Here is a 72,089-nt window from a genome sequence, read left to right as displayed (position 1 = left end):
CATGTTATCTATTTACTCTTCGCAGAAAATTCAATGGAAAAGCACAAGGGAGGAACGGAATATTTATCATATCTTTATGATGAATAGGCTTGCATTCTTGTGTATTATAAAATTTTTGATAATGAAATCAGTTGGGTAAAACAAATTTTATTTCTTTTGAGTGAAGCAAAGAACAGTGTCCTTAGATCCTGCCTGGAGCGTTGTAACATCACTCCTGATGTGATGACTTGCCTTTGTTACCATTTTCTTCCTATTTTCCTAATCACAAATATCTGAAGGAAATATCTTCTGGAAATCTAAAGATTTTTCACCCTGGGGGCCCTCTCCAGGTCAGCGTGTATTTGCTGGCATCTGAAAACTTGCTTTGCTAAGAGGCATTTAGTTCAAGACTTCAGTGAACCAAGGGAATGGAGTCTAAAGAAGTTTCTCCTCCTGGAGTACAGCACTTTGAAAAACTTTTCTGGTGAGGTTTAAATGAGTCATATTCTTTCAGCTATTGATTTACAGTTTTCAGCAAATATTCGGGGTTTTCTAAGTCTTGGAACTTCGGCTGCTTCCTGGGGATCAGGAGAAAAATGTGCTTCTTGACATTAATTCACAGGAGTTTTGAACACCCACCAAGCCAGAGAGAGTGCTTATTTCATTTCTCTTTGTGCAATATTCCCTTCTAACTTCCCCATTAAATGAATTCCTTGCTGTCCCCTGAGGCTATGTTCAGGTGCCCCTTTGTTTTGGAAGGTGGGACACATTCCTTTCCTCCTGTGAATCTCTCAGAGACCCTTGGTATTGCAGGTTCTGACCAGTTTAGTTCGTGTCTTGCTCCCCAGGATTGGGGGCTTTTTAGAAGAGGAGACTTATCTCTTTTGTCTTTTTCATCTTTAGTCTTCACTTTGGACTTTTTAATAAATGTTTATTGAGTGAATGTTGAATGTGTTTCCAAAAAATGTTGAGTAGCTCGACCGAATGATGAAGGCTAACTTTTTTTTTTGAGGAACAGAACCCATGGTTTTGCACAAGCTAGATAAGTGCTCGCACTGAGTCCAGTACCCCTCTAACTGGAGGATGACCTTAAAGTGTCAAAGACAAAGGCTCAAACTTACAGTCTTTGTACTGGCTCTGAAGAGCTACCTCCTACCACAGCGCTCCTGGTCTGGAGAGGGGGCAAGCGCTCCACTTCGTGATCCCCATACACTGCTTCTTGCAGTGCAAACCCTCTGCAGTGTGACCCCCGCACGACACCTCTTGCTGTGCAAAGACCACGCCGTGTGACCCTCTCACATCATCCTTTGCAGTGCAAACCTCCCACCACGTAATCTACAAGCACATCACTTCTTGCAGTGTAAACCCCCTCCCCGTGAGACCCCCACACGTCATTCCTTGTGAAGGGTGGTCTGTTTGCCGTTCCTTTTGGTTTCATTCTGTTTGTCTGTGTATGCTGAAGGAATCAGCAGTGGAGTTTACGTTCATATTGGGTGGTCTGCAACACGGATCACCACAACCCATAAAGCCCTACCAGTGGAATCACGAGTCTCTACAGCAGTGTGAGTTATGGACCTAGAAGCAATTTCTGTGTTTCTCTCTCATCTTCCTTTTCTAGTGAATGAGGCTTGTTCTAAGATTAGCTGTGTTTCTGTCTGAATTATCTTGGATTCTCACTATACAAAATTTGAAGTGGTGACATTTTACTGTATGGCAAAACAGATAGCCAGGTAAACTCAGTAGTCATGTTGTGAGAAGGAAAATAGTTGTGAGCTTAAAAAAGAGAAAAAAGTTCATAGATATCTTAAATTTTTTATTTTGAAATTTTAATTTAATTTTCCTGTTTGCATTACATTCAAGAAGCCCAATGCAGAAAGAAGAATATGTGGGCTCCTTAATGTGCTGTGCTCTCTGCCTTTGAGATCAAAGTTCCCCTGGCAAGATCTCCTCACCTGTTTTTCTAAGCCTGCCGGCAAATTCCTCAAACATTCTACGTGACGACCGCTTGACCTGGAGACCGTCCTGTCACTGTGGGTGATAGGTGATCCCAGGCCCTACTTAGATGCCCACTGTGGTTTGTGGTGACCTGGGCTGCAGTTTTAGGACATGGGAGACTTCTGCCCTCGCTCTCTAGAGCAGCTGTGTGCTCTTCTCTTCTAAGCAGAGGCTACATCTTCCACAATCAGGGCACCCAACAAAATGATCATTTGCTTCACAGCATTCCTGAGTGGCTCTGACCACCTTTTGACTGTGGGAGTCAGCTCTGTAATCTCAGTGCTTTTGGGGTTAACAAAGACCAGTAATCCAGTCCCAGCACCATGGCCTCAATCCAAAGGCTGCTCCAAGTCAGCCATCATGACAAGAGTTGCTTTGCTTGCATCTGATGAAGTAGAGGAACATGCAGATGACAATGTGCTTAATAAGTGTCAAGATTTATATATATATGTGTGTGTGTGTGTGTGTGTGTGTGTGTGTGTGTGTAGGTAGATACAGCATTGATGTAAGATTTTATCTGAAGAAAGAATTCCTTAGCTTTAACCAAGAAAAATTCAAAAACACTATTATATTTAAAGGACTATTTATTTATTTACTTACTCAACAGCTGTAGCAATTCCAAGATGCTGGATTCTATTCTAAAGCTATCACAAATACAAACTCACTGACTCTTAACAACTGCTCTAAGAGGTAGGTATTCGTGTTGTCCCCATTTTGCAGATGAGAGACCTGAGGTACAGGCTCTGATTTGAGGTAGAACTGGGTTGCCACTCTATGTGACTGAGATAGTTCTTGGGTTTCATGCCCTCCCAGGATAGATACCCTTCTTGTCCCCTAGTTGCTGTCACCTTGATTTTTGGAGCCCTGGGACCTATGGCTACGTTCCCATTGTATGCTGTTGGAGGCAGGGTCACCTTGTGATGTTCAGTACTATGAATCTTAAGTCAGCTAAATGGCCAGTTGATTTACCAAGCCTCTGACACCATGGGAGCCAGCAAGATAGGTACAGGGGTAGGAATCAGGGGTCCAGAGACCCACAGCAGATGTGGGTGTCAGCGCTCAGACTTGGAGCTGGACAGCCCTGACAGGGGCCGAGCGGTTATTAAATGGTAATGAACGTAGGCCCCTGTGGACTATCAACAACCTGAACCAGATGTGACACAGCTCTGAAAAACAGAAGGTCTGCATTCTGTTGGCTGTTGGCTGGGAGGACAGAGATGCAACAGTCACAATGTGTCTTGATTTTAACTTACCACATTACGTTTGCACTTAACCGACACTTATTTTAAGTGACCCTTAAAAATAAGGAAAGATTGACTAACTGCTAAGTTTTCAGTTATATTCATAAGTTGTCTGAGATTTATTAAAATTTATAGTAGGTTTTATGATTCTAATGAAATAGTAAGCAGAGAATCAATAAACGTCTCAGCCATTTTTCCTATACAATATAAGGAAAATGATTTTTTCTTTTTCACTGTGCATTTACAGTGCATGATGTTTACCTTCCTTGGGTGGAGTTGGCACATGAATGTAAAACACCTGAATTCCTTGTTTCATCCCCTTTCCCATCCCTTCCTCCTGTCCCTCCATCTCTTGATTCCCTTCCCATTTGAGAAAGAGCTATCTCCCTATTTTCTATTATCTACTTCTATTACCTACTTCCCTACTATCTATTGTCTATCATTTATTTTGAACCTTTATATTCTTACAGTGTTCTGCCTTCTAGGGCCGGAGGAGATGATCCTTTTAAGAGTAAAAAAAAAAAAAAAAAAAAAAAAGCTTTTAAGTGATTGTATTTTGAAAGGCTGTAGTGAATAGACATGCATCTAAAGATGACTTCTAGGCATTAAGCCAAGTTTTTGTGGTATTACAACAGCACAGAGTTACAGAGAATTTTTTAATCTAGACAAGCATAGGGCTGGTTTTCTCTGAAAAAAGTTTCAAGTTGGGTTCCAGTGTGATTTAGGGAGAGAATGTACAGTTGGAAAGCAGAATTTGAGACCAGGAAGAAGTTTAACTTTTCCTCTCTGGGATAAAATCTCTCTATGGTACTGGACTTGCCTGGGCTGGTCTCTGCAGGGATCTGTTGGGTACCTCTGAGGGCCACGGGTAGGTGTCCTGCAGGGCTGGCCAAAACAAAGCAGGAGACCTTGAGGTGTGGCTTCTCTGCAGGGATGTGGAGAAGGATTCATGATGAGAACAGTATTGCGATAATGCTACCATTCCACTGGAAAGGGCTCTAGTGCCACTTAGAACCTGAGCTTTGGAGCTGCATAATCCGTGTAAGAGTGGAAAACAATCATAAATCGAGCAGAATACTAAAAAGGCCACAGAAGAGTATGGTAACCAGGACAGTGGTGGAGACTAATCAGGATTTGCAAGCTAAGAAATGGTTCCCAGTTGGGGGGTGAGACGTTTTGAACTGAACCTGGGTGGTGTCTAGTGGCTTTAGGATACCAGGTAGCAGTTAGGCAATACATTCCACCCCCGAGTATAAGCACTGAATATTGATTTCTTGCAGTGAAATGGAGGAGAAAGAATCTTTTGATATTTTAGGCAACATTTAGGCTTGAAAAATAAAGTCAGGCAAAGGAACTTCGTGGTTCCTCAATTCTATTTGTTCCTTTACATTCCTTTCTTCCAAAAGTGTTTATTGCAGATTAGGAAACTGAGGCACAGGATTAGATTTGGGGTAGAATTGGCTCATTTGCACTGTGTGACTGACACTGTACTGAGGCTTCATGTCCTTCCCTGTCCCAGCTGCCGTGTCTTTCGCTGCTTAGAGTCTTGTCTATCTATTTATAGTTATTTTTCACTCTTTCTTTAATATCCTGCTCTGAGTGTTAATTCTGTAGGGCAAAGCTGGTAGACCAGGCTCTCATTTCATCTGAGTGGAACAGCTTTCTGCAATGCTTGTGCCTTCTTGTATTCACACCTTTGTCTGGTTCCCTTCATCCTTGTACTAAGTCACTTCCAAGATCAGGTTATAAAAAAGACTGTTTCTTTTATTGTTTAAATGTAAGTTATGCCCTAATGACTCATGTATTGAGAGTCTGATCCCCAGGGCACCAATATTCAGAGGTGTTATTGAATCACTGGAGTGCTAACTTTATCAAAGGATTCATTCACTGACGTGATGACAATTTGATGGCATTTTTGGGAGGTGATGGAACCAGGAGGTGGGGCCTACTTGGGGGGAGTGGATTTGTGCAAGTGAGCTTGGTTTCTACACTTCATCTTGGCCCTGTTCTATCTGGCTTTCTCCATCTTTCTTTTGCTTCCTGGCCATTGTAAGGTGAACTGTTTTCTGTTTTCCCCTTGTCATTATGTTTCTACCTTATCACAATCCTAAAGCAATGGCACCAGCCCTTCATGGCTTGAGATCTCTGAATCCATGAGCCAAAATAAATCTTTTCCCTTTAAAATTGTTTATGCCAGGTATTTTGTCACAGCAATGGAAAGCTGACTAATGTAGTTCCATCTTGAGTATGTGCTGGTTCTCTGGGATCACCTGCTCAGAGAAATAGCTAAGAATTATAACTTCCAGTTTATGGAGAAGTTCAGATAATGAAGGCTAAGGCTGCCAACAACCACATGAATGAGGCTGGAGATGGATTCTTTTTCCCTTTCCTTGGTGAACATTTGGATGAGATGCAGCCCAAACCAATAGCTTGACTGGTATTTTTACGTGAATATTTGACCAAAGCCACCCTGGTAAGCTGCTCACAGCTCTCAACTTGGGAAAATCTGATGTAAAACATTTTTGTCTCTTTAATTTGCTAACTTCAGGTACACTTTATTATATTCCTTGTAACTAATATGATCTTTGCTCATTTTTTCTGTTCCTTTCATTAAAGTCTACACTGGCTAGTCAGGAACATGGCTGCTTGAAGTATTGCCTTTGATCTAGGAAAGTGATGACTTATTTTAGGCCTAAATTGTAGTGAGCCCATCTCTACCCTCTCTGTGGTCATGCTAGCTTTTCTGGACTAAGAATCTGTGAGGTCAGGGGACTTCAGCCTGTGTTGCCCAAGGTACACCACGTGGTCCTATGATTCTCTGTTCAAAGATACTCACATCAGCTTCCAGCATTCTTTCTCCAAAGGGTGCACCATGCTGCTGGTGGTAAACCCAGGTCTATGGTAGTAAAGGTCTGTCCTGTGGCTTGAACAGATCTGAGATGCATGGCCTAGAGTGTCCATGTGCATAACCACGGGAATTACCATGGCATATGCGTGATGGAGAAGGAAGGGAAGAGGGCTGGGCTGCAGAACAGGGCTGGCTCTTCCTCTACCTTCTGGAAAGAAAGTTTGAGAATTCCAAATTTGAACCTGGTCCTCCAAAGCATTATAGAGGTATATTTGTCAAGGGAGGACAGAATGGATTTTAGTTAATGAATTATGGCTATGATTTATAGCTTTTAAACATTTAGAGTTACAGATGTCAAGTGGAAGACACCTGTAAGTCTAGTTACTTGGGAGGCTGAGGCAGCAAGATCATGGCCAATTTAAGGCCAGTCACAGGCCACATGGCAAAACTCTGTATTAAAAAAGTTAGATTTATGCTATGTATATCTCCATTTTACTCATGTTTTAGGTCCTATAAATTTTAAGGGGGCCACTTGATCTCAAGTGGGAGTTGTAGAAAAACAGTTCTCTGAAAATAGATCAACAAGGAAGGAAATCATTTTAAACTCTCGGAATCTGGAATAAAATGGAAGTAAATCAAGCTTACATTTTAAATCCTTAGCACTCTACCTAGGTAGGTGAATAGGTCTATCTCTATCTATCTATCTATCTATCTATCTATCTATCTATCTATCTATCATCTATCTATCTCACACTCATTCATCTGTTTCCCACCTACTTATTTACTTACCTACACACACCTTTCTCTTTTAAGACATATTTTCTTCTTCAAAGAAATATTCTTTGCTGTATAAATATTTTTTATTTCCCTTATAGCCATCTTGCCCAGTGTCTTCCTTAGGAATTATTTTTTAACCTTGTGCTGGCTAGCCAAAGGTGTTAGACATACTGGTAAATTTGTGAGATTATTGGATTTCTGCACTCAGTATCTCTGCCATTCTCTATTAGAAGAAATTGTCTGACTTCATAATTTTTTGTGCTGGAGAAAGGCTTCCTTCCTGACTTGCTCTTCTGTTGTGACTTATTGCTTACACTCACTATGTTCCAGTCCAGGAGTTGATTTATTTTATTGGTATAAGTAGTGATGGGGAGGGGATGTCTATATTTCTGTTTATATTTTTTGACTTGTGAAGCCCTACATCTAAATTATTTGCATGTACTATTCTGGCCACTGGGGAAAAGATATAGAAAGGGAATCATTTTCTGTTCCAATTGGAACTGAGACGTTAAACATAAACCATATTGCATGTGAAAACAGCCTTCTAGTTGTAGCATACTCACAGGAATTTTATCACATTCTTGTGTTCTAATGCAATCCAAAAGACTGGCTGGCCATTAGTAAAATCAGTGACCATTAAACAATATTCAGGTTACCTGACCCATATCTTTCCTTCCCTAAACTATGTGATAGCACCATTTTAGTAAATATGATACAGGAAAGCAATTTTCAAGTTATTTCCTGATATCTAAAGACATTTAATAATCCACAAGTTTAAGATTATTTTGACATTATTTCCTTGGTCAGTGTGTATGTGGGAGTGTGGATGCGTGCACGCGCACACACACACATAAGCATTTTTTATTTAAGCTGAGATTTTTTTTTTCTGAAATAGTCTCATAAGTCTCCTGGCCAGGTCCAAAAGGGCTTGTCTGTGAGAAATGCTGGTTTCACCGCAGTTGCTGTGTCAAACAGCGCCAAGGGAGTATTCCAAGTTATCAGTGTAACTTTAAAAGACACGTTTATTTAATCCTGACTCGGAGAGCTCAGGCCATCAAGACCCTCCTTCTCCTTTGCCAGCAACGTAATTGCTACCACATTTAACTCTAGGAACGTGGTACTATTTCCCTGCAATTGTGGTTAACTAAGGAGAAATCCTGAGACACATAAACCTTGGTTTCTGTGAGACATATACGTATGTCACTGAAATATGAGTGCCTGCCTTTACAATAGTATCCTTTTAGAGAGCCAGCATCATCCGAGGCTCCTTTGGAATGGTTCTTGAAAGACTTTGGCAGTGTTGCAAAAAAATTTTTTTGAGAGGTAGTAAGGGGTACAGATTAAAGGAGGAAGGCAAACAGGTGGGGGCTGGAAAACATATGCACATGTACACACACACACACACACGCACACGCACACACACACACACACACACAAATTATTTGGCATTCAATGGAAGCCATTTAGGCCTATATTTTAGACAGGGGTCTTAGAGTCTGACCACATTTGAACACTCGCCCTGTGCACGTTCCAATTTGTTGGATGGGTTTCCAAGGGGGACATCTCCCAAGTGTGGCAGTTGATGACAGTCGCTGCATTGAGATCAAAGAGTTCATGCTTTATCTGTTGACACCTGAGAACATTATCACAGGAAATATTGAACTGTCAGCAGCAGATGTAAAAGAATTACTTACTAGAGATATAGTGAATTATAGGGGGTTAAAAATAAAATCACCCATAAAAAAATAGTTAACATTTTAAAACCAGCTTCTAATCACTTCAGCCTGGGCTTTCCTGTGGCAGCCATCTTGGATTCATAGTTACAATTAGGGCATTGATTCATCTTTCCTCATGGCACTGTGTGTGCATTTCCATTGGTGGTGGTGGGGGACTGTGGAGCAGCCATTTCCGCATTCAGTTCACTACTCATTTGAGTTTCCAAAAGAACCATAAAATTCAGGAAATAAACAGACACCATGGAGAGTATTTCTGCTCCAACATACACATATGTGTGACACCACATCTGTGCGATCATATTTTTCTTTTGGAAATGTGGAAAACACATTAATAATAACTGTCTTGCATGTCTCAGAGTTTTTCAGTAAACACACACAAGTCCTTGCATTGCCCACATAAGGTGAGCTAAATTCGCCTTCCTTTTAAAGGAGTAGATTAGGAAATAAAAATGGTCAGAGACCGTTTGATATAGTAAAGAAGTTAAAACGCATAGCAGAGTCAGCGTCTGAATCTGGGTTTGGGAAGCTGTAATTGATTCTGCCATTCTGCAAATATTCACTGAGCAGCTCCTCCCAGTTCACCCTAGATTTGGCAAGCTTCACATTCCAGTGCAGGGGACAGACATCAAAGAACCACAAACTATGATTAGCTGCTATGAAAATTAAGCACAGCATGTTCTACAGTAGCAGAACTAGGAAAATTTATTTAGATCAACGGGATCATTCAGGGAGCCCCCCAGCAGACCCCAGAGAGTGTATTTAAATAGAGACCTGAAGTTGAAATTGACTGGGGCAGAGAAAGGGAAGAGCTTCACAGGCTGAGGGAAGAAAATGTTCCCAGCCCCTAATGGAGGGAAGAGCTGGACCTGCTGAATATCTTGGCTGGGTCAAGAGCTGGAGATGTAGAGAGAAGCTGGAGAAACCAAAGAAGGGCTTGTTTAGGAGAACAGGAGGTTGACTGTGGCAACGAGCCTGTTTCAAGCAGAGATGTCTCCTATACTCCACGAAGGAAAGAATGGGACCTCCTTTCAGTTTCAGTGAAGATTCAGATTCAATTTTGGAAGATAAAATGTTGTGAAGTCACTGTAGTAAAAATATCCCTTTATCTCCTGAAATTCTAAGCCTATTACTGATAAAGATCATTTTGCAAAGTGTGTAGGTGGGAGATTTCTATCATACTGTTGCAGTAATCCCATGTCTACTGTCAAGCAGATTGTACTGAAGTAGCCCCCAAAGAACAAGACATGTTGGAATTGAGACAAGACATGTTGCATCTGGAAAGATTTGCAACAGAGCTATTTCAATTTGGTTTTGCTATACTTCCTGATGTCAGTAAAATTTCTGTCATGTCAATACATCCTTATGTAAATTCCTGTACTTATTTTTAAATGCAAAGGCTTAAGGGAAACAACAAAACAAAACTAACCTACTTTTTTGCTCAGATTATAGGACCAAATGCCACTGCCAGGCTTTTCCAATAGAGTGCCCCACTGACATCTATACGGAAGGCAGTCCAGAGGAGAAGCCAGGAATACAGTCTGGCTGCACGCACCACTCCTTCGCCATTTTCAGTGAGTCTGCTGAATACTTGGCCAGATCAACATGGAGAAGACTTCTTTGAGAAATTAAAGGCGAAGAAGTGCTCTGACCTTGGTTCTTTGAGTTGTGTATGTTGTACAGGGATGATGAATATTTTGACGTGCTAAATTTCCTACTAAAATGATTTTCAAAGGTGCACAGTTGCATGGCCTGTGGACTCTTTTCCATTTGACAAATATGGAATAATGGTTCATTTTATGCCATATATTGGGTCAGCCAGATTCCATCTCATCTTTATAGAGCTTACGATAGAAAAACCCAAGTTCTACTACCCAAAATTAATGTTAGCGAAACTCTACATTTATAGTTCAGCTGGAAAAGGCAACCTCAGTGCAAAGGTTGCAGAGATAGCGGGGGCAGGGGAAATCAGGAAGTGGTGGTGGGGAGAGGAGAGGAAGAAGGGTTAGCCTGGAAAGTGAGGTGAGAGGTCACAGGCAAACGGGAATGTAAGCCCTGGATACCAATGCTGTGGTGGAGGGTATTGCTTGCAGGAGCCACAGTCTTTCTTCATGAGGAGGTGGGAGCCTGTGTTTTATTTAAAAAGAGACTCAAGGATGAGGGACTGAAACTGTAGGTACCATGAGTGGACTGTTAGGGATGAGAAACTTGTACATCGTCAACAGGGCTCAGGAAGAGGGAAGCAAGGATGGAGCCCAGGAGTCAGATCTTCGCTGGCTTTACACACAGCTGTTGACTTTTTTCTAATCCTAAACATTAGACTTGTACAATATGGGAGTGTAGAAAATACAGAAAATTATGAAAATGAATAGTCCATGGTTGTGCTGTTCTGAGACGTCTTCTATTATCACAGCGTTTAAGAATATTTACACCCACTTGTGTATTTACGTTAAGAAAAAAATGGGTTCATGGCATTATAATGTTATTTGTTATATTTTATGCTTGTTTTTTTAGATCATTGTTTTACGGCCTAAAATGACCCATGAAGATGCTATTTTAATGATGACAGTGTTCTAGAAAAACTGTAGTCATTCTTATTTTGCCAGTTATTTATCATTATTTTGCTAATATGAATAGCCATGTGATATACACGCTGACATAATATTTCTTTTCATCCTTCATTATGCCCTTGGAATACATCAGATACATAATTCTTAGCAGTATAAACATATTCTAGGTTGCTGGCTCTCCTACCAAATTGTTAGGAGCCATTGTGGACATGATAGTTCTTAGGACTAAACATTTTCTCATTTGGTGAGTCTGCTTTTTCTTCCTTTGTCCCCATAGCTTAAACTAGGAATAGATTCCAAAAATTCCCGTGCTCCAAGTGTGGGTATCTTGGCACTACTAACAGATTATAGAGAATCTGGTATGATGGATAAATAAAATATGGGGAATGGAATATTTTTTTGTGTATTTTCTCTATATTCTGCTTATGTATAATAAAACCCAACCAAAATAAATGGTAAACAATTATATATATTTGTGTCCATGTGTGAGTATTTGCTTAATGACATAGATGCATTCTGAGAAATGCATTGTTATAATTTCATCATAGAATATACTTGCTGGCGCCTGGGTGGCACAGGTCAATCAACACACAATGGAATCTCAGTCACAAAAGGAATGAAGTTCTAATATGTTCTACACTATGGAAGAACTTGGATAATATTATCCTGAGTGAAATAAGTGAGGCACAAAGAAAATATTGTAAGAGTTTATTCATATAAAGTAGTCAGAGCAAGTAAAACTATAGAAATGGAAAGTAGATTGGTAGCTGATGATGGCAGAACATTTGGGTGTGCTAAATGCCACTGAGTTCTATGCTTTAAAGTGGTTAAACTGGTAAATTTTAGGTTATGTGAATTTTACCTCAATTAAACAAACAAAACCAAAAATCACCCACTCTCTGGTACATGTGATTTTTCAGGGAACCAGATGTGGATCTCCCTGGGAGTAAGGAAGAGCCCCTCCACGTGTATCAGCATACTAGTCCAAGCCATTGGAGAGGAAAAACAAATTCTTTTGGTAACAGGGAAAACTCTATTCACACTCTGATTCCAGGAGATGACTCTTTTCAGGTAAATTTAGAGGTAACATATTTCTTGTGGTATTTAATTTGTTTTCAAAGGAATTTGCTTTTAACAGGGCAAGATCTAATGTTCTCAAAATAACTTTTAAAAGACAACTGGCAGTGCCAGGGTTTCATTGTGGTGGTGGGAGAGCTGTTTAATGAAAGGATTACTCCCAGAGCCCACATTATGAACCTGCTTGGTTCTTTAATTATGCATTTCATGAGGAAATAAGCATTAACTATAAAGTTGTTTAGAATCCTTGGGAATTAAAGCCTGAAAGTGAATTAATAATTAACACACCTGGCCTCAATTTTTAAAAGTGAAATATATTCTCACATCTCTGCAAGAATTGCCAAATAGTTTGCTCATTGGAAATCTTCTAATTATAGAGAAATGACATTAAATTCTTATTTCTTATTATGTTACTCTTTGAGATTTAAGCTTTCTTGGATGACACCTCTGGCTTTGGCTCCTGGTATTTCTGAATGTTTAAAGTTATTGGTAGAAAATAAAAATACTATTTTTCTGAAAAAGTAAAGAAAGAAAAATAAGTTTTGCTAGAAAAACAATATTCATTTGTAGGCAGTGGTAGAAATGAAGTTTCCATTAGTCTTATTTACAAAACCAAAGGGACTTTTGAAAGGAGTGTTAATAGAAAAATCTAGCTCAAGGGGCTTACAATTAAATCCCAAAAGAGGAGAAAAAATTAACTCCTTCGTCTTTATAGCCACGAGATTTTTGGGAAAAGAGAAATGTATCAAAGAGGAGCTTTTCCCCAAACATGACCCTGTCGTTCATTTACTCATTCATCCAACTGCACAATGTGTACTCACCTTGTGCATGCTAAGCTCCATCCTTACAAAGGCCGGATGGGATAGTTTGAATATCAGGGTTGTTACTGAGAATGCAAAGTTCTTAGCTTAGTACTATTATGCTAAGCAGATACGCACACGCCTCATAATTCATGCAACAGTTCTTCCTTAAGGACGCGCATGCGAGGAGCCACTGTCCTTGGAGCTGGTCTTTGAGAAATAAATGGTCTTACAACAGGTAAGTTGGGGGAAGACATTTTATGGTGGTGGTGGTGGGGTCAATAATGTACAAGTGATGCAGTGAGTGTACACGGAGACTATGGTCTGCGTGAGGCATAGTGGCTACTCTCATATGACTGAAGCAGGGCTCTTGGATAGGAGAATGACGTGAGACCTGGTAAGAAGGGTCTGAGGAACGGGAGCAGAATGGCAGAGTGGCACTGAGGCACTGAAGACCATGAGTTACAAATGAGCTGGAAGGCACTTCTCTGGCAGGTGTTCCTCAGAGGGGGCGTTCTGATCTTGCTTCTTCTGTGGGGTCTGTTAAGGACACGAGCTGTTGCCTTGATCAAACTCCTTTGCTATTTTGCTTCTCTTCTTCTAACAAAAACCCTTACATGGTGGCATAAATAGGACATATTTTAAGAGCACTTAGAAATCTTGGACTTAAAAGGCACTTGTTTTATTTAAAAATAAAACAAAGCACTTCTCATTTTATTTGTGGCTGTGATTCTGTGGTGAATTGAGAGAGGAGTAAATGATTCTCTGGCAGTGAATTCCCCTCCAGTATCTGATGATTTAGAACCAAACAAAGGAGAATTATGTCTCCATCCAGACAATCTTACCTTAAACACCTTCTTTTATGGAAAGGAGGTGTTATCCACGGCATTCAAATTGGACAGACTGGTGAACATGCTCACAAAACCCTAGAGACTTCTGTTGGTAAGAGGGAAAGATCTGGAACAGAGGAGGTAGAAAGAAACACTCAGAGGAGAGGGTGAAGGCCGTCTTATGTCTGGACAGGGAGGATGTTGACCCCAGAGGTGGCAGACAGAGACAACAAAGCAGTTGGTCATCAAGACTGGATAATTTCTTTTGTTCAAGAAAGACTTTTACATGTAAATAGCTCTTTGGGCATTGGCAATTGCCAAAGACTAGCAAGCAGAGATCCATATATAATTTACTGTTTCTTTGGTCCAAATGGGATTCCTGACAGGTTTGTTTTTAACTTTGTTCAAAGGGTCCCATTTGCTATTCACCCATCTATAATTCATCCATCTACCTATCTGTACCTTTTGAATGTCACATATAATAATGTTCCTCTCTGAGGTAAGGCTTTTTTTTTTTTTTTTTTTTTTGATACCGAGGATTGAACTCCAGACCTCATGTGTGCCAGGCAGGCACTTAAGCCACTGAGCTAAATCCCCGGCCTGTAATGTTCTTCTCAAATGAAAGGATTATAGTGTTCCTGCTGTTTTATTGTCCATACTGTCTCTCCTGTATGTCTCTAGACTCATTTTCATAAGAGGACAGATCATATCTTGTTCACCTCTATATGCCCAGTAGGTGGGAACCTGCCTTGCACATAGTAAGTGCTGGTAAATATTCATCAATTTATTAATTAATTATCATTTTGTAACTTGTTCACCTAACATTAGGTGCCACTGTGTTGTAGGTTTTGTGCTAGATTCTGGGTATAGAGGTATGGACAAAGATGGTCTTTGTACTTAAGAAAACATTGCAAAACAGGTGAAATGACACAGTAGAGCGTAGTCTATAAGAGTAATATAGATAGAAGAAAGAAACTGCATTTACGAAATAGCCATAATGTGCTCAATACTGTGCTTATTGTCTTCCATATTAGTATTTTTCTTGTGTCACTCTTGTAAGGCATGATTTCTATTCTACAAATGAAGAAACCTAGGCTCAGAGAAAGTGACTCATCTATTGTTGATAAAACATGCTGTGAAGGAACAGAAGTGGTTGCAGTTCACTGCATTAGGGAAGGGGATATAGGACTGGTCAGAGAAGACCCTCAACAGCCATGGTACTGGGACTTGAAGGAGGAGCAGGCAAGACCGGGTCGCATGGAGATGCAGGACACGCAAGAGGCTCTTGTTGCTCTTCTTAGCAGAGCCGTATATGCAAGCAACACCAGTTTAATTAGGAAAATCAACAAAATATGTAGATTAGTAACTATAGCTCCTGAGTTGGTACAGCTGGAAGTGAAAACCAAGACACCAAATCCCCACATACCGCACATTTTGTTTCCAGGGTGCTGTCTCCCCTGAGACAGAGAAATGATTGACTTGGCCATTGGGCTTCTTTTTAAGGACAATAGTGTTCACAAGGAGGGGAAGACCTGTTTGTCTTCCCAGAAATGGATTACAGTCTTAAAATTAGCAGGCTGAGTCAACATTCTCCAGTGCTGATGCCGACAACCAACAGATTAGGTTTTCTTTCAAGAAGTAATTATCTTTTGAGGTGGAAGGGTGTTTGAATGCTGTGACTTTATTAATTTCATGTTGCTCCATCCCACCTTGGACAGGAGCCTGTGTTTGGTATTTAGCTATAAAATATATATGCAAACAATCTGCCCCCTCCCATCACCATCTCTAAATTATATGGGTCATTGCCTTGCCCTTAACTCCAATTTGACAGCCCTGCTCTGGTGTGAGAAGAAACTAACAGTATCAGGTTCCATTGCCCTAAACAGTTAATTCATCTCACATGGCCGAGTGGCTCATTCCCAGGAAGTGCCTGCCAGGTCCTGTACAGGCTCAGACTCAACTGTCACTGGGGGTGAGGGTTCTCTGGGTGTTGCCAGATGCTGCCCCCTCTGCCTTTTTCCCTCTAGAGAGCCCCAACTAGATAACTAATAAGTGAAATAAATGTTTGCTTTGCCTGTTTCCCTTTTATTGCTCTGAATTTCTGCTACACTGTAATGTTACAATAATTAAAACTATGGAACTACTGTTAAGAATCTGGAGAGACTTAAAGAAGTTATATTGACAGGGTAATTGTTGGAAGTTTAAAGAAGCGAATCAATGTAATTTTTTAAAAAGTATCATTGGCGGATTGAAAACAACCACTGAAAAAGCAGAACCCTCTTTACAGTCTGCTCCTCGGACCACAGCTCTGTGAACATACAGGGATCGTCAGATAGCTCTGCACCCCTGGCCATAGCGCAGATATTACAGTTGTTTTACTGAGGTGTCCAGTGGTATTAGCTCTCTCGCTTTTGATCATTGTGACTTGCTTTCGCCTTTGGAGCTGTGATTCTGCAACCAATTTACAGGACTGCGGATTCAGTTTCAGCAGCTCCCTGGCAGCTGATGTGGATAGTGGAGCTGGCATTTGAATTCCTTTCATCCTGGTGCTTTCCTCACCACCTAGATGGTGATTGTGCCACCAGCTGGCCTCTGGGGTCATTCACAGACCGGAGATTTCTGGTAGCCAAGGTCCAGGTAAAGGTCTGGAGGGGACTTTCACACCCCAGGAGACTCCCCCAGAGGCCACCCCACTATCACTGTCTTGAGATCTACCCCAAGTAAAGAGAAACAAAATTGACAAAGTTTGAAGATTCTGGTGGCAAGGGAGTCAGCTGGTCTTCAGCTCAACCCTGCCCTTCAGTTTTCTAGTGACTGAGATGATGACTTTGTTTCAAAATCAGCAGGAATTTGGGGCAACACTCAGATATTTCTTGACTTGCACATTTCAGCTTATAATGAGTTTATTGGGGGTGATACTTTAATGATAAACCACCATAAGTTGAAGATATTATGGGCTGACAATGCATTTAATGCACCTAACATCTGAACATCGGATTTACTACACAGCACACTGTAAAGTATCTATGGTTTGCCCTTAGGAGTGGGGCTGACTGATACCAAGCCATCGTAAAGTTGAAATACTGTAATTTGAGCTCTGTCTGGTAAGTTGGGCACTGTATGAATGTGTGAGTGTGCATGTGAATGTTGAGTATGTTTCTCTCAGAGAAAATATTCTTTGCCAGGAGACAAACTTTTTTCTTTTTCATTTCTGGAGATTGAATACAGGGCCTTAAGTCTGTATTGCTAGTCCTCCTGCCTCAGCCTCCCAAGGTGCGGGATCTTCAGAATCAGTAATTCATCTATTTCTGGTTAATAATGGGGGATTTAAAAATGCTTTTAGGAACAATCAACTATTTCCAATATTGAAATTTGTAAAAATTCAAACCAACTTCCCCCTACATCTATCTCAAACCCAACATTAATCTTCAAAAAGTCCCTCCCAAGAGGTGTCCCTCTAAATGTACCCTCTTTTTATGACCTGTATCCTTGCAACAAGCTTATGGCTTTGCATTGGTTCGTCTCTTGTTCTCATAGGCTGGTTTGACTGTATTCAAATCCCTGTCCCCCTTTCTCTGAGGGGCACTGTGAAATTCTGACCTCTGTTCCAGTTTTTCTTTCTACCCACAGCATGGGCAACTTTAGGCAAGAGAAGAGGTGAAGTCTTGAAGGTTTCGTGTGTGTCCCCTTGGTCCTCACCCTACCCCTGTGCAGGGAGCCCCTCCAAGCCTCTATGCAGGGGAGCATAAAGCAATTATAAAGATACCACTAATGTTTAACCCATTTTACTAAATGAATCCAAGGGAGTGGAGACACCAAATGGACTTTCTTTAAAAGTCTACTACTGAGATGAGGGCTTTGGGACAGACTAGCTCTTTTCTTCTCTGATGTCCAGTCCTGGAGAGAAGGCGGTGAGTTGTTCCAACCATTGTCTCCAGGAACCTAAATATTCCTCCTACAGCATTATGTGAAGCGGATGCGGAGCCTTTCAGAAGCTGGGGGCTGGCTACTTCAGAGGAGGGGGGAGGAGGGAGCTGGCTTGGAACAATGGGACTGGGCTTTGTAACTCAGAGCCTTGTGCCCCTCTGAACTCTCCTCCTCTGACCTCCCCAAATTGGGTTGAACAATGGGAATTGTGGAGATGCCAAAGCCTAAGCAGCTTTGCCAGGGTTTCCCTGCTTCTGCTTGAAGTCTTGTTTCCAGATGGAAGAAGATTTTTGAAGGGAGAGGCATTCTCCTGTAGAGTAAGTCAGCTTAGGCCACATGAAATGAGTTGGCTTTGTCAACAAGTGGCAGTGGTGACCTTACGAGTTTCTGATTTTCTTTTAGACTTCTGAGGTCTCTGCCGGTTCCCAATGAACACAGCAGACTGTGAAATACGTCACTTTGAAGCAGACTGAAGTCTGCAGATCAAAAATGCTTCTAGTTCTCACTCACTGTTGGCAACATTAAAGGGGTGCTGGGTAACCCCAAACCATTTTTATTAAAGGGCTGATACCTGAGCTTCTAAGCAGACAAAGCATTTGAGAGAGAGTGTGTGGGGATTCACAGTGGGTTATCAGTGTTTTGATTTTCAGTAAGTTTAGCTTGGCTCTCTTCACATCCATTTCTGATTTGAGAAATGTAGAGAAGTGAGGCTTTAGATTAATTCCATTCGTACATTATAATGGTTAGTGGATGGAAGAGCTGCAGAGGGTTAGCTTTATTTGGAGAAGTAGACATCAAGACTTAAAAGGTTTGTGCCTGCATGAAAATACCCAGGCACAGTGGAATTTGGGATGTAACTTATAACCCTGCTTCTAATATTTTTCCATAGTTTTTTTGGCTTCAGTTGAATAGAAAACATAAGCAAGCAGGGTTTCTGATGACATATACTTACACTTTTGGATTTTATTTTTCTACTTAGAAAAGCCCCCAAATTTTCCAGCCTCTAAGGGATATTTTGATTCAGATCTGCTCAAAGTTTACTTGAAGGCTATTAATTTCCTATTTGGAGGGTTTTGCTACTACTGTGAATATATTTCAGAGATCTCCATGGTGATTACACTGATGGCAGGTGACCTGTAGCAAAGCGTTTAACCTGAGTTGATGCACACTTTTCTGCTTCTGGGCAGCGTGTGTCTGCTCGTGTACGCCTGATGTGAGAAAGACATTTCTTTTACTGATAACCTAAACCAAGTGGGATTCAAAAGATAAATCATGTTTAAGAATAAGCCACACAATATATTCTGCTCCCTCATATCACTGAATTTTTAAAAAGTCTGTTAACTTTGATTTCTTTTTGTTCTAATTCCTTAGTTCTCTTGATTAAAATTTGATCTATAATTTTGGTTGCATTATCTGAAAGAAGGTTGTGGGTTTGGGGTCCAGGCTGAAAACAAACTCACAGGTTCTTTGACTGAAGATTTTTGCTAATGGGAATACATAGTCACTAAGAACAAAACAAAACTCCCAAACTAAGAGCCCAGGAGGGTGCTGGATCCTGGGGAGAGAGAAGGTCTGCTAGGCCTTCCTGGATCCTCCCCAACTTAGCAATGATACACTCATTTCAGGATGAATTTTGCCAAGTTGGAGTTGGTGGCGGAAGGGATTTTCAGGCCAGGGTATCTTGCTTGACTTGCAATTAGACTCTTCTCATGCAACATGACTCCTTCCTCCTGCCTTACATCCAGTCCTTGTCATTTTTGCTGTCACCTGACCGACTTTAGGAAGCTGTCACCTGACCGACTTTAAGATTCTGCCTCACACACTTTTCAGTATTGATACTGTACAACTGGACAAGCCAACTCCTTGCCCTCATGGAGCTTTTGTGCCAGATGGTGAGGATAAACTGTATAGCATGACAGGCCATTTCTGAGAGAGATGCATGCTTTCTAAAGAGCAGTAATGTAACAGATGGCCATGAGGAGAGATATTACATAGGTTGGCAAACGAAGGTTACTGTGACATAGGGCTAAACTTTATGACAGTCAAGGAAGTGATTTTCTATGCATAGGAAACAGCAAGCATAAAGTCAGGAGGCTGGAGGAGATTACAAGAAGGAAGTCCAGTGTGGAAGGTGTAGGTAGAAAGGAGAACGGAGGAAATGACACTAGAGCCATGGTCCTTGAGGGCTGGGGCAGCCTGTGCAAGCTGCTGGAGGGCTCTGGAGCAGGCAGCAGGCAAAGTTGGTCTAGGTGCCCACTGATTGCCCTTCTAGCTGAGGTTCTGACCCTCTTACTGTCACATGTATAGACTAGGCACCGAGATTTCCATAAAACCAGAGCTTGGATATTACAAAGTCCCCTGGAGAAGGAATAAGAATATTAATAGTAGTATTAATAAGGAGACTCTAAGAAACATTGGGAGATGATGGATACATTTATAGTCTTGATGGTGGTGATGGTTTCACGGTGCCGTTATCTGCCAACAGATCAAATTGTATACATTAGATATGCATAGGTTTTCATATTCATCATACCTCACCAAAGTGTAAAGAATAATCAATGTGGTCGCAGGCAAAAGTTCCAGGCCCATTTTGCAGAGAAGTGAGGACACTGTGAGGTTCAAGGAATTGACCACAAGCACTGGGCAAGGCCTCTCTGTGTTGCTTCCTTGGACTCTCAGAAGGAGGAAGGCACCCGTGGTCTCCCCTGGATTGCCTCATTATTATTCTCTTAGGTGGGTGTGATCTGAAAAGGAACATTGTTTCTGAATCAATAAAGGGCTGCGTGGAGCATGTAGTGCCCTGAGTGTCGGAGCTGTGAGGGCCTCCTTATCACCAGCACGCAGTAGAGGAGAAGTCCAAATAAAACACATTATCAGGCTTTGTTGACTTTCCAGGCTCAGCAGCTGTATTAATGGAGCTCTTTATATCCATTGCCTTTATGAACCAAGTTTTCTCACTTTCATTCTCTGGGAATTTCTAAATAAAGCGTTCTCCGAAGAGTGGCAGGGTTGTTACGGTTGGACAGTAACCATTTGCTCAGTGGAATCCATACTTGCAAAATACATATGGTTTTTTCTTTTTCCCATACATGAAAAGGCCACCGCCATTCCAAGAAGGAGAGGAAGGACTTTATTATTGACTTTGTGGAATTACATGCTGCATTTAAATTTATGATTAACATTTATTTCATGAGATTTCCATTGAATGTATACATCTGCAATTAGAAGCTGAGAATCCTAGTAATTGTCCAGCATATTTAGTCTATGCATGGCTATGGCACTAAAGTAATTTTGAAAAACTCAGGATTACCAGCATTATGCCATTATTTACAGGGTCTTTGCACAGAGTTATCCACAGCCCCTGGATGTGTGATCATCTTGCCTTAGCCTCTGGAGTGCTGGCATTATAGGCATGTGCTACCATGCTGGCTATTTAAAACCTTAAAAAAATTCTTACTTGTTACCTGTTTTCTCCTGTTAATCAGGTTATTGTTATTACTGCTGGGTAGACACTTTCAAGATGAATAGTAATTTTAAACATATCAATTCTATTAAATTCAAGATGAGCATTTTTTGAACAGGGTCTTGCTGTGTACTCCAGGCTGGCCTTGAACTCTCTATAGAGCCCAGGCTGGCCTCAGACTTGCAGCTCAGTCTCCCTAGTGCTAGGATTGTATGCGTGAGCACCATGCTCGGCTGTTACTCCACTGTATGAATCCATGGATTGTGTATTTTGCTTGGCTTATCCAACATTTAAATATTTGGTGGGTCACCATAAAGAATGACTTTGAAAATAAAAATTTGAATTGTTATCCTCTTATGAAGTATGAAAGGTCTAGCAACACTGGGTCTGCCTAGGGACCCAGTGTTCCAGCTGTGGGCACAATCTCAGCCTCTCTATTGTCTTCCCCTGTTTGAGGCTGATCATTTGCAGTTTCTTATAACATATTATTTGTCTTAGAGTAGAGGAATCTTTCTCTGTATGCCCATCTTTACTAAAAGTAGGAACAGAAAATTACTCAGGTGACTGTGTACTTCACACAGTGTCCGGTTGTACCGACTCCTGTTGCCAATCTGGTGGCCAGTGCTTGCTCAGGCCCTGGATTCATTTGCAGTGTTCCCTTGTGCCTGCGATGGTGGTGATGGGACTTAGGTCCTCTGTGCCTGGAGTGGCCTTTCCTACCTTTCCTCTAGCTGTTGGCTGAACAGTCTTCTCCCTACCACTCCGTCCTCTGACTGTTCTGGGTAGTATCGCTCTTTCTTTGCATTTCCTGCTTAATGTGAAATTTAAAGGTGGCTGTGTTTGACTTTGATACTAAGCTGTGTCAGGCCAAAAACTGTCATTTCATTGTCATAAAGTAAATGTATAGTAAAGATTTAAAAAAAACAAAAACAGTGAATTATGCCACTTCCCATCTGGATTTTGGATAAAAATAAAATGTAATGCCATGGTATTTGAGTCCTTGTAACAACATTTCAGGTCAATTCATCATACTTTTTTTTATTTAGAGAAAAAAAGAAAAACAGAAAAAAGGGTAGAAATAATACAGAATTTCAAAAAAACCAGTAAGAAATCACTAGTTGATAAATTGTATGTTGTTATCTTTGAAGTAGTTGCTCAAATTACAAAATCTTAAAGCATAAAAAGCGGACAATCAAACAATGATGGTACAAACTATTCTGTTTGATAAACTAATAAAAACTTAGTGGTATGGTTATCTATCTTGCACACTTAAATATATATACGGCTATATCGTTTAGAGCACTTTCTTTCCCTCTCTTTACGCAATATCTATTATACATTTTGGATCTTGTTACTCTGCATTGAAAGTGTGATGAATTAAAAATCACCAACATAATAATTCATCATACTTTCAATGCAGCATCATTGCTTCTGAGGAAAGGTTCACTTTTCTTTTCTACTTCAACTCTATGCCACAGGTGCTGGTTGTCCTGCCCTGGACTCTTTGAAGATTTGACTCTAGTGGTGTGGGGGATGCGGACAACAGCATGTGAAAACAAGATAAGTTCAGGTGTTGATAAACACCCTAGAGAAATTAGAACAGGTGGGTGGATGAGAGAATGACTTGAGGGGGCAGGTGGAGATAAGAGGCTCTAGCGGCTGAGGTGGTCTGGGAATACCTCTGCCCCACCCACCCCTCCCACCTGCCATTTGCCCTGAGATTGGAAATTGAAGAAAACGCCACCCCTAGAAAGACTTGGGGGCAGAGTGCTGCAGGTAGAGTGAAGAATAAGTTGCAGGGACCCTGGGGTGGGAAGAAGCTTTGTGCATCTAATAGACAAAGCCAAGTCTGATACAGTTAAAACCTAGTGAGCGGGGAACTGGTGTGAAGCAGGGTGATAGAAGTAGGCAGGGTCTTATAGGCCTCTTAGGAGCATGGCTCTCTTTCTACTCTGGGGTCCCACATTTTCCCAGACATGCAGGCTCTAGAGTCCTCATGGCTGACTGAGTGGTGTCCTAGAGATACTGTGGGCTTGAGAATTAAACAGCCTTTGGTTGGTATCTCCTTTTAACATCCTCCCGAGCTTTCCTGAAGGAAGCCTTTCCTTCTCTGAGCCTCAGATTCCTGCTGTGAAGTAGAATTAATGCTTTCAAAGGGACTAAGCCATTCCTTTGTTCATTCCTCCCACAAATACTGCATTTCTTTTGTGCATTCATGGAGAGGGCAGAGGACAGTTTTGCTGCATAAGGTCTATTTGGTTGAGGTTTACGTTTATAGTACCTAAGCAGCACAACCAGCAAACTAAGCCTGCCCTCCTGAATCTAAAGTCCTTGTTCTTTCGCAGCACTATTTGCCTCAAAGTAGAATAATAAACTGCTACTCTGTTTGGATGACTTATATTAGAAAATTGAGAAAGCATGCCCATGCCATCAAGCTGTCTGCTAACTGCTGCTCTGAGTTTCTCTGGAATCCTGTAACTGCTTGGAAGAGCTAGGGCTGAAGGGGACAGTTCCTGCTGAGCAGCTACACCCATCCTGCAGGTCCAGCAGCTCTGGTCCCAGTCATAGCCAATGTCTGTTGGAGTTATCCTGGCCCAGTGCACTTCTGGGCTTACTGTTCATATGAAGTCCCTGCCAGCCATCAGAGAAAATGGTGCTCACTGCACACTGCAAATGAGGACACTACAGTCCTTGAGTGTCACTAAGAGACAGATCACAGCACACAAATATCGAGTGGCCGGAACTAGAGTTGAGCGAGGTCCTCCCAGACTGAATCCACAGCTTATTTTATCTGCAACTTCCCCCAGTGTCCTTCTTTCTGCCTGCTCTCCTTCTCCAGAATCCCTGGTCTCTAGGAGGGAACTTTGCAGTAGCAGAATATCCGTACCTCACACCCCAGTGGGGCTTGAACCGATATCTACAGTTGCCATATTTGGACACTAGGCATTTCTGGTAGTGGAAGGAATTTTCTGTTCCAGGAGACTTCCCCAAGGTAGTGTGCACTGACTTCTAATCAGGAAGGTAGGCCAAGGCTTATTGAGAGACAAACAGGTCTCAGTTAGAGATGTTACTGCACTTGAAAGGTTTATTATTAGTACTTTACAAGTGGAAGTAAATGAAGATGATTCTCCAGTGTGTGATGCGTCTATATGATTGGAGTGACCCTAGGGAAACCTTTCTGGTTCCTGCTTTCCTTTCTTGAGGTCCCAGGCCTCAACTCTGCATAGCCCATCCTCACTGACTCCTAAGAGTCTCATCTCGGATGTTGAGTTTGAAAAGATAGAGTCATATTCACTTACCTCTCACTCCTACCCCCTTCCTACAGCTTCTCATTCATAGCCCAGCTCCTCTGAGTTAAGACTGATACTGCCTGGATCTCTAGCTATCTATTGATAGTATCTCTTCTGTCTCTGCAAGGAAACTCGACTTCAACTTGTCTAAATAGATTGTCACTCCCCAAACCTACTGTTCATCTGGAGTTTTTTCTCACTCTCCATACCCTTACTTCTTTTTGCATCAAGCCAGGAGACAGGGAATTCACAGCTGACGTTTTCTCCCAGTTACCTCCAACCAGGTTTAACCCAACACCGTGTTAACCCCTGCATTTTACAGTCCTCACACATCCACTGCAACCAACTCATGCAAAGCAGTTCTGGAGGAATCTTCCCTCTGTTCTGACCTACCACACAGCAGCTGAAGGCTCCTTTTAAAAGGTGAATCTGCTCTAGTGACCCCACCCCAAACTCGCAGGTGTTTTTTATTTACAGTAAAATGGGATTTCTTGGCTTGTCCTAAGAACCTTGTTGAGCTAGGGCCCTGCGGTCTGCTGTGGCCTCATGGTTGGTCACATTCCCTGTGTTCCCCCTATTCCATCAAGCTGGTCTCTGGTCCTCACACCCTGGACTCTGTGCCCATTCCTGCTGTATGGAACGTTTTTGGCTCCTTGCTTGGGGCTTCATCATGTTCCTGGTGTGGCACGTCAGCTCAGACCTGGCTTTCTCTCACTGTCACTCACGTGTCTCCAGCCAAAGTGGGTCCTAGGACTGATGTCCGTGGGGAAAGGTGGCCTCATTCACACTGACGGGTGCTGCGAAGACACCTGGTAGGGGTGTGGCTGTGTAATACTATTAGCAGAGAACAAGAATTGTGGCAGATCATCTAGTCTATGCCATAGAGCATGAGAAAGCTTCAGAGTAGGTGACATTTAAACTGAGACCAAGTAAAGAAAAGGAACTGACTCTGGGATGATCTTGAGAAGAGTTTCATGCAGAGGCCTTGGCTGGGAGGAGGGCCCACAGCAGAGCTCATTTGGAAAAGAGGATGAGGCAAAGAATCAAGTGTGACTGGGGCACGGTGGGCAGGTAGGACTCGGAGAGCTAGGCAGACCCTGCGCCTTGTGGATTTTGGAGACCACAATGGTGATTTGGGGTTGTGTGGGGGAAGAATGTGGTATCTGTCTGCTTATGTTTTCAAATGAAAACTCTTGGCTGTGTCTGGGTATCTGTTGTTGGCAGATGACCCAGCAGGCAAGGTCATCTTTGAAATTCTACAACAAGAATGACCTTAAGCCTCAGAGGCTTATGTTCATTAAAGGCTACCCTGAAAAATTGGAAGACAGTGTAGCCTAAGCTATGGTCCTTCACTTTATTCCAGAGTATGGACTGTCTTTGGTCCCGGGCTTTCCCTTTCCAGGGAGCCACTTGCGTGTCCTGAGAAAAGAGTGAGTTCAGGGTGGGCCCCAGATATGTACACCACCCTGGCCCAACCTCCTTCTAATTCAGAGCAGAAGCCTCAAAAAAGAATCACTTGAGGAGAAAGTCTATGCTTTAATTTATTGTTTTTTCCCTGAAGTTTAAACATTCTGTGCACTCAAGTGGCTGTTGCTTATGCATCTGACTTATTTAGGCCATTTGCTATTGTGTGTGTGGTCCATGCAGCCTGTTTCAGTAAAGTGTATGTTAGACACTTGGAAATTATCCAATGTATGTGTGTGTGTGTGTATGTGGGTGCATGTGTGTGCATGCGCATATGCAGGCACACATATGAGAGACCAAGAAAAAGAAATAGAAAAATGGAAGGAATTGAGAAAGGAGAGGGAAGACAGAAGAAGAGAGAAAAGAGAAAGAAAATTTTAACTAGCAACTCAAGCAAAGGTTCACAAAATAAATAGTATACATTTAATTTGAATAGTGAATTAAAAATTTTTTTAGCTATTGTCAGTCATCTTGCAAGCACCCTGACATGGTTTAAATTAGCACTGTGGAAGCAATATACTTTGGAGAAGTGCGTGACTGAATTATTAAGAGCAATCCACCAAGATCAAGCATGAAAGCATAGCGGCAAATAGAAAAACTCTAGATGAGGCTTTTCGCCAGCTGCGTTCCTGGTCATTGAGCACAATGTGTAACAGTTTGCCCATGGACTATTTTGGGAAAAGCAGTCATTTCATTGAGCATACAGTTTGAGTTTGAAATTTTGTTTGGATCACTTGCCAAGAAATTGGTGTCCAAGATTTAAATATGAAAATTGTTCTGAGAATTGGAAACTAAGGCAGGGAGCTCTGTCATCAAAATTTAACTATTTCTAACTTTCTAGAAAATAGAATTGATGAGCAACTGTATCTCATTAGTAATGTGTAATAACTTCCTATGTGATAATTTTTGTATTGCTCTTATCATTAAGAATATATCAGGAATCAGCTGGGCATGGCAGAGCACACCTGTAATCTCAGCAGTCAGGAGGCTGAGACAGGAGGCTTGTTTCAAATTGGAGACCAGCCTGACCTACAAAGTGAGGTCAAGGCCAGCCTGAACTGCATAACAAGATTATATATATATATATATATATATATATATATATATATATAGCTTTAAAAGTAAAAAACTAAAATGAAACATTGGCTTTGTCACTTATGAATGGTCTGAACTTGGGAAAGTCCTCTAATTTCTTTGTGCTTCAATCTACTCATCTGTAAACTGGAAAGGTCATAGAGACTTTGCAGATTTCTAAGAAGAGCAAGTATTTCGGATCATTTTTATTGATAGTGATGAGCTAAGGCTCACTATTGATCACTGTAATTACAGTGGGGAAATAAAAATTTCCATATTTAAAAAAATCTCTGTGTACACTTAAAATTGTCAAAGAAAAAATTTAGGGCAACTGTTTTGATTCTAACTTTGAGAAGTGGATTTGGAAACTAGTGGAAAGCAGATTGTGACCAGTAAGGACAAATCTGCTAGAGGTTTAGCTCTTCTGAATCTCATCAGCTAAGAGAGCCCTTTGAAACTCATCTTGTTCTCATTTCTATATATTAGAAGTCCGTCAGCACAGCAGGGGGCGGGGAGAGGGAGAGAGAGAGAGAATATCACTTGGCTGGAGCAGCTGTAAGTTTGTACTGGGCAAAGGTGCGTGAAGGGTGCATGAACAAGATGAACAAGGTAGAGATTGGGGTAGGTGTGAGATTTCATGGGCTCCTTTCATCTCAAACACACAGGACTCCTCCCTTGACATGATTGCTAAGATTGTTTGTGGTACTGATGAACAAATAATTTGATAGGGTACTCAAATAAAATTCTGCTCATGCATTAAGCCACAGATAAAGCTATCCACTATGGTGTTCCCTTCTATCCTGATTTCAACAGCTCCTACCATCAGCAGGACCCCTTGGGCCTTTCTTTAATCAAATCTTAGGGTCACTTTTTCATTTGGACCGTTTCTAAAATGAGAGGTTTTCCTCCCCCAAGTCAAGAGAGTCAGTTGTCTACTTGGTGCTGCCTCGCCCTGAGACCTAAGAAAGAAGGAAGGAGGGGTGTCCTTCACAGCCTCTTAGCTGACTCCTGGGGGGCATGAGTGATGAAGGATTCAGTAGACAACATTTTCCAAAGAAGATTCACAGTGCTCATTATCCACATGAAGGAAAAAAGCTCAACATTTTTAGCAATTAAAGAAATGGATATGGCTGAGGAGATGGCTCAGCGTCACAGCGCCTGCCTGTCAAGCATGAGGTTCTAGTTCCCAGTACCTAAATAAATAAACAAACACATAAATATATAAATGCATATCAAACCACAGTACAGTAAGAAAATCATTTCATATCTACCAGGATGGCTATAACAACTACCATGATAACAACAATGATGGTAAATGAAAAACAGCACACATTTGTCAGGATATGAAGAAGTTGAAACCCTCATGTATTTATTGCTGGGGAGCTGTAAAATAATTCAAACAATGTAGAAAATAGCATAGAAGTTTCCCAAACAGTTTAACATAGAATCAGCATATGACCCAGAAATTCTACTTCTTGGTGCATACCCTAAAGAACTGAAAACACGTGTTTAAATAGAAACAGACATGTATGTTCATAGCAGCACTATTTACAATAGCCATAAGATATAAACATCCAAAATATCCAATAACAGATGAATGAAACAAAGTGTAGCAAATCCACATAATGGAATGTTATTCAATCATGAAGAAGAATGAAGTGTTGCTATGTACTATCATATGAGTAGACCTTGAAAACATATTAGGTGAAAGCTACCAGACACAGCAAACAAACTACATATTGAATGGTTTTGTGTATGTAAAAAAAATTAAGAATAGGAGAATCCATAGTCACAGAAGGATCAGTGGTTGTCAGGGGCTGGGGACAGGTGGGAATGGGAAGTGACTGCTTTGTGGGTACAGGATCCCTTTTGGAGTGAAGAAAGTTCTAGAATTAATGCTGATAGGAGAATAACACTGGGAATGGTACTTAATGTCACTGAATGGCAATTTGAAATTATTAACTTTCTATAAGTTTTGCTCCAATAAAAACACATTAGTTAAAAAACAAACAACTTTGATAAACCAACAAAAACTTAGTAGTATGATATCTTATACACTTAAGCATACATACAGTTATATCCATCCTTTAGAGCACTTTCTTTCCCTTTCATTATTATAGTATCTATTATACATCTTTTCATCATCATCTTTATTCCTGCAGTTTTTATTATTTTTTGCACTAGAGAGACAATATGATATTTACAAATATGAGTCTGATTTATTTCACTTATGAGGATAGTCTCAAGTTGTTTCCATTTACCTATAAAAGCCTCAAGATCATCTTTTTTATAGCTGAGTAATATTCCATTGTATAAAAATATCATATTTGTTTTCTTTTTTTCTTTAAGTAAAAAACAAACAAACAAAAACAAACAATTTGTGATCTACTGAGGGCTTTAAGAGATGTATGATTCCAGGATTTTGGGGCACAGATGGAGAGAAGATGTAAGACTCATTACTCTCTGCTCTTTCATACTATACTTTTAGGAGGAAAGGCACAAGGCTTTGTGGAAGGAGCAGAAGATCATGGTCCATCTCTTTGATCTTTCTATCATTTACAGTTTTTCTCCTTTCTGTTCTCACTGAAGGAGAACATTTGGTTAATATAAAATGAAAATGATCTCTCTGAGAAAGAGTGTTACATTTCCTTTCGGTCTTTCCTTCAGGTAAGTTTTCTCCATAGTGACACCAGCGACATATTGAGCGAGATAATTTATTGTCCCACAGTGCTTCAGCACTTGGAAAGAAGTTCCCCACCATCCCTGATATCCATGTACTGAATACTATCAGGTCATCCTCCAATGAAGACAATCAAATGTGCCTCCAGACATTTGCCAGTGTCCTTCTGGGGGAAAAATGGCTACTGCTCCCAGCACCTGGTTGAGAATGACTCTTTTATGGGAAAACATGGTATTCTGAGGCCACAACATGAAAGATCTTTCAAAAAGTATGTATAAACTACAATATTTTTTTCTACAGGCCCCAAATTATTATACCCCAATAAGAATGCCCTATTCATGAGGTAGTCTTGATGGAGAACTCAGGAAATACACATACATATTAGTTTAGGGTAAAAATACTGCTTAATTTCAGGAACACAGAACATAGAATGACTGGCTCAGCTATGTGCAGTTCCCATAGAATATAGTATGAATGTGTCACCTGGCTGTACTAGGCAGTGGCTCTGAATTTCTAGATCCTAAAGAAATTTCAAGCATACTTTGCCTTTGTACTAGTCAGGATGGGCAGGGTTTTACATGGTAACAAACATTTCCAAAATTTCAGTAGTTAAAACCATTAAAAATTTGTTTCCAAATATGCTGTGTCCTATAAGGGTCAGAGATGAGCGTTCTTTTTGTAACTCTGAAACCCAGGCTGCTGTGAGTTTTCTTGTGGCGTGTCATAAGTTTCATGGTAGAGAAAAGTGCGTACTGCATGTCTCATATTGTAAATCAGAAATTTCTGGAAATAGCACTCATCATTTTTCTTGTGCCTTTCATTGGCCAAACCAAGTCACATAGATATGGCAGGCTTCACGATGACAGGGAGAACAATCTCACCATGAATCTGGATGAGCAGAGTTAATGGTCAGCACAGCTTTGAAATACAAAAATGGTGCAATCCTGGTACAGCTGTGGATCAATATACAGGTAACTCATGAGATACTTTCCTACCTTGATGACATTTTGACACTTCAAAAATATTTATTGAATGAAATGAGTATTTCAAATTATCCATAGCTTTTTTACGAAAAAGAAACTACTAAAAGAATAATCTATATAGGATAGGTTCCAACAAAGTCTAAACCAAGACTCAGAGTTTGATTATGTCTGAACCATGCCTCTCCCACGTCTCTTTCCAAGGCTTAGTGTCTATGACTTTATTTCTTTTTCTTTTTTTTTTTTTTGTCTTTTTCATTTTTATCAGTACCAAGGATTGAACTCACGACCGCCTGCTTGCAAGGCAGGTGCTTATGCCGCTGAGCTAAATCCCCAGCCCGACTTTATTTCTATAGTAGAAGGCCACGAAGCTGAAGTTTGCATAAAGATTTTTGCATGCTTGTTTCTGAGAGGAGCTACAGTGATTGCAGTTAGCTTCCTGTTTCTCAGCCTGCTGCTAAGGGCCAGGAGATCTGAGTCCCAAAGAGAGGAAGCTTCAAATGGAGAGCTTAAGGAGTTATTTTGATAAAGTACTTGAAAGATGATGATGAAAAGCTGCCTTTTTGTCCTTCCAATGGTGTCCAGTAAGTTTCCATCAAGGTGGATGTGACATCACCCTGGTTGTGAAGAAGAAAGTGTGCTGTGTCTCAGCTGGTCTAGGGGACAGTAGGTAGGGACACAGGTGATATACATTGTGTTGTCTTGGAAGTAATGGGAAGATCAAGACAGAGGGCTGATCACTTGCAGATAAACAGGGAGGTCTAGTAATCAAAAGAGCCTGATCTTGAATTTAATTTAATCTTATTTCTGTCCAAAGACTTTATAAAAACTGGGAACATTCAGCTATGTAATAGTTTAAGAAGAATCTATAGAAGGAAATGCCTAAACAGATTTAAAGAGTCCATATACAGGAGAGGTTAGGTTAAACAGGTAAATTGACCAAAGAATCGTAAATAGGAGCATTAGGAAAGGCTCCATGAGTTTTTAGGCATTTGTGGTCATTTAGCAGAGTGGCTCTTGTTTTCTCTTCAGACCACCAGGAACCCTGGTTTTATATATATATATATATATTTTTTTTTAATTGATACCAGGGATCGATATCACGACCCCGCACTTACAAGGCATGCACTTATGCCGCTGAGCTAAATCCCCAGCCCCATCCTGGTTATATTCAAGCAATGAAGTAGGATTGCTTGTCTCCTGGAAATAGTGAAATATTTTCTTCCCAGCAATGAGGTTTCTAAGACTATTGTTGTTTGTGGTGATTCGATATTCATTCATGTGGTAAAAGTTATTTTTGTTAGTTGCTGCGTATCAACAACTATCTCCTATTCCAGCAGGAGAAAGCAGTTTATGTCCAGTACACATACTTTCAAGTTTATTCGCATAAAAAGAAGAGTCTAGGGAGGCATCTTTGAAGTTATCTACCTCCAGAAGAGTCACTGATATGCTGTCCCCATCACTGATATTTGTAATAATTCAGAACTCAAACATGAGACAATGAACGTCATGACTAAGGGCCAGGAGAGGAGACCGAGGACAGAGGTAGACAAGGATGTGCCAATGTACATTTTATGTTCAGTGAAAGATGTGTCAGTAAGTTTAAGAAGTGCGTTGGGAAGACTTCAGGGAAGATTGTAGAGTGATAAACAGCAGCAAATTAGCTTGTCTGAGATTCAGAATACAGACATTGGAATATAACAACTTGGGGATGAAAACAAGTAGGACTGTGGGATCCCAAGACCCAGGAATAATCTAACAGAAGAACGGGAGCCCACAGGGAAAGTGAGGATACGGCCCTCAGTGCAGAAATAAGAGGTGGCAAACTACAAACTATACCTTTCTCTTGACTCTGGGCTCACAGCACGTAAGAAGAGATCTGTATCTACAGAGATACAGTGTTTAGTTACTTTTCTCTTGTTGCTGAGACAAAATACCTGACAACCAAAGTTAAAGAGGGAAAGGTTTATTAAGTTCACATTTTTTAGAGGTTTTAGTCCATAATCAGCAGTTTCTAAAGGTGGTTTGGCAGAAGAGCATTGCAGAAGAGAACCATTTTATGGCAAGCAGAAGACAGCAAAAGCAAGCAAAGAAAGGACGAGACAAACCCCTTTTTGCTCTTTATATTGTATCTGGGATACTGGGGTTAGGGTGGTGCCAAACCAATCAATGTACTGATTTAGTAACCACATATCATTAATCCCAACATCACAGACTCTAGATTTAGTCACCTCTGAAAAAACTCCACCTATGTCCACATAATACTTTCAGAGGACATCTAGACACAAACCATTACACACAGTAAGGGTGGTGACTCCAGAAGTCTCTAGGGAGAAATACTCCAGTGGAATGAAGAAGTGGATACCGTGAGTTACAACAGCTGATCAGTGATTCCATCCAAGTCCCTGAGATAGGGCACTTGGCAAGACATTTTAGAGAGAGGTCAACTAAATCCAGTCTTGGAACAAAAGTGGGTTGATGTTATCTCTGGGTTACCAGCGACAAGGTGAGGGACAATCCTGGGAGATATCCAGGGTCAGGGAGCCAAAATCAGGTCAGCAAGAGACACTGACTGAACATCTCAGGCTGCAACCCCACAACCAAAAGCTAGGATCAGCCTGAACTTCTGGGGAGTTGAAAGCACCAAAGTTGTTATCTCACCCTGTCTCTACTTCAGGCTTTCTAGGATAATCCAGCATGGATCTGGGCTGTCTGCCTCTGTTATCTAGCAATGACAGAAAAGAATATGTTGAATTAGACACTACCATAAAATTGTAGACCTTAGAAGATAATCACAGGCTTGAAATCACAGAGAAATCTCTTTTATCCCTGTTTTATTTGACTTTTTTCTTTTTGTTTTTTTCATGATAATGAATATTGTTTTTTAGTTTTTTCTGTTTTGTATAAGTTTGTTTTGTTCTTTCTTCTTTCTTTCTCTTCTGTCTTCACCAATTTCCTAAAGTTTGGGTCATCTTCCTTTGTCCTTTAGCCTCTTTTTCTCTTCTTTTATTTATCTATTTTTCATTGCTGTTCCTTTTAAATTTTCTTTCCTGAAGGCAAAATTGCTCTACTGAGCGGATATTTACTATATATATTTTTTCTTGAATTTTGTTTTAGATTTTGTTATATAACTATAAATCTTGTACCTATGTCCACCTATAAGTGACAAATTAACAGTTACCACAATTTGCCATTTTCCAGATCGCTCTTCATGCCATTATTATTGTTGTTTGTACTACTTTAGCCAAGGTGACACAGTTGTTATGATCAGTTGTTCTTTCCTGTACGCCAATACTGAGATTGTCTGGGGTGAGGGGGAGGAGTCATAAACAATACCAAATAACTTATGCTAGGCCAAATAGGCAACAATACCTCATTCCAAATGAATTAAAGAGGCAGGATCTTGGAACATATTCAAGAGCTCTAATCTAGCTACACTTGAAGACATTTCTGAAGAGTAACCATGTCCTAATGAGGTCTCAATACTAGTAATAAAGGCACCTACCATATGCAATGTATAAGCATCAGTGAAGAAAACAAGTTTAAAAAAATAGAAAATGAGAATACATGGAAGCAAGATGTAACCCCAGACCTCCAGCTCACTGAAGGCAAATACAGAATTGAAGTGGAAGGAGGACTCTGGAGAACATGGTGGACAGACAACAGCAACTACTGAACGCTCTCTAAAGGCTCGGCTCAGAGGCCAGGAATGATGCGGACTAAGGAGATACGAACCAGTAGAGATATGCTCTGCTGACTCAGGAACGAACTGGGCTGAGAGAATCCAACTTGGAATACAGTCCTGGCGCTAAAATAGGAACAGAAAAATCTCGGTGTGGAGGCTCGACTCCGCGCCATTGGAAACCGCGGCTTGGATTTCCCGCCGCGCGGCGGCCGGCTACCTCCACAGCGGCTCAGCAAGGAGAGACGCGACCCCCGAGCTCTGGGAACGGGCGTCTGGGAACGGTCTCGGAAACGCGACGGGCAGGAAGGAAGGCTGACTGGTGGCGAGGTGAGCGAGGAACTGACTCCCTACCGCAGTCTGACTCCAGCGGAGGATTTTCTGGGCGTGGGCAGTCCTGTAAGAGCAGGGCGCGGTGGCAACTGCAGCCGCGCATTTCCCTCTCGGACGGGATTGGTGAAAGGTGCCTGGCCGGAGGGATGCTGCTCGCGGACTCCCTAGGCTGGCCTAGCCCAGATCCCAGAGCCTGACGGTGGCCCGGAGGAGCGACCGACTTCCGCGTAGGCTGCCTCCTCCGCAACTCCCTGGGGCGCAGCGGTGAGCTGGAACAACTAGCCAGCGCAATTCGATCAAGCTGTAGCTGACAGGCAGGGAAGCCGGGCCTCCTGTGTAAGATTACATTTTATAAGGAACAGAAAATATGGGGAAGGGAAGCAACAAGAAAGGCTCCTCGACCCCCAATCCTGAGAATCAGGCAATAGTGGACACTGTACCAATATACATTAAGTGCCATTTAGAGAGCCTCATAGACCAATTCAGGAATGAAGTTATCAATGACCTGAAGCTAGAAGTATGCAGAATAGTTAGAGAAATGCTAAGCACCACCCAGGAAAAAGCAGATGGTGGAGTGGAAGAACAGAAAAAGAGGGGAGAATTGCTTGATGGAGAAAACAGAGAAAGCATTGAGTATGTGAAGCAGGTGCAAAGGGACTATCAAGAAATCAAGAAGTATACCCAAGACTGGCATAACAGCTTGAAAGAAACTAAGGACAGACTATCTGAATTGGAGGGCAGACTTGAAACATGGGAGAATGAAATGAAAAACTTCTTAAAAATAACAAAGAAACACACAGCAATAATACAAAGACAAGAAGATGATAAGAGGAGCCATAACTTAAGGATTAAGAACATAAAAGAAGAAGTAGGGACACAAACAAGTGAACTACAAAAGCTACTCACAGAAATAATCCAGGAGAATTTTCCTAATTTAGCAAAAGGTAAAGATACTCAAATGTATGAGGCATACAGGACCCCAGCTACCTACAACCCTAACAGAGAAACACCCAGGCATATAATAATAAAAATTCCAGAAATTCAATACAAGAACAGAATATTAAAAGCTGTAAGAGACAAGAAACAGATCACTTACAAGGGAAGACCCATCAAAATTACAGCAGATTTCTCTTCACAAACCATCAAATCACGAAGAGCATGGGGAGAAATAATTCAAGCTTTGAAAGATAATAATCTACAGCCAAGATTGAGATATCCTGCACAACTGTCCCTGGAAATTGATGGAAAAACGAGGTGCTTCCAAGATAAAGAGGAACTGGGGGAATTTGCAACCACCAATCCAACCCTACAGAAAGTATTGCAGGATATTCTAAAAAAAGAAAAATACAAAGAACCCTGAAATAGGGGCGGGGAGGCCACAACGAATAGAGCAGAGACCAAAACGAAGAAGACAAACTGACAGCTACTGACAGAAAAAGAGCTCAACAGAAATGAGACAGAGAAGATTGGATGACAGGAACAGCTTTTTTTGGAGAAAATGACATCTTAATAGGTAATGCTGATTTAGTACCATCTTGTTTTGAAGTCTCATCTAGCTTTTGTTCTTCTGTCTCCAATGGTCTAAACAGGTTGTATCTTATTGGATTTTACTATGTATGATAGTATAAGAAAAAACCTTTTAAAGACAAGGAGATTATACAGAGACCATTGTTCATTTTCTGTTAGTCGATTCTAAATACTCTATAATGCTGTTATTCTCTTAAATGGATTTACATTGTTTTGATATACTTAATGCTACAGTATATGAAGTTGTACTCAAGGACTTCAGGGAGGGAGTCAATATGGTAACTATTTTTGGGTCAGGATTAGCTGGTGGTGAAACACTATTCTGCTTAAATGGTTATGTTTTGATCTGCCCTGTTTCGCTGTTATGCCCTCTTTTTTTCTCAATCTCCACTCCATTATTTACTTTTTTATTTTTACCCATTTAATTACAGGGAAAAATATAGCAGGATATAATATAGTAACCCACTTTGACTTTCTATTATCTTGATTTGAAGCCCTGTATTACTCTCACCATCTTGTTTTTGACTGAGGTTCCTATATTCTGTTTTGCTGGATAGTATCAGGTTCGAAAGTTTAGGCATCAGCTGAGAAGATAATGAGATTCATTATAACGCCCTTTCTTGTTGACTTTTATCTACTTTTGAAGACCTACAATGTCTCCAATGTTTTGGTTTTGTCGGTTTTATTCTTTACGGTTTTGTTCAATTGTATTACAACTAATGATATAGGCAATTCTATTAGAAATAGCGGGAGGCATTAGGGTAACCATTGCTGATCACCTTGTATTATGTTTTTATATTATCTATTATGTCCACCCTTTTGACTTGACCGATTCTGTTCTGTTATGTCACATTTGGTTTTACTCTCTTCCAAAAAAGCAACAAGAACCGTGGGAGCAATGAAACCCAAAAGGTGTAATAGTCACTGTACAAAAGAGAGGAAAAGAAAGTGCTCTAAACTATATAACTGCATGTATATTTAAGTGTATAAGATAGAAAATGATATCACAGAGTTTTATTGGATCATTGAACAGAACTGTTTGCAGTATCATTGGTGGAATGTCCACTCTACAAGCTTTAATTTTGTGACTTGAACAATTATTTCTAAGATGGCAATATGTAATCCATTAACTAGTGATTTCCTACTGCGCATTTTTTTATTCTGTAAATCTGTATAACTTGTACCCCTTCACTGTTTTTTTTTCTTTCTTTTCTTTTCTCCTTAAATAAAAATTAAAAAAAAAAAAAAAGAATTGAAGTGGAAGAAATCAGCCAGTTGAACTTCCTGAAGTGGTAGCAGTATAAGTAATAGAGCACACAAATAAGTCTCTAGCAAAAACAAAATCAGAAACAATTACACACATAACTAAAGATGACCACAATGAAGGAAGTGGTTCAAGAATCTAGAGTAGATACAGATAATAGAAATGTAAGAGCTTAGGAAAGTGATGGAAACTATGAATACCTGACATGGAAAAAAATTGGACTCCATAACTATGATGACCACAATGAAGGAAGTGGTTCAAGAATCTAGAGTAGATACAGATAATAGAAATGTAAGAGCTTAGGAAAGTGATGGAAACTCGACATGGAAAAGAATTGGACTCCTCAAAACAGATTTAAACAGATATCCAGAAGATTAAAACTTTCGTACTGAAAACATAGCAGCAGGATCAACCAATGTGAGAATAGAATATCAGACCTAGAAGGCAGGTCTGCAGATAGTGATCATCAAATGAAAGACTTCATAAACATATCCAAGTACCACAAAAAAATCAGTCCACCAGCTGCTAGATGATGCAAAGAAGAACAACATAAGATTGATAGCAATCAATAAAAACACCAGAAGATGGTACAAAGAACACAAAAAACCTGTTCACAGAAGTAACGCAAGACAACTTCTGGCACCAAGGATGTAGTTCAGAGGTATAAGCACCTGCCAAGGAAGAAAACTTCCCAAGCAAGTTAAAAGAATTTGACTTACATATAAGTGAAGCATGTAGAATTCTAATTAACCATGATCAGAAAAAAACTACACTGAAGTATATAATAGTCAAGACTTCAGAAAGGTTACACAAGCATAGAATATTTAAAGCTGTTAAAGAAAAGAAACAAATAGCTTCTAAAGGAAAGTCCATCAGAATTGCAGCACTTTTTAGTACAAATCCATAAGTCAAAGAGAGTTTGGAACAAGTACTTCAAAACCTAAAAGAACACAATTTCCAACCCAGATTGCTGTTCTCTGAGAAATGGTCTTGCAAAGTCAATGGAGAAATAAGATACCTCCATGATAAAGAACACCTGAAGAAATTCATGACTGCCAGACCAGCACTCCAAAATGTTCTGAAAGATATTCTAGAAAAGGTAAAATAATCCCATGAATCCCTATAGAATGAATCTTCCAGGCAAGACAAGCAATTAAACAGTGGGAAAAGAAAATAAACCAGCAACAGGAAAATAATATGACAAGGATAAGTCAATACATATCAGTTATAAACATCAATGTAAATAATCTCAATTTATGAATTAAAAGAAATGGGTTTGCAAAATGAGTAAAGAAACAAGATCCAACAATATGCTGCATATAAGAAACATATTTAACTCAAAAAGAAACCCATGGACTGAAAGTCACAGGATGGAAAACAATGTTCTTTGTGATAGGAACCCATAAAAAGCATGTGTAGCTATTCCTTTTGCAGATATACTGGGTTTCAACCCAAAACTGATCAAGAGAGACAAAGAAGGTCAGTACACCCTTCCTAAGGGAACATTGCAAAAGGAAGAGATAACCATCATAAATATATGTGCACCAAATACCAGCCTACCCAGCTGCATAAAACAAACATTATTGATATAAAAAATCAGATAAACACTACTACATTTATAAGGGGACCTCGATACCTATGCCACAAGTCAACTAGACAAAAATCAACAATGATACATCAGAGTTGAACCAAACCTTTGAAGAAACGGACTCAGTGGACATCTACAGAGTGTTCTACTCCATAACATCAGAATACACATTCTAATGTCAATACAGGTCTGTCTGCACAATAGGCTACATACTTGTTTATAACGTGCTTGAATAAATGCAAAGGAATTGAAATTATCCCATGCATACTATCATATCATAGTGCAATGAAATTGGAAACCAATAGCAAAAGAAGCCACACGATCTGCACAAACACATAGAAATTAAATAATACCCTCTTGATCAACCACACAGGAAAAATTAAAGAAGAACTTGGTTTCCACAATTAAATGTTAACACCAGTGCAACATATTGGAACCCATGTAATGCAATGGAAGCAGTCCTAAAAGGGAAATTTATAGCAGTGAATTACCACATCAGAAAAAGAGTGCAAATAAATAACCTAACATTGAACTTCAAGCTCCCAGAAAAAGAAGAGCAAGTTAAACTCAAAGCATACATCAGGAGGAAATTTTAATGACCCAAAGAGAAATCAATGCAATTGAGACTAAGAATATACTAAAAAGAATCAGTGAATCAAAGAGTTTGTTCTTTCAAAGATTAAAGTAGGCAAACCGTTAGCTAACCTTATCAAAAAGAAGGAAAGAGGGAAAAAAAGAAAGGATCCACGTAATCAGGGATTAAAAGGATAAAATCACAATGGGTCATACAGACATCCAGAAGATCATTAATGCCTGCTTTGAGAACATGTACTCTAACAAGAAAGAAAATGCAGAAGAAGAAGACAGCTTTCTATATACATATGAATCAATAAAGCTGAATCAGAAAGATATACAAATTATAAACAACCCAATATCAATTAATGAAACTTAAGTAATTAAAAATTATCAACAGAATAAGTCCAGGTCCAGATGAATTCACTGCTAATTGTACAAGACATTTAGAGAAATTCTAATGTCACTACTTCTCTAATTAAGTTAAAAGTGAAGTGGTACTCCCAAGCTAATTCCTGGAAGCAAGAATTACCCTGATACCAAAGCCAGAGAAAGATCCAACCAAAAAACAGAAAAACAGGCCAATCTCCTCAGTGAATATGGATATAAAATCCACACTAAGGTACTGGGAAACAAAATGCAGCAAATCACCAACAAGGTTACACATCACAGCCAAGTAGAATTCATCACAGAGCTGCAGGATTGTGCAGTGTACACAAATCATTAAGTGTAATACATCACATTAACAGAAACAAGGACAAAAACCACATGATCATCTCAATAGACACAGAGGAAGTTTTAAACAAAGCCCAACACCCATTCAGAATAAAACTTCTAGTGAAAATTGGAATAGATGGTTTTTATCTCAATCTGGCAAACACCATGTGACAAACCAACAGTTAATATTATATTAAACGGTTAAACCCTGAAGACTTTCACTGTAAAATCAAGAACAAGACAAGGATGCCTACTATCTTTACTCCTATTCATTGTAGTCCTATTTGCACCTTGTTGCACCTATTTGCACATTGTTTCTCTTGTTTAAGAAACTGAAAAGTAAGTAAGAACCACGATGGGTGACAAAGATTGGGAAGTAGGAAGAAAATGTTCAAATGGGAAGAGGAACAAAGGAGGGGGTAGGAGAAAGGGAAAAAAGGGAATAGATGAACAAAGACTACAAGCGAAAAATGTGTTTGTAAATAAGAGGGAAAAAGGAGTTAAAGGGAGGGGAGGGTAATGGGGAAAAAAGGAAGAATCAAGACATGGAAAGTATAGGTACATATGCCCTATGATGAGTGTGACTGTTACACACATCAAAAGTACATCTATAATATTAGTTTATAAAAAATGGGCAGGAGAAGAAATGTAATTAGGTCAGAAGCAACTATCAGAAAACAAAAATATGATGCGTAAGTTTCCAATAGGTGAAGAATTTGATCAATTCAGTAGAGGACAGGATAGGGAAAAAGAACACAGGAGAGAGTACAGTAGATTGGAAAAAACCTAAAATATGATAGCAATAATAAATTTTAACATAAGCATTATATATATATATATATATATATATATATATATATATATATATCATCAATCAAAAAACAAAGTAATTCACCTTGGATAAAGAACATAAACCAGCAATATTTAGCAGTAAGAGACTAGTGATAGAAAATATAATTAATTCAGTTAAGCTAATTAAAAAAAAGTCTTCTGTGGTAGATTAATTGTCAACTGTAACACACAGCTGAACTGAATCAGCATGGTGCTGGGTGTGGAAGGTCCATATGAGGACTGTTGCCAACAGCATATAAAGTGAATTGGAGGGGAAGATGTTGTGTCATTGATTCTCCTGGAGAAGCTCATCATGGGCTGATTTTTTTGAAATGAACTCAGCTTTTCTCATTCAGAGGATCTTGGGTCCTCTCTGTTGCTTCAGGTGGCTGTGGTTCTTTTTGGGGTTGCTCTGATCCTTACTTTGATCCTCATTTCCTGGCTCCAATGTAGATTCCTTAGCCTGCTGACACAGATCCTTTATCCCAATGGTGCAGACTTTCTTGCTTTCACCACTGACCTTTGGGTCTTCCCAGTACAGATCCTTGATATAGACCTGCATGAGACATTGTCGTGGGCTCCAGGCCCCCTGCTGAATTTGTGGAAAACATTGCCATGTGCTCTAGGTCTTAAACTGGACTCTTAAAGGACATTGCTGTGGGATCCAGGCCTTCAGCTGGATTCTTTGGGTCTCTAATGTGTGGACAGATCTCTTGCTATCTTTTGTATTTGACTCTTTGGGAGAATATTACAAAATAATCCTATAAATTATGTGTCCTGTATTCAATTTTTTCCATTGTAAACCATGACTAATAGAATCTTTCAAATGGCAAGAAATTACAAAATCATTTAGGAATTAACAAAGGATATACAACATGGGGAACATTTAAGGAAAAAAACAAAGCTACTTCATGCTTATGAAGAGATTGTTTTAACATTTGAATCTGCCATTTCTCTTCAAACTAATTTACAGTTTCAGTGTAATCAAAAAACAATTCCAATGAATATTTTAAAGGAATGTGGGAAAGTTATTCCATATATGGAAAAGCCAGGTAAATGTATAGCTGAGTTATTCTGAAAAAAGAGGAAAAATGAAACCTTCCATTACTAGATATAAAAATAATAAAATAATATAGAGGCAAAGATGTAGCTTACTGAAATGTTTGTATAGTATCTACAGGCCCTGGGATCCATCCCCAGCACCAAAAAGAAAAAAAGCGGAAAACTGTAGGATGAAAACAGTGTGATATTCTTGCAAAAGCAGGGAAATAAATAGATTTATTAAACAAATAACTTATAGACTGATTTCTTTAGAAATGGCAACTAAATATGATAAAAACCAATAGGTAACAGAAATAACTGTATAAAAGAATGTGGAGAAAACGATCTCACTATATACAGAAGATCAAAACTAGAACGCTACCTGACATGATGTACAAAGTGGATCCTAGATGAATGGAAAACCCAAGTGTGAAAAGTAAATCTAGAATGTTAACAGTGAAAATATTGGCCCTAGAGGGAAGGATGGACTTCTTCAACACTACTTCAATGGAAAAATTAGGAGAAGCATTCATCATTGTAATTACACATAACAAAGAATTCAGTTTAAAAAAGATGACATAGACAAGGTTAACTTGTTAAGGTTAATCAGATGAGACATTAGGTAAACAGATTTACAGTGTCTCAGACCAATGAAAGACCAACAACTAGTGTGCCTGGAATTCTTCCAATGAACAAGAAAGAAAAAAAACTAGAAAATTATGGACAAAGGATATGAACAGCAACTCAGAGAAGAGAAATGCAAATGGCTAGGAATATATAAAAAGATGCTCAAACTCAGCAATAGTCAGAGAAATACAATTTAAAATAAAGATATTATGGTTTGTGTTTAAATGTAGTCATGGAGGCAATTGAATCTAGAGTTTGTGATTGGTTCATTGTCTAACATTGGGATTGGTGGTGTGAGTGCTTCCCCTGCCTGGGGGCAGATAGCCAGTGTACAATACAAGGGAGGGAATGAGATGAGCCCTTGCCTTTTTGTTCTTTTTTCCTCTTGTTGCTTTGTGGCCTCCAGGAGTGGTTGCCCCTTAACCATGCCACCCTGCCTTAGAACAAACTGAGTATGGGCTGAAACCTCCCAAAACTGTAAGCTAAATAAATCTTTCCTTCCCTAATTTTGAGGGTCAAATATTTTGTCCCTGCAATAAGAGAAAAAGAACTAAAAGGGTAGAGCAACATTATTCATTTAAATTGTCAACAATGATATTCAATTTATATTCATGGAGTGGCACTGTGTGGTATCATAGGAATCCTTGTGTCCTGGTGGCAATGGGAACTGCTCAGACATCCAATAGAGCAACAAAGGCAGGGCTTACTCAGAATCCCATCGTGGGCAACCTCAGAGACAAAAAACAAACAAACAAACAAACAAAAAAATCTTTGTATGAATCTAGATGCAAAGATCTATCATGAATTCAAATGATACTCTTTTTGTTTGTGTCACAGTAAAATGGTTTTATATGCAGTTCCATTTGCAAGAAATAACTTTGTAAACTGTAGCAGATGGGTATTGTGAAACAGTACACACCTGACAGAGGTCATAAAACTGATGTTGTCTCTTGTTAGTGAGACAAAATGCCTAACACTCAAACTTAAAGGAAGGGAGGTTAATTTGGTGCATAGTTTGTTGAAATTTCAGTCCATAATCAGATTCCAATGCAGGGTAGTACATGGCAGAGGATAACAGTTCATGGCAGTGGAAGACAGCAAAAGCAAGCAAGGAAACAGAAGACAATCTCCTTTTTGTCCTTTATATTGTATCCAGTCTACTGGGATTCGGGTATTCTATCCCAGTAGGGTATCCTATCAGTGGACTTATTGAGTAATCAGCCACCTTTAATCCCTGCAGTGCACTACAAATCAACCACACACTTTGGATTTAGCCACATTTAAAAAAATCCTATGATTCTCTGAGGCTTTGAGGAGACATCTAGGCATAAAACAACATTCTGCCCCTCACACACCATAGACCCATAGACTCATGCACTTCCCTTTATGGAAAAGGTATTCAGCCTATCTCCAAGAGTTGCCAAAGCCCTAACAGTTTTAATCTTGCTGAAAAGTTCAAGTAAAAGTCTCCTCTGATATGTAAGGCAAATTCTACCTGCAAGCCCCTGTACAAATGAAGAGAAACTTAAAAATTTCTAACATTTAATGGTACAAGATGGACATTTCCATTCCAAAAGCTACAAACAGGAAAATACAAAGCAAATTCAAAATTCAGCAGGGCAAACATTAAGTCATGAAGTTCCAAGTGTAGTATCTGAGGCAATCTGTAGCAACATGTGAACACCACAGGCTTTGGGTGGTTTTGCACCTATGGCACTTCTGGTGGTTGTAGCTCCCATGGCTTCTCACTTGGGCCACCTCTGCTCCCTCCTTTGCAGTTTTCCTCAAATAATTCATGTTCCCGGTATCTCCAAACTTCTAGGGTCTCCACCTCATCTTTGGCTTCACACTCACAGCTTCACACAGTTACCTTTCAGAGGCACACTGCCTGGACTCCCAGATCTCATGGAATCTAACCGGAAGCCTTCCTGGCCCCATAACTCTTCTATTCTGCATGCACCTAAAACCAGCACCACATGGATGATGCTGGGGTCTGCTGCCAGCAGGGGAAGTAGGCAGGCTTCCCTCTCTCTTGGTTGTAGGAGTCAAGTGCCTGGATCACTGAGCAGCCGGAATCCAATTCTGAAGAACAAACTCTGGATGGACACCATTTGGGGACATGGTTATCTGTTGCTTTCTTTTCAAAGCAAAGTCTTTCACTCTTGCAATTTTGAGAGTACAAAGGATAGAATCCTGGTTCTCCTTGTGATGTCCTTGGGCCATTTTTTCTATTTGTTTGCTCCTTCTCAGTTGTCAAAATCTCCTTTGTTCTATCTTTGTAGTTCACAGCTTTATTGGAGCTTTCTTGCTGTCCAAATGCACAGCATTTTAAATCATCCTGATGGGTTCTTTACTCTTGATTATCAACATAAATCTGATTAAAAGCCCCCAACCATAGCTATGCCACTTCCTCAACATTTGAATGCTTTGAAATTTCTTCTGCCAGATTAATTAGTCTGCCACCCTTAATTGTGTCTAGAGGTAAAGTCTCTGGACATGAGCAAAATTCAGACAAAATGTATACCAATCCTTAACATATATAATCTGGAGTCCAACAACAATGCAGTCCTTCTTCTCACAGAAAACTCCAAAGCCTGGTCTTCACCAGCAAGATTTCTATCAGCTTTGTGGTCTTCTGAGCAGAATCTCCCATACAGTACAACCTAAGATGTTCCAGTTATACCCTTTCAGGGCCTCTCTGCATCATTCTAAACTCTTTCCACAAGCCATTCCCAAAGGCTCATGAACCACATGATCAGGTATCGTCATAACAACAACCACAGTCCTGATACCAAATTCTTAGTTATTTCTTTCATTGCTGAGATAAAATACCCAACACCCAAAGTTAAAGGGAGAGAGGTTTATTTGGTGTACATTTTGTTGAGGTTTCAGTCCATAATCAGCTGGCTCCAAGGTAGGGTGGTCCATGGCAGAGGGCAATAGCTCATCATGGTGGAAGAAAGCAAAAGCAAGCAAAAGAAAGAATGACAATCCTGTTTCTGTCCTTTATATTGTACCCAGCCTACTGGGATTAGGGCAGTGCAAATCCTATCAGTAGACTGATCCAACAATCACCCGCCCTTAATTCCAGCATTACGATACAAATCAATCACTCACTCTAGATTCAGTCACTTCTAAAAAAAATACCCTATGATTGCGTGAGGCTTTGGGGCACATCTAGACAAAAACCATAGCAGATGTGATCATAGCAACAGGCATGACTGTTTAAAGCACAGCACTAAATTTAAAAAGTGTGAAGAATATGGTCCTTAGTCCAATGCCTTTGGTGTAAATTAAAATACAAACACAAGAAAAGTTATGCAAGTTAGAGTGATACCTAAAATTAGTTAATATGTATTAAGTACCTTAGAACTGTTGCTTATATGGAGAGAGAAAAGGATTAAGTTATTAGTAGGTAAAGGGGGTATGGCTCAGTGGTACAGCACTTGCTTAGCATCTAAGAAGCCCTGTTCAATCTCTCAAAATTGAACCCTTCAAAAAAGTAGGGGAAAAAGAGGAAGGCAGATATATGCAAAATAAAACAAAACATCAAATTTGCCTGGACACATGATGATACTAAGCCACAAAGTAAGGCATAAAGTAAACTTAACCATCTGCTTTTGAGATACAGAAAGCAATGGGTGTATTCCTGTCTACCATCAAAACTGAACAACTAAAAATGTGAAGTTTCTAAACTTTGAAGTCACCATTGAAAGAAAGAACTAAATTTTTTTGTTGCTACAATTTGAAGACAATAAGTGGTTCACATCCTGAATTTATAGAAGTTCAAGCTAGTGCTTGTCACCTGCTCCTGACACCTGGTTTTACTTGGCCTACTGTTGTAGTCTGCAAAAAAATTCCACGGAGACCTTCTGTTTTCAGAGTCAAGCTTTTCCAACAGGCATCCCCATCCCCACTCCTGCCCTCCCTGTGCATATTTCTAACTCTGATTGATGCATTCCCTCCCACCAAGCTACATCAATTATAGTAGCAACTTTATGGGCTGATATCTGACCCCATGGCAATCCCATCAGGCAAACATAGGTTGCCAGAGGCAACCAGGTCCTAAGACAATGTTCAACTTTCCCAGATAATAACTTTCTAAAGATTTATTTATTTTTTCATTAAGACTATTGGTTTCCTTATGTTGTATTTGTAACATGGTACAAAGCAAAATACCGGTGACTGCCGGTGACTTAATGTTCTGAGATGGCCTTTATTTTCTCCTAAAGTGAAAAATGAATAATTTTGGGCCTGTGATGGGCCAGCACATTTAATTCCTGCTTTAAACTGGGGTCACTGCCATGCTGGCATATTGTCCTATTTTCAGAACACTTGTGGACCTATTTTCCCACTTCTCTGTGGCCACTCATGAGGGAGATTCTATTTTACAATGATCCCACACTGCACACAGCAGGCTTCAGCTTCAGTTAGTGTTCGTTTCTGCAAGGACACAGAGCATCTGGAAAATATCCTTTGTTCAGTAAATGTTCATGAACCCAAAGCCTATTAACAGTTTTCCCTAAGCAGTCTTTATTTCTCTGCATAATCAATTTGTTACATCAACATGTCTAACAATACTACTACCGTAGAAGGTTGTAATTCTGGACATTTAGCAGATTTTCTAATAACTTACTTTGTTATTTTGAGTGTACATGGAATTTGTTATCAAACACAGTTTATCTGAGGAACTCAATACTTTTCCTATATATTTGGTGCCTGTCAGTCAAATAAGTTTAATATTACTAGATATTATTGCTTAACCAATTAGCAGTCTCCTGAGCAATAGATATATATTATTGAGGTAATGCTTATCTATTAAAAATATTATACCTTTCTATTGCTCGTTGTAACAAGTCCATGGTCAGAAAGGTCAGGACCTTTAGAAGCTATATCTTATGGACCTTGGGGAAAATAATAGGAAATGTAAACAATTTCCAATTCCTTTTATGATGAACACATCTTTGCATTTAATTATATTCATAAATATATGTTTATGTTTAATAGAATTTTCTTCTCATTAGTTGGATGGTTTTGAATAAATTAATTCACTTGCTTAAGACTAAGTTTTCTTATCTATAGGATTAGGATTGTCATTCACTTAGCAATTATTAAGTATGCTCTGTGCACGTGAGGCACTGTTTTAGGAGCTAGGAATAAAATTGACAATTAGAAGGCAAGGCTACTTCTATTGTGAAATTTGTTGTCAGCTGGAAATTAAAGGAAAAACAGAAGCAGTAAAACTGTGTAGTAGTGACACAGTGCAAATATGTTACATTATAGAGCGGTCTAAAGACTTTGATAAATGTTTCAAGGACCATAGGATGAAATGTGTCTTTGCAGTTCTTGTGTGTAGAATATGCTCAATAAGTGGCCATTACTTGAATAGAAAGAAGGGTTGTAGTTATTTTCTGCTTCCTAATGAGAAACTAGCGGGCATGGTATTAAGGAAGCAGCCCACATTCCTGAGGTGGTACTGGTATGTTTATGGAATTGTTTTTTACAGTAAAATGTTAAGAAAGAAGCCCACTGGTTTCCCAAGGAAGAATATATGGGAACACCAATAACAAATATCATTCTGTGGGACAGATCTCCACCTGGGGCATCCCTTCCATCTAACAGACTGCACTCTACTCAAAGGAGTGGGTGTTATCCAGCCAAGGTCAGAGCAGTGCCTTGTCATCACTGGAGTTCTTTTAAGATTAATCTGACAGATGCATGCATGCAACTGGGTGGGTGAGAGGGAGAACAGAACAGCATCCCCAGGCCAGGGCTGTTCTTCTTGTGTCTTGACTTGCTGTATTGACTTGCTACAGGTCTTGGGCAACCTACTTTCTCTGGCCAACTCTCTGTTTCCTGGGGCTAACTGGTGCCCCTCCAACTGAGATGCGTTGCAATTCCAAATTTAAGATTTTCATCTCTTTTATCTAGGCAGGACTCATGCCTTGGAAAAAGAAGAAGCTTCTCTGGAATTGAGCTGCCTCTAGTCTTCACTGTGGCTTTGGACCAATCTATCTAAAGCTTTGAATTTTGTCTGCTTTGTACAGAAATTGGGCTCAGCTTCCCTGCTCTGTTAAACCAGATAATATGTCATCGCTGAAGAAACCAAGACTTCTCTGGTGCTCTACTACTTTGTGGTCCTTTTGGAAGGGACTGAGAAATATGACTGAAAGGCATGCAGAGAGATGGAAAACAAAAGTAGTGTGACTCTACAAGTCAGCAGAAATAAAGTTTGAATTCGTGAACCACTCAGTGGAATGAAATCCAAGTAATTGGAAATAAATCAAAATGACTGAATACATTTTTATATTATCCTTATTTAAATATTTGTTACATCCATTTCAGTACCGAGGACTATTGACCTTTTCCTGGGGACGTTGATTCTTGGGTTACTGGCTTTGTTTCCCTAAAGCAAGTAATCACTTGAACTCCCTGCCATTGCTCTTGGCCATGAAGCATGTGGGGTGGCAATGTGGGGGAGGCTAATGCCTTCCCCGGCTGACAATTGGGCCTGAGCCGGCCAGGTCTGTGAGCCTAGAAGGCTGACCAGCCAACACAAACATGCTGATCCCCCTGAACTCATTAAAAGAGGTTTGGTTGGGTTGGAGAGAATTCCAGTGATTGCTTCTGGAAAACACAGCCAGGTCTCACAGTTCAGATATGTCACAAAGGGCTGGAAACTAGTACCTTTTTAAGGGAAACAAAGCGTAGCCCTGATTTCCTGTAGGAATTTGATATGATATAGATTTGAACTATTTAGTGCACAAGATTTTCATGTTGGGCAGGCCGACTGGTACCTGGGACATGAAGAAGGTAAATTCATTACCTGGATCATATTGCAAGCCAGAACAATGTCCTCCACCAAACATGACTGAACAGCTCCATTGCCCTGAGCCTTGTAGGCTTCTTGAAGTGTCTGTGTCAGACATCTAAGTCAAGTCGGGGCATGAGTGGCCTTTCTACGTTTAATGGAGCATTTGCTCCTTCAAGTTTACCCTCCGGTTTTTTTTTTTTAAACAGTGTTTGCTGACATGAAGCCTTCATTAAGCCGCCAGAGATTTAGATAATAGCAGGAAGCTTTGGACAGATAAATGGGGAGAATAGGACTCAGTCAATTAAATCATTAATAAATATTTGAAATGCCTTTATAATGGGGTTCTCCTGCAGTCTACACATTAAAAGAGAAGACATCTTATCTCTTTCCTTGGTTCTCACTGAGGCCAAAAGATTCTCCCTGGAACTCACTCTGTTTATAGATGGCAAGGACTGAGGTTCATTTGAACTGGTTTTTGTTTTGAATTTATGTGGGTTTGTCCTCTCCACTGCAGAATGTATCCTTTGAGTGTCTGCACCTCGGAGCCTGGTTGTTCTTTCCTGTAGCAGTGCCAGAGTTTATCACCACTCACTTCTGGATAGTGTTAATGCTCCAGTCACTTCCTGTCTGCACAATAATCAGAACATTCACCAGAGCTCTGGGTGTTACAGGCCGCATGGGGGATTGTTACCTGAAATGGTTAAAAAAAAATTTTTTTTTAAAGCCTAGTACAAGATGTTCACACTGTTTCTGGAGAAATGTTGTTCTTAATTAAACATGTGCCCATGGAATAAATAGGACGAATAAAGCAGACCTGTAAACAGGCCACGTGGGAGACGATTGCTAACAGGTTTCCCAGAGTGCATCAGGGAACACTGGCTCCCATGTCTCCTTGCAGTGGGAATTACCCTATGGATATGGATAGTGAAATCCAGAGAAGAGAGTTAATGCAGACCAACAGGGCTCATGTTTCTGGCAAGCACCAGAGTTCTTGAGAGAATTTATGGAAACTTGCACTGTGAGTCTGTCGTGGAAGTGGTAAGGCTTGGGTAGGGGGAGCCCCGAGACTGCATTTCAACTGATGCTGGTGCTGCTAGCCTGGGGAGTACATTCGGAGGAACAACGGTGATGTGAGAGAAAAGCACTAAGGGCCTTGTCAATTGAGAGCAAAGGCAAAGGGTCCCAAATTTCATGCTGGATATTTTACTTTACTTTTCTTGTCTCATTCAGAGGAGGAAATGTCTTCAGAAAGACACAGTAGTTCTCTCTTACCCACAGTTTCGTGGGTTTTAGTTACCCAAGGTAAATCATGGTCGGAAAATACTGAAAAGAAAATTCCAGAAATGTTTCATAAATTTTAAATTGCATGCTCTTCTGGGTTGTTTAATGAAGTCTCTTACTGTTCCTTCTTTGCTCTGCCCGGGATGTGAATCACCTCTTTGTCCAATGTACCCATGCTGTATACATTGCCTGCCCATTAATAACTTAGGAGGCACCTTGGTCATCAGACTTACTGTCACAGCATCCCAGGACTTGTGTTCAAGTTACCTTCATTTTACCAATAAGGGCTCCACTCCACAAGAGTAGTGAGACTTCACACTATGCTAAAAGGAAGCTAATGTGCTTCCTCTAACTGAAAAGGTAACAGTTTTCAGCTTAAGGGAAGAAAACAAACTGTATGCACAGGTTGGTAAGATCTAAGGCAGAGTAAGATATTTTAAGAGAGAGGAAGAAAAAGAACACATTCCCATAACCTTTATTACAATACAGTTATAATTGTTCTCTGTCACTGTTGGTTATTACTGTTAATCTGTGTTACTGTTGGTTATTACTGTTAATTTAAACTACTTTAAAGTTAAACTTTATCGCAGGTATGTATGTGCGGGAGAAAGCGTATAGAGGGCTCTGTCCTGTTTCAGGTGTCCACTGTGCATCTTGAGAGGTAGCCTGCACGGAGTAGGGGGAACTACTATCATTTTGTCTTTGTGCTTAATAGGAATACAGGCATTCCTGGCTTTGTGGAAAACAGAGCAATCTCTATACTACACATGGCTGCTATTTGCTTGCTGATCTGTACTGCAATGTCAGCCGTATGTTTGGTTGGAAATCGACTCCATGGGAGAGCTCAGGAGGAGGCCCAGGGTCAGGCTCACAGTATTCTGCTGCAGGGTCCTGGTCTTGGTGCTGCCTCCTTTCCTTGATGCTGTGATCTCTCCTCCCAGCCTCTTGCTGTCTTGTGTTCCTGTTTCAACACTTGGCACTTCCCTCATCAACAGAAATTTGTCCTGTTCCTGTAGCCCGAATGATCCTATATGACACATTCTTAAAATTTAACTCACTTCTTGTCATTTGAGTTTTTAATGTCTGACATTAGTAGATGTTTAGTATCTGACTTCACTTGTAGGAATTCACCTAAATCTTTTGCCACGACCTGAGAATACTTTAAATTTAAGCCTTCGGGTTATTAAAATAAAGCAGTGCACTGGGTTAGCAATCCCTATACGGGGCAAATTTTCACTTACTGGAGTTTTTAGGTGGAAAGGAGAAAATTACATAATGGAGAGAGAAACAGAGTATTTCGCAGCTTGAATATCTTTCTAAATTAAAGCTAAGGAGTTTCAGAGGACAATTAGAAACAGGAATCTCCTGTATATTTCAAACTGGAGACAGCACACAGAAATTATTTCTTTGGAGAAGTGTTAAAGGAATTCACAAAATGCAAATGTTTCATTATCTTAATGATCCAAAACATGTCAGCAACTGTCAGAAATATCATTCTTAGTATTCATATCCTCAGTATATCATATTCTTAGCATTAGATTAGGCTATAGATAAAATTACATGTGTTTCTGCCTGGAGTTTAGAGATTGAAAAGGAAGGAAAGAGTCAGATTTAGTTGGGGGAAACTTTTTGTGCAAGAAAAGAAAAGAAAGAAAGAACAAAAGAAGGCATTTCTATCACTTCAGAGTTATTTCTTTGGCCTCAAGGACTGATCAGTGCTGGAGCTCGGAGGCTGTTGGGACTTGTAAAGAAGCCAGCAATTGTCTTTCTCCTCTTTCCGTTATTCCTTTTGCTACCTCCATTTCATCCCTGCCTCCTTTTTGTTCTGTCCCTTTTATAGTAAAGGCTGTTGCAGAACTGGCCTTCTGGCTTCCCTTCCCCATCTCTGCAGGGAACCACATGTGACAATCCTCACTCATTGCCCCATCCACCTGTTCTCACCCATAATGCCATGAGCTCTCTGTGCATCCTCGTAAATGTGCTCAAAAGGATAATTGTGGTTTCTCAGTTACAAGCTCAGTGTGAGGTGACAGTTTAGTGGTCAGTCCAGCTGTACTGGGAGTTAAAATTATCCATGCTTGTCTGCACGTGTGCTTAGTGAACTGTACAGCTCCACCTTCTTCCAGCTGATTTAGCCTTCTCCTCCTGGGTCTGATCAGAAACTGGCCCCTCTTTCCTGGAAGAGATTTTCAGATCATTACAATAATGAAGAGGTTGGGTGTGTTCAGTTTTATCTTTTTGATGAGTTGTGAGAAACCACTGTTTTTAATGTGACAAAATAGTTATTTCTCTTGTAGGAGGAAAAGTATTTCAAAGTTGTATTCTTAAGTATCCTAAGTTGTATTCTGTTGGTTTCTTCTCTATTCTAACTCTGAATTTTGCTTAAGTCTTTGACTGCGCTTTGTTGTGCAATCAAGACAGGGAGAAATGCAGATGTTATGAAAGGGTCCGGAACCATGAGTTATTAGGAGCTCTGTGGCTTCCCACACTGCCCTTCAGATTCCAAGAGAGGCCATCCTTAGAATCAATGTTGTATTCTCTTAAGATTGTTCTAGGCAAAGTATTTTCATAAGTTGGAGAAGTCCAGACTTTAAAAGCTTTTCTTGCTTGCCTTTCATATAGTTTTCTCTTTTCTTTCTCATTTGTCTGAGTTTTTCTTCTAAAAACCCAGCATGCATTTTAATCAAGAAATCAAACACGGCACAGAGGGCAGCCAGTGATTAAGCCTGTGTTGACACTGATTCCTTGGGTGGAGAAAGTCTTTGTGATGTTGCAGAATGTATTTTGTCAGGGCATCATCAAGGCTTTGTGGGAAGTCTTCTGGAGTTTCTAGATAGATGTAGCTCTGGATCCTACTAAATGGTTTTCAAGGCAGAAGTCCTCCAATATTATCTCATTCTGTCATGCAAAGGAGTCAAATTACCTTGACTTCATTGTAGTGATAATCAATGAGGTCCAACAAAGCTTCTACCCACCTAATATTCTGGGAAAATGGAAGGGCAGTGTGGAAATATAGATGCAAATAATAAGTCTAGTTCAAAATGCAATACTTGAATGGGGAATTTCCTGGAGAAGCTGATCTGTGAGCTGTATCATGATAAAAAGTGGGTACAAGGAAACAAGCAATGGCATTTTGAGGTTCAGGGACAGGATACGCAAAAGCCTGGGGCCATGAAACCACCTAGTATGTGTGGGGAGCTCTGGGTATTCTGAAAGGTTAGAATATGTCTATATGGTGAAGGTAGTTGCTGAGATATGTAGGTAGGGGACAGCCTGGGGAACCGTATTCATGAACATTTCTTGCTATTCAAATCTGAGTAGATTTGTCCTGAGCATTTATTTGTACACTCAATGATGAACTTTCCTCCCAGGAGGTATTTTTGTCCCTTTTCACTGTAATGAAGCCTAGAGTCACTTTCAGGTTAATCTGTAAGCCAGAGAAAACAGGATCAAAATCAGGATACATTTCATCCCCTTCCTCCACACACCCTGGAATACTACACTATAAACTGGCTTTCTGCTGCTTGTGTTTGGAGAAAGAACTGTGTAGAATTATGAGCAGTGGCTACAATTGGGATGTGTGCTGGTGAATTCTGTATGACCTTCATCTCAACATACTCCTACCTTTGCACATAGTTACAGCCTGGCTCCGATTTTGGCAGACTTAATAGCTCCTCATTTATTTTTCCAGTCTTCATCAACATGCTTCTAAGTAATGATCTTCACATCCTATTACCATTTTCTTGAATCTTCCCTGCAGAGGAAAAGCAACACACCAAACTCACCACTCTGGCTAAATGTTGGCAGATGCCTTATAAATTCTTATGAAATATATGTTAAACAATCCGGCTGAAGCCTGTTAGAACAAGTTACTTGATTTTAATGAACGAGCCCCTCTGAGAAGGTTTTGTTATATTTACACTATGTCTTTTTAAGCCAAAAAAAAAAAAAAAAAAAGAAAAAAGTAAAAGAGGGAAAGGTGAGTCACTGCTCTGAGAAAGACAGAAACACAAAGGGCTAGATTTCTTGTTTGAAGCCGTGCATACACAACAGTGGAGTGAAGAGACAAAGCAGGTCTGCAGTGCAGCCCCTTTGCTGTCTGTCAAGGGTACCATGTGGCTGAAGATCAACTGAACCACAGAGTCCAGCAAAAAATACAACAGAAACAAAGTGACAGTTGCCACGTGCCAGCATTTTTAAAATATTGCTTTGTGACCTTACCATAATTTACTGCATATGAGAAAAAAATTTGTAGTTTTTCCTTTGATAAGATAGGTGCTCCTCTGAAATTGATGCTATCTAACTCATCATTCAGCTCTTAGTTATTGGCTGCAGAACCAGCGGTAAACTCCAGTGACCTAACATTCTGAGACAGAATTCAGACCAGGGTGGATTTGTTATTGACATAAAAACATAATTGTTCTGGAGTGCGTATGATGCTCTAGTTATGTTTCCAATCAAGGTGTGTATCTTTTTTTTGTTTTTTTGTTTTGTTTTGTAGCAGGGATCAAACTCAGGACCTTGCACTTACCAGGCAGGTGCTTATGCCACTGAGCTAAATTCCCAGCCCTAAGGTATGTATTTTACCAAGAGCTGACTCTTAGCAGGAGATCATCAATCTTTTTTTTCAAGTTTACAGAAGAGGCAGCATATAAGTAAGCAGTCAGTTGAATAAGGATCTGTGTTATACAAGGTCGGCAGCCAGAGAAGCCTTTGTGTATGTAAACGTGTATTTCTGTATGTGTATATTCACCAACCTCGTATAGCCTTAGTTCTTCTCAAAGCACAGCTTGAAGCAGAGCATCGTGTATGGATAGTTTATTTGAAAAGCGGACTGAAGGAACAGGAGTGAGGGATGAAGGAAGTGAAAAAGGAAAGGAAGGCAAGTTAGTGAAGGGAAGTGTTACTGAGCTGACCACAAAGTAGGTGACTGGTGCTCCATCTTCAGGGACCTTCTGGGGACGCTTAGGGAGTGAATTTCAGAAATGTCTGCTCAGGAATGCAAGAGCAATGTGTTGGCCTCTGCTACCGGCTGGCACTGCTCAAGGTGGCCCAGAGTATTCTAAGTCACCTGTCCTCAGGTACACATGCATATGGTAGACGCACTCGTAGGTTTAGAGCTGCTTCAGGGCAGAAGGTGAGAGGTTGTGGCAAGGGCAGCTTGCGTGCCATCAGTTTTCTCCTGAGTGGATCTAGTCTGAGCCTGACACCTTTCCTGGGAGTGTCTGAAGATGTACTAGTTTCACAGAGTCTGCCCCGGGCCTTGGTCTTAATCTAACGAATGCCAGCAAATGGGTATAACCACAATGATTTGTAGGTTACTTAATGTTACCATCATATCCTATCTTGGCCTAAGACTGAAAATCAGTTGAAAATAAATGCCCTGCCACTTCCCCAGGGTTTCATGTTTTTGGTGGGATCATGTTGAGTGTTTCTAGGACTATCTTCTAGCTCTATCCTTAGTCGTGGCCTAATATACAACATTTTCCCAATGACTTTAAAATATTGAAGTATAATTTACATAGAGTGAAATGTAAAGATGTTAAGTGCTTCCTTGTATCCTTTTTGACAAATGCATATACCTGTGTAACTCACACCCAGGAAGATACAGAGCATATCCATCATCCCCAAAATTATCCCTCCCCACCTTACTTGTTCATCGACTCCTCACTCTGGAATCTGTCACTATGTTTTAATTTTTCCATGTTAAAAACTCCATGTAGGGAGAATCATCTGGTAGGTACTATTTTGTGTTGAAGAGTATTCAGTACAATGTCTTCACTCAACTTTGAGCATAATGTTTTAGAAATTCATTCATATTGTTTTTTATCTTGGCAGCTCGAATCTTTTTATTGCCATGTAGTATTCTACTGTTTGAATCTACCACAATTTACTTATTCGCTTTAAAATTGATTGACAATTTGGTTTCCAATCTGTGCTATATGAATAAAACTTCCAAGAACCAATTCTTCTGTGAACATATGTTTTTGTTTCCTAAAACCTAGGAGAGTTTTGGGTCATCAGACAATAGGTATCTCTTTAACGAAACAGGTTGAACATTCTCTACCTGAAGTACTTGGGCATGTTTCCAATTTTGGGATTTTTTTAGATTTTGTAACATTTGCATAGATTTTATTTGTGAACATCTCTAATTCAAAAATCTGAAATTTGAAATTGTTTGAAATCTCTGTTGGAGACAAGGAAAACTCAAACTGTATAGCAACTATGGTGTAGCAATTCACACTTTCAATATGAATCAGATTTCCAGAAACTTTCCAATGTCTGGTATTAACATTCTTTTTGTTGCAGCTATTCTAGTAGGCATGTGAAATTATTCCATAATAGCTTCAATTTACATTTCCCTGTCAGCTGAGGCTGAGAATTGCTTCACCTGCTTATTGACCATTTGAATATTTTCTTTGTAAAATGTTTGTTCAGTTCTTTTGCTTCCTTTTTAATGTAGTGTTTTATCTCTATTATGTGAAAACTACATGATACAGAACTAAGTCCTTTATCCGATACATGTATTACAAATGGTCTTTTTAGTCTATGTTTTCCTGTTTGTTTTTTCAGTTGTATCTACTGACAAGCCAAAATGTAATGACTTTGTTATGTAATTTTTTGATGCTCACTGCTTTGTGTCCTCTCTAAATAATCTCTAAATAGTCTTTGTCTGCTCCAAGATCATAAAGATGTTTTCTTATTTTCTTCTGTGTGCTTTGTATTTTTATGAAGCGCATACTTTATTATTCCAGATAGACAGGGATCAATTTATATTTCTTGCCAGAAAAAGTTCATAGTCACTATTTATTATTGTGTGTGATACGTGTTCACGGACATGTATCTGCTATCCACAATGGATTTATTATTATTATCATCCGTGAACACTGGTGGGGACATTACCTCCCAGACTGATAAATCACAGAGGCCTTTGAAAATCTAGACTAAGGGGGCTGGGGATTTAGCTCAGCGGCATAAGCGCCTGCCTTGTAAGCAGGCAGTCGTGAGTTCGATCCCTAGTACCGATAAAAACGAAAAAGACAAAAAAAAAAAAAAAAAAAAAAAAAAAGAAAATCTAGACTAAGTTCTCTATATTTATAGTAGGATCTGCCCCTAAGATGGGATATGAGTTTGGTCCAAGATGGGGAGTGAATGGGGGATTTCTATACATTTCTCGCACTTACTTTGGGTGATGTAGTTTGGCTTGATCACAGCCCATATGTGCCTGTCACCGTGTATAGGGTCACTCTGCTATGGAAACCTGACTTATGTTAAATGCCTGTGTTGACACTTCTTTTCCTAAATGAATGGGCTTTTTATTTAACTTGTGGCTGCTGACTTTGTGGGGGCTGCCAGGTCATTAAAATGATGTTTGTTTGAATTTGGCAGAATGAAAAATTGGATCTATATTTACATTTTTTCTGATTCCCAAGTCTGTTCTCACCACTCACCCCTAACAATACTCTTTTGATTTTATGAAGAAGCCTTTACAAAAAAGAATGCAGTCAGCAGAGGTCCATGTCATGTTCCAGGCCTCACTGGTGCCTAGCAACTCTCTGGTCTCCGATGCCTGCAAGTGAAGAAAGTAAAGGGGCCCAGATCAAACAAATTAGCAACTAGCAAGGGAATACCTCTTCTAACATTGCACATTGTGCATATTGTCACTGAAAGTCAGCTGATCATCAGTTAATCAATTTAGGTAACATTTTTAACAGTGTGCGCTGAAATCAAAAGGTTTGAGTTATATTCTGAGCCTTTGCCACTTATAATTGATATGATTTTCAGTCTGTGCCTGTACTTTACTTTAATCTCAGACTTTTCAACTGTGAGACAGAAACAGTAAGATGTAACATATTATCAGGACAGAGTAAGAAATACTGCAGTAACTTGTGCAAGTCCAAATCTTTGTGACTTAGTCATTTTTCCCCAAGCACAATTTATTTTCTTAATTCCTGAAAATCTCAGGTTGGCACAGTCCAGACACTATCTTCCAGCTGGTGAGGTAGGGATCTAAGTTCACTTCATCTTAGTCTTGCCAGCTTACCAAGGTGCTTGCAGGTACCATGACAGGGAAGGGAGGAGACAGTGGAAACATTTCCTGTGATCTGCTTTGACTGGAAGTGCCACTTGTGATTTCTGTTCACAGTGCATCACACAGAGGAGGCTAGGAAATGCCTGGTGATCACTTCCTGTCCTTGCTGTGTAGGTCTTATGATGCATGTTCCATGATATGCAAATGAGATTTCAGATTAAAGAATATTGCCACTTATGGCATTTATAACAAGATTGCATTACTTTACACTCTTTTCTTTTTATTGCTGTGTTTTATTAGTGCATGTTTGTGGGACATCATGAATACATTCACTGTGGATAGCTGATACGTGTCCGTGCCACTCCTTATTTCTTTTCATGCCCTTGTCTCCTCCCCTCTTCTCTTCTCTGTCCTTTAGTACTGTTTCCACTTGCCAAAGATGAGTCTATTTCCCATTGTCTTTTATTTTGCTTGTTTGTTTACTTATTTTTATTTATACTTTGACTTTCTGTATGTATCACTCTAAAATGATGTCTTTAATTCTTTTGGGAAGATACCCAGAAGGGGAATAGTGAGCCAAATAGAATTTCTATTTTACAATTTTTAAAGAAATCTCTAAGTGATTTCCATATTTCACATACGCGCTGTCAATGGAAACACGTTCTTTTTCCCCGAAGGCCTCATCAGCATTTGTTACTATTTGATTTCTTTTTTTTATTATTTGATTTCTTGATGATAGCCATTTTTTCTGGAATTCTAAGTGTTGCTTAACTTTACATTTGTCCAGCTATGTTGAGCAGTTTTTCATGTGTTTATTTGTCACTTGTACTTCTCCTTCTGAGAAGTGTCTATTCATTTAAGTTGCCCATTTTTTTGTTTAGGTCCTTTACTTTAGGGATTTTTTTTCCAGTTCTTTGTATATTCCAGATATGAAACCTCTACTTGAGGTGCAGTTGATAAATCTTGTCTCCATTCTGTAAGTTGTCTCTTCACACTGTTGATTGTTTCTTTTTGTGCAGGAGTTTTTAAATTTGAAACAATCTTACTTGTTGATTTTTAATGTTATTTCTTGTGCATTTAGACTTCTGTTCAGAAAGTCCTTGCCTATAGCTATGATTTCAAATTTTGTTTATCTTTCAGCAAGTTTTCCATTTTACTATGGAGATATTTGGACTTTAGTACATGGTGATGTTCTAAAGAGATGTGTGTCTAGCTTCAATCTTCTGCATGTGGATAACCAATTTTCCCAGCATCACTTACTAAAGAGGTTCTCTTTCCTCCAACATATGTTTTTGGCATTTTTGTCAACTATAGACAGCCTTTTGAAGATATGTGCTCTTCTAGATATGTTTATTGGCTTTATACACACTCATCGTTTTTTAGAGTTGTCTCTCTTTGAAGTAAAGAGAGTCATGATATGTTTAAGACTGATGGGCAAAGAGTTTCTACATTTTCTATCTTTCTGCACCAAATGGCTCAAACAACATTTGATGAGATTAACAGAGTAAAAACAGACTGTGATAAATGGAAGATTTGGGATTGTAGAAAAGTTTTAAAAGAAATTATAATGCCTAGGCTGAGGATTTAGCTCAGTGGTCAAATTACACATTACTTGCAGCATCTGACAGGCCCTGGATTGAATCCCTAGTACAAACAAAAAAGAAAAGAGAGAAAAGACAAGACAAGAAAAGAAAAGATTCGTAGGGACCTGTAGCATTTGAACTAGCTGCTGTTACTGGGACCTTCCCTTCAGTTCTGCTTTAATGATGATGAAGAAGTAGACTGGTCCTGAAGAGTGACTGTTTCATGGATGTAACTGTTTGCTGAGCCTCCTCTGAGCAGCTTCCCCGTGACTCCCAGCAATCTTGTTTTTATTATTGATTTATTAAGTAAAATCACTACTCAAAAAGAGTAAAAAGGCAGGTTTCCATATAGCCCAAGCCAAATAATTATAGCTCTGGAATGAGTGGAATCCAAAATAATGAGGTTTTATTTTACTTTGCCCTGGAGGTTTCTTAGTAGTATTAGGAAAGGGAAAAAAATATTTGTTTTATTTTAAAAACATACAACTTTCATTGTGTTCAAAAGGGGAGTTAGAAAAAAGTCAATAAAACAGCCTTATTGTACAATGGAACTCCTGCTGTTAATTTTACTGTTCAAGACATTTAACTCAAAAAAATTGTTCCCTGACACCCCGTATTTGGCTCTTTTAATTTTGAGCTTATAAATACAACTGCAAAGTCTTTGTCTTTGTTCTTAATTTCTTGTTTAATTTTCTAAAGCTTTGACTCACGGGTTTTGTATGTCATATGTGCACTCAAAGCCTTTGCCAGATCGGGTGATCCCTATGTCTGTGATCAGACATGGGGCTGTGAGCTAAAGACGTTTCCCTAGACCCAGTGATAGCTGCTGCTCTTGTTTTCTTTTGGGGTCACACCTGCATAAAATGCTACATATCAAACACATTTTCTGGGCTTGGTAGGTGAGGAGTTTTTGGCTATCTCCCCACCTCATCCCAGCCTCTATATCTTCCCTTAGGCTAGGTGTCATCCTTCCTACTTTAGGTGGGATCTTGGTGAGACTGTCAAGTTGCTTGTCTTGTGTTCTCTTAGGCAAAATAGAAGCATACAACCAAGTACAGTCTGTCAGAGGATAGAGGATGTTTGAGTTGATTCTTTTTTAACAATTGTCTCCTAAGAAGCTGTTATTATTTTCCTCTTCTGAGACTCCTAACTGTTCTCTAATATCTTCGCTCTCTGATCACTACTACATCAACCCTTTCTTCAATCCTGTGGGTTCCTCCTTTCTCCCCAGTAATTTCTCTTTCTACTCACACTGGTGCTTGCTGCTTGCTTGAATCTTGTTTCAATATATTTATTTATATTTGCCTGAAATTTTATGAATTTCAGTTAAATAATGTGAAAGTTAGGGGGTAGTGTCACATTGATTGGCTTTGGCATACACCCCGCAGGCTGACAGAGCACACTGTTGGGTGTGTCTGTATGGGATATGGAACTCTGTGGTCTATGTCTGATCTGTGGCCCCCTCCTCTCTGCTCTGCTTCTCAGTTGCCATAAACTAGGAAGTTTTACTCCAGCACACACTTCTGCCATTGTGTTCCAGCTGCAAAGCCTGCAAAGTATGTACTGAATTCCCTGAAACCACAAATCCCCACTCATTTAAATTGTCAGTGATGGGTGCTGTGCCCTATCAATAAGAAACTACTAATACAAAAAATTGGTATTGAAGGATTGGATTCTTAGCTAAGACTGTACTTAACCATATGATTTAGAAACTTTTGGAAGTGTTTTCCAGGAAGAGTTTGAGAAGGTTTGAAGATGTCAGATAGAGAAGGCCTAGAATACTTAAGTAGGGCCTGATCGGTGACACTGATTAGAGCTCAGGAGCTCAGAATGCTGACAGCAACGCAGACAGTAAAGTCCAGGCTCAGGACCTTAGTTGGAAACAAGGACTTCCCTGGCAATTGGACTACAAGTCATGTGTGTTACACTCTGGGAAAAAAGTCTACATTTTGCTCATGTTCTGAGACTTTGTAGGATAATGAGATTAAAGGTGGTAGATTGATTGATCTGGACATCATTTGACTGATGTGAATTTTGTCAGAAGGCAGAATGCAAGAGTTGTGGAGTCATGAGAACTTCTACCAAGATTTCAAAAGATAGCCTCAAAGTTCAGGCAAGAAACTTGCTCCTTAGAGCCTCAAGGTGTGTACTGAATCCCCTAAAACTATAAACTAAGTTAAACCTCTCCTTCTTTAAATTTTGGATGCAGAGCAATGGGAGAGATTAACTAATACAGGTGGAAATTTAAAGGTAGTTTCAATATGCACTTAAACTGAGATCTGAAAAGTTACCCATGTTCTTTTATTGTATTGCAATTTCATATATTAACCATTAACTGAAGATTGAAAATATTTCCCTCCAAATAGCTTCAATTATGATTTTTACAGTATGTAAAAAGAATCTTGTCATTGTCACTTGCGTACCTCACAGGCATCTCACACTCACAGTATCCAACCCTAGGGTATTACATTACGTCACACTTCCTTCCCAAACTTGCTCCAAACAAAAGAGAGTTCAGGCTAAGAAAGAAGCAAGTCTTCAGTTTCATTTTGTTACAGCTTCCCACCTGGTATTCTCCATACTAGACTGGTGACATATAATAGATTAATGTAGGGACATATTTTTTTGCCCAGAAGCTTCTAAAAGTTTTTATCATCTTTCACTTTTTTCCTCATAATTGCATTATTAAGTTTAAAAAATGTGAGACAATATGATACCTATTTCTAGTGCTCCAAACATTTCCTGTTCACCCTCTGGTGTGGTTCCTTTGCTATGGATCTTAGCATGGTATAACTAATAGTGCATATGTAGTTTTACTCTTCCATTGCATGCAACATTATACAAAGCTTCATAGTCATCTTCTTAAGGGTTGTAATTATTCTTTCAAGTAGCTGTTCAATATTTACTCAATCATTCTCCTTCTGGACTTTGAGGCAGGTTGTGTAAATGTAGAGTACCTTGATTTTATACCCACACTTGCCCAAGAAGAAAAATAATTTTGACAGCTCTAAGACTTACCTTAGTGGGGCATTCATAAAGCGTTTGGAGTTCATTTGGTTCTTTTGCTACTAGAAACAGAATTGCTCACATAGAAATGCTTATCACAATATAAGTATCTATATTCCCAAAGCAGTGGGAAGCTTTTAAAATCCACGTTTGATGCTTATCAATGACAATTTGAAACAACAATAGATTACTTGTGTACGTTATTCCTAGCCTGTAGGGTTGGTAAGATTTTAATAATTGCTATTTAATTTCTACCATTGAGTTTACTGGGTTTCAGTTTTGAATCTTAAACCCTTTGAATTTATTTCTGCTCCTTCCCCTATATTTTAGCAGAAAGTGATTGTGTTTGGGTTTCTACTCTTGGAGAGCAATCTTTGGTCTGAACTGTTTTCATTTATTTTATTTTAAAATTACAAAGGCATTTCTAGTTATATTTGGTTTTGCAATTTATTCCTCTCTCTGTTTCACAAAAACCATAAAACCCACATTGTCTAAAAATGCTGCGTTGAGCAAAATGGTTTCAGTCCTCCTTGGAGAGCCGAAAAGGATGGAGCCAGTATGTATTATAAACATGTCCAGGGAGACTGTCTCTTTCCCAGAACTGGTTTTAGGCAAAGGCTGCCGATCACTTTTGTGATTTCATTTGGGGTCGCTGACCCTGGGCCCTACTTGAATGCAAATCTGGAAGTCATGTGGGCATCTGCCCACACCGTGTCCACATCCTCTCTGCTTTTAGCTCTGCACCCTTCATTCCTGCTGCTCTGGCCCCTGCTATTATTTTTTAAGGACTTGAGCCATGTAAAACTAAGACTTGGATTTCTGAATGAACTTTTCTAACATTCAGCTTGGTGGTTTCCTGTCACAAAAGCACAGACTCAGTGGATTCTGATTGTTCTGCAATGTGGAGCTTTCTTTGCCAGTTAAATTAAACATCCTCATTCCCTTTGATTGCAACATTTGATCTTCCATGCTCAGAATGTGTAAATTCTTCCAATAGTTTATTTTCAGCAGATTATAAGGAGCCTTTATTTTCTAATCTGAAAAAACAAAAAACAAGTGGAAAGTGTGGGTTTTTTGGGGTACATCTCCCCCCGCCCCGCATCTTCCCTCTTATTTCATTGATGACCATGTTGGTCACAGCTGAGAGAGACTCTTTTGTGCCAGCTCTGTCTCTGGCAGGCATGTGTGGTTCCACTATTGCCAGAAAGACTTTCTTTCCCCTGTGTGAAATAACAGGTGTGGCCATCTCATCAGTGGCAGTGGCAGTTGTGGTGGCAACCCAAGACTTGAGAGAGAATTTTGAGCTTTCTCTCTCCACAGGGACCAATTCACAGTGCTCCCTGCCACCCTCGATTCTCCTTCCCTGCCCAGAGTTAGGAAGGACAGCGAAGGGGAGAAAGTCATAGCAGACATGTTATCATAACTCTGTTGCTCTTGGGTTAAAAAAATCTTTTTTAGTGGAACCCAAGGGGACACATATGCCTGCTTCTCTTTTCCAGAGATGCCTTTGGAAGCTGGCTTCTTCCTCACCACATCTCCTGTCCATCTTGTATCACTTTGATGTGTCTCCCAGTGCTTTTGTTTGTTTTCCTCAATTCTGCCTTTCTCTGTTAAGCTATGAATTAGATGAGGGCAGAGAGACAACTTGATCAGTAAATGTTTATTGAGAGAATATATAAATTAGTCATTGTTGAGTGTCTGCTAGTGACTAAGAGAGGAAGCAAGGTCTTCCTGGTTTGACCTGACGAGGTTTGCAGATATTCTGTGGGTCTTCTTTAATAGCAGTCCTCTGTCTCACTTTCTTAGGGTTGTTACTACAAATTTTTCCTTTTATTGTTCTAGAGGCTAGAAGTCCAAAATCAAGGTGCTGTTGGCAAGGACACACCCTTTCAGAAAGTCCTAAGGAAGAATCCAGGTTACCTATGATTAAGATAAAAGAGGATGTAACAAAACAGATCAGAACAGAACAATTTAAGCAACATAGTGTTTCACCACAAGACAACCTGACATAACAGTAGCTACCATGGTGTCTCTTTCCTTGAGATATTTGAGTATATCTTATACACCATAGTATCAAACATAACAAAATAGTATAAAACCATTCAAGAGAATGAAAGTATTATAGGGTATTCAGAACCAACTAACAGAAAACGAACAATTTTCCTCCTTGTCCATAAAAAATTTTGTTTGTACTATCACACATAGTAAAATCCAATAAGATGCAACATGATGGAACCGATGGAGCCAGAAGAACAAAAGCATGGTAGGACTTCAAAGCAAGATCAGTGGTCAAAGAACCTCCCAGCTTCTTGCCACACTGGACCGACAGGCAGATCTTGGGCCTGCCTGTGCCACCCCTAGTGGCCCTATTTCAATCTAGGTGGCAGGAGATGAGTGCCTAAGGGAGAATTCTTACAACCTTCTCCGGATTCTGGCAGCTCCATTGTTCCTTGGTTTGCTCCTGTGTCACTTCAGTGGCTGCCTCTGTTTCTCTCTTCTTCTCTCCTTTCCTATCTTCTGTCTCCTATAAGGCCATCTGTTGTTAGAGATTGTCTATGTAATCCGGATGATCTCATCTTGAGATCCTTAATAAATTGTATCTGAAAAGAGTCGTTTTCCAATAAAGCCACATTCGCAGGTTCTGGGGATTAGGATGTGGACATACCTTTCCAACCATAGCCTTCCATTCCATGTGAGTTGTGCAGAAGGGACTGAGTTTCAGAAGGTGACCATCTCCATCTGAAACCCCAACTTTTGGTTGAACTGGGTATCGGTTTTGCCAAGTAGATAGTCAAGGAGTAGGACTGTCTCATGCTGTCTCCCTCCAATTCCATCTACTCTTTCCTAGCCACAGAGTGGAGATGTTGGCTCCAACTGTCCCTTTGCTCTCTGTTTGCTTCCTATGCCACTTGTTTTAACATAAAGCAGTGGAGTCAAGCCTAAGGCACACATACAGTAGCTGGACTGTTATCACTGACAGCTCTAAAAGTTTCACCATCATTGACATAGAGCCTCTTCTTTGATGGACCTGGGGCCAGACATCCACATTAATTGCTAATTACTTGTGAATATGCAACTAAAAAATACCTTCTTTCTTAACAACTCTTTACTTAATAATATGTTAATTTTTCATATAAAGACAGTTTGGAAAATGTCTGTTTTACTTCAGTCAGTATTTGAACTGGTCTTAGCACTGAGGAAAAAAATATCTTCCTTTTCTTTCTCAAAGATGGTTCTTATTTGTTTTGTGAAAAATAAAGGCCCTTTCAACAGTGAAGTTCTAAGCACATTCTGGATGCAAGGCTTCTTTAGAGAAGTTATTTCTTTTGATGTTGTTTGCTTCACTCATCACTCTATTTATTTAATAAACTTTTTTGTTTGGTTTAAGTCAGGTTCCAGCAACACCAAATCAACCATCAAATGATTTTTCAAAAGTATGGCTTGTGAAGAATCTCCTAGAGCCACCTGGGGCCTGCCCTAAAAATTGCCCCAAGTCTACTGTTTCACTCACTTAAGAATCAGGGCTTTAGTTCTTTAGAGAATGTAGAACTAATTAAATTTGAGAAGATGAAACTCCTGGCCGCTGTGCTAACCGGTTAGTGACCTCAGATATTTCACTTCAATGTTCTAACTTTCTCTAGGCTTCTTTTTTGCTTTTTAATTTTGGATACAGGATGTTACTTAGTAATTCAGGCTGGCCTTGAGTTGGCAGCAGTTTTCCTGCCTCAGCCTCCCAAGTGCTGGGACTACAAGCATTGCCACAATGCCTGGCAAATGTTCTCTGCTCATCTGTGTCCCCATCTCACATTAGTCTTAGTCTTCTTCTGGGTCAGAAAAATCTGAAAAATCTAAGGGTTCCTGTGACAATAGGACCTATGTCCAGCTCTAGAACTGGACTTATCTCTTTATCTCAACTATCTCCACAAATTAGTGGGGAGTAGGAAATAGATCTACAAAGTTACCCATCATTGCATATAGCTGGTTTACAGAAAATTGCATAGATGCTCCTGGGTTAGGAGCTCTGTGAAGGGGAGCCGCTTCTCTATGAAAGGGGGCCCCTCTATGAAGAGGAGCTGTGATAGGCTTCCTCTATCTTTTGATTTCACCTCCAAGACTAGGCTTGTGGTCTGGAAGAAGGAGCTAGAGAAGAAGCAAATAAACTGATGCCAAAAACTATGTGGTTTCAACCAAACTGCAGTGGATGCTGGGAATGCAATCTTCTTGTGTGGGCAGGAAGAAGGAATACAGTTGGCGAAAGCATATCATCTTTGCTATGATTATTCTACCTCCTTTTGCTTTGGAAGAATAAAGAGTTACAAACCAAATGATTACCCTTCATCCTCATGATATTGCCAGGAGATTTCATAATAAAATTAGTAACTTCCATTGTACTTCTAAAATCATTGATCGAAGTTTGCCTTCTCACCATTCTATGGCACAGTAGCATTATTTAACCCGATTAATTTATATCATGTGGTCCCAATCTTTCATAGGAATAAGGGGGACTGATAGCTCCTACTCATTGAGGTTTATATTTTCTTGCAAATTGGCTTCCAAACACATTTGAAGTGGTAGGAATAATCATAATTATAATAAAAATAAGCATCTATTAAGTGCTTACTGCATTCTTAGCACCCTGATATGTCTGCTTTAGACTAACCTTGTTTAATCCTTTGAATTATTCCTCAAGATTCTATTTTATCATGTGAATCTGAAGGGTGGATTACTATTCTGAACAAAAGAACAATTATATCACCTTTTAAAGTGATCATTTTTAAGAACAGTCACCATTTACATAAATAAAATCTGATGCATTTGTGAGAACATCAGTCACATGACCATAAGGCTCCATTTCCAGTGACTTGGTAGAGGTCTGGGGTTGGCCTGTCATCATTTCTGCTAGAAGACTAGTGAGTCCATCTGCTGCTCATTTTCCTTGTTGGTAGATCAGCTGGCAAGCTTGCAGGTGGAACACTGGGCACCCTCCTACCTATCTCAGTGGACAGAACTGTCAAAAATGGAGGATTTCAGTGCTGTCTTGAGGTTTCATATTTTGGAGGAGCTGTGCTTTGTGGAACCCTGATTGAAGTAAGATCATGGTGGTTGAGAAAGGTAATGCTAAGGGTCCAGACATTTACATAATTTAAATTAGCATCTTTATACCTTTCCTTCTCCTCATGGTAATGACTGGCTCTTCACCAGCAAAATCTTTGGCTCATTATTTGTTTCACAAAAATGTATTCTTCATGAAGGTATGTGGTTGGAGTAGGGGGAGATTGCTGGAGTCTCCTTTCTTCTTTTCACAGCTCTATAGATGGCCCTAAAGAGAAGTTCTTAAAGGGATTTTGTAGGCTAAGGGGGTTGGAGTTGGTTATCAAGTTGTTAGAATGGAAAACTTATCTTTGGGCAATGGGCATCCCTAGCAGAGAGAATGTCCCTATTTGGAAGGGACAGCGGAAAAACATAATTTTGCAACAGATACTTGAGAATTTTTTTTAGTAAGACTAGGAGAGACATTTTCCCACACCTGAAAAGACCAGTACAATAATGATGAGATCTGTAGTGTTTAAAACTGCAATCAGAATTTGGTCTAACAACTTAAGTAATTGCAAACCCTGTTTTAGTAAATTATTAGGATTTCAGACATACACAACCATAACTCTGTTCATGAAAAATGCATTTAAAATATCTGCTCTATTCAGTTATCCAGGAGGAGTAGAGAAAAGCAATGGAGAGAATGTTGTATATGTACAATTTTTAATTTAAGCAAAACAAACAAACAAAAAAACGAATAAAAAGGTACAGAATTTCAAAAAATAGGAAATTAACACCAGTTAATATATTGCATATTGTTATCTTGAAAGCAGTTTTCAGATTACAAGATTTAGGCATGAAAAAATGATTGAACAATTAGACAATGAAAACAGAAACTTCTTTTTGATGAACTCATGGAGATTAGTTGTACAGTTATCTATCTATATGCCTATATTTGTGTGTTATCCTTCTAAATGTATATAAATATAAATAAATATATATATATATATATGTGTGTGTGTGTGTATGTAAACATATACTTCTTTCTTTTCTCCATTCCCCTATTCCAGTTGTTCTTTCCTTTGAACACATTCTTTCCCTTTCATTTTTGCAATGACTATTTTACATTTTGGATCTTACATATTCTTTTTCTTAAGATTTACACTAGGAACACTGAGTCTAATTTATTTCACTTATGAGTATAGTCTCTAGTTGCATCCATTTACCAATAAAAAACCTCATTTATTCTCCTTTATAGCTGAGGAATACTCCATTGCATAAAAATATCACATCTTTTTAATCCATTCTGTGGTTCATGGTCCTTTAGGTTGTTTCCAAGATTTAGCTATTACAAATTGTGTTGCTGCAAACGTGGGTGCACATATTTTGTGTGGCATGATGTTTTCAATTCTTCTGGGAAAATACCCAGAAGGGAAATAGCTGAATTGTATGGGACTTCCAATTCTAGTTTTTTGAGGAATCTCCACACTGATTTCCACAGTGGTTGTACCGGTCTACACTCCCATCAACAGTAGAGAAGAATTCCTTTTTCCCCACAGCCCTGCCAACATGTGTTATTGGTTGATTTCTTGATGATAGCCATTCCTTCTGGAGTGAGATGGAATCTCACTGTTGTTAATTTGTGTTTTTTTAATTTGATCAGCAATGTTGAATGTATCCTTATATATTTATTTGCCATTTGTATTTCTTCATCTGAGAAGTGCGTGTTCATCTCAGATGCCCATTTCTGGACTGGGTTTTTGAGTTTGGGTGGCCTGATGCTTTTCAGTTCTTTATATATTCTAGAACCTTTGAGGGACCATTGGCTAAAATGTTTTTCCCATTTGTGGATTTTAATTTCAACCTGTTGGTGGTTTCTTTTGATGTGTAAAAACTTTTTAATAAGATGAGATCCCAGTTGTTGATTCTCTGAGGTACTTCCTGTTGGGTTTGCATTTTGTTCATGAATTCTTTGCCTACCACTTTTTCCTCAAGATTTCTACCTACCTTGTCTTCCACTAGATTTAGTGTTTCTGTTTCAATATTTAGATTTTCGATCCATTTTGGCTTTAATTTACTGCATGGTGATAGACATGGGTCTAATTTTAGTCTTCATCATGTTGGGCGCCAATTTTTCCAGCGCCATTTATTAGAGGCTATCTTTCTTCCAGTGAAACGTTTGGTCCCTTTGTCAAAGAAAAGGTGACTAGGTGTCTTTGTAGTTGTGTCTGTATCTTCTAATCTGTTCCACTGATCCTCAGTTTTTTGTTTTTTTTTTTTTTTTGCCAGTATCATGCTGATTTTATCATGGTAGCTTCGTAGTATAATTTCAAGTCAGAAATTGTGATGCCTCCTGTCTTGCGTTTGTTGCCCAGGATTGCTTTCACTATTCTAGGTCTCTTCTGTTTCCAAATGAATTTTAGGAATGCTTTCTCTAGATCTTTGAGGCATGCTAATGATATTTGGATTAGAATTGCATTAAATCTATATAACAGTTTTGGGGATATGGCCATTTTCACAGTGTTGATTTTTCCTATCCAAGAGCAAGAGATATCTTTCCATTTTCTGACATCCTCTTCAATCTTTTTTCAGAGTACTGTAGATCTTTTACATCCTTTGTTAGACTGATTCTTATGTATTTCATTTTTTGGATGGCATTGTTAAAGGTGTTATTTCCATAATTTTTCTCTCAGTGAGTTTGTTGTTTGTGTGTAGGAATGCTATTGATTTTTGAGTGTTAATTTTGTGTCTAGCTGCACAGCTGAATTTGCTTATTAACTCTATTAGTCTTTTGATGGATTTTGGGGGATCCTCTATGTAGAATATCATGTCATCTGCAAATAACAGTAATGTAACTTCTTCCTTTCCTATCTTTATTGTTTATTTCTCTTTCTTGTCTAATAGCTCTGCCTAACATTTCCAGGACTATTTTGAGTAGGAGTAGTAATAGTGGACATTCTTGTCTTGTTCCTGATTTTAGAGTGAAAGCTTTCAGTTTCTGTCCATTTAGTATGATGTTGGCTCTTGGTTTGTCATAGATGGCTTTTATCAGGTTGAGATAGAGACCATGTATTATAGTTTTCTGTAGGGTTTTTTTTTAATCATGAAAATGTGTTGGAATTTATCAAAAACTTTTCTGCATGTACTGAGATGATCATGTGATTTTTATCTTTGGCTTTGTTGATGTGGTGTGTTGCATTTATTGATTTGCATATGTTGAACCATCCCTACAATCCTGGGATGAACCCACTTGGTCATGTTGTATAATCTTCATGATTTGCTGCATTCTGTTTGCTTGTATTTTACTGAAAGTTTTGCATGTATGTTCATTAGGGATTTTGGCCTGTAAATCTCCTTTTGGGTTGGTTCTTTCTCTTGTTCAGGTATAAGAGTAATACTTACCTCCAAGAATGAGTTAGGGAGAATTA

Source organism: Cavia porcellus, unplaced genomic scaffold (genome assembly GCF_034190915.1).
Source record: "Cavia porcellus strain 051 isolate PalLab524CR breed Dunkin Hartley unplaced genomic scaffold, mCavPor4.1 scaffold_2, whole genome shotgun sequence".
NCBI classification, from domain to species: Eukaryota; Metazoa; Chordata; class Mammalia; order Rodentia; family Caviidae; genus Cavia; species Cavia porcellus.
The sequence above is the reverse complement of the archived record's forward strand: the minus strand, read 5'-3'. Positions refer to the sequence as shown.